General features: G+C 34.2%; 4 protein-coding genes across 8 annotated transcripts in view; 1 reads left to right on the top strand and 3 right to left on the bottom strand.

The window, feature by feature from the left end:
• Positions 1–7288, top strand: part of LOC125680363 (interleukin-1 receptor accessory protein-like 1) — a 20142-nt gene extending 12854 nt beyond the window's left edge. Inside the window, exon 11 of the mRNA XM_048919862.2 lies at positions 2457–7288. Within this exon, the coding sequence (XP_048775819.2) occupies positions 2457–2867 (411 nt within the window). The 3' untranslated portion in view covers positions 2868–7288. The remainder of the gene's footprint in view (positions 1–2456) is intronic.
• Positions 7289–13021: 5733 nt separating this feature from the next.
• On the bottom strand, positions 13022–25903 carry LOC125681904 (uncharacterized). Of its 3 annotated transcripts, none has more exons than XM_056155690.1 (10): positions 25783–25903; positions 25653–25694; positions 24885–24976; positions 24115–24186; positions 22242–22371; positions 22059–22150; positions 21874–21948; positions 19084–19558; positions 18477–18665; positions 13022–14184 (listed from the first exon to the last, which is right to left on the bottom strand). In XM_056155690.1, exons 1-10 carry the CDS (start codon positions 25790–25792, stop codon positions 13952–13954), a joined length of 1410 nt encoding a protein of 469 aa, XP_056011665.1. In that variant the 5' UTR covers positions 25793–25903; the 3' UTR covers positions 13022–13951. The 3 variants fall into 3 exon arrangements, with proteins under 3 accessions (XP_056011665.1, XP_048778117.2, XP_056011663.1); XM_048922160.2 differs by having other exon boundaries at positions 13023–14184; positions 19084–19525; positions 25783–25902; XM_056155688.1 differs by lacking the exons at positions 25653–25694; positions 25783–25903 and having other exon boundaries at positions 13023–14184; positions 19084–19525; positions 24885–25111.
• Positions 25904–31976: 6073 nt separating this feature from the next.
• LOC130046273 (organic cation transporter protein-like) lies at positions 31977–46160 on the bottom strand. Of its 2 annotated transcripts, XM_048918443.2 has the most exons (10): positions 45776–46160; positions 41407–41671; positions 40262–40365; positions 39943–40097; positions 39672–39840; positions 38263–38475; positions 37543–37766; positions 36127–36308; positions 33630–33781; positions 31977–33457 (listed from the first exon to the last, which is right to left on the bottom strand). In XM_048918443.2, exons 1-10 carry the CDS (start codon positions 45916–45918, stop codon positions 33367–33369), a joined length of 1698 nt encoding a protein of 565 aa, XP_048774400.2. In that variant the 5' UTR covers positions 45919–46160; the 3' UTR covers positions 31977–33366. The 2 variants fall into 2 exon arrangements, with proteins under 2 accessions (XP_048774400.2, XP_056011662.1); XM_056155687.1 differs by lacking the exon at positions 31977–33457 and having other exon boundaries at positions 33639–33855; positions 45776–46072.
• A 9302-nt stretch (positions 46161–55462) lies between these two features.
• The window catches only part of LOC125679322 (organic cation transporter protein-like), a 20540-nt gene continuing 3913 nt past the window's right edge, over positions 55463–72089 (bottom strand). For both annotated transcript variants that reach the window (XM_048918445.2, XM_048918442.2), the window contains exons 2-10: positions 65163–65427; positions 64043–64146; positions 63724–63878; positions 63453–63621; positions 62073–62285; positions 61543–61766; positions 60143–60324; positions 57236–57387; positions 55463–57075 (exon numbers count right to left, since the gene is read on the bottom strand). In XM_048918445.2, the coding sequence (XP_048774402.2) occupies positions 56985–57075; positions 57236–57387; positions 60143–60324; positions 61543–61766; positions 62073–62285; positions 63453–63621; positions 63724–63878; positions 64043–64146; positions 65163–65427 (1555 nt within the window). In that variant the 3' untranslated portion in view covers positions 55463–56984. The remainder of the gene's footprint in view (positions 57076–57235; positions 57388–60142; positions 60325–61542; positions 61767–62072; positions 62286–63452; positions 63622–63723; positions 63879–64042; positions 64147–65162; positions 65428–72089) is intronic.

Raw genomic sequence — 72089 nt, 5'->3', positions numbered from 1 at the left:
TAGTATTGCGTTGTGTGACGACACAATTGAATCTGTTTGTAATACAATTGCGAAATGCAACAGAAACTCTCATTGGTCCATATGTATAAGTCCACCCAAATTCCCTAATACGGGAGTAGTCAGCATTTGAAAACATGACGGCCAGATGCTAAATGGAAAAAAACTTCAAAGGAAGAAAGAGAAAAAGTTGTATTCTTGTGTTGTTGTCACATAAATTTAATATAAAAAAAATTCCTAAGATATTTTCCTACTATACTTGTGTCCAAACATACCTTCAAATATTTATTAAAGCCCCATGCGACCCAAAAACTTGATCACAGCTTTTGATGATTTCGTTCGTAGACGTAACCATGGTAGGTAGCCAGTCAATTCGAATCCCGGTTCAATTCCATATTGGCACAATAGCGTCTAGATGTGTACTAATGCCCCACAAATATTTTAGCTAAATTGTTTAAATAATATACCACCTCAGTCCTATTAAATGATAATTATTCAAATAGCTAAACTCACGGCGCGGCAGTGCGGCTTTCATTAGTCATGAGCGGCCGCGCCGGCCGGTCTCCATCTAATGGGCTTATGTAGCATTTTCGTTCATATAGAGCTTATTTTACCTTTACAAAAACTGGTACAAAAATGTTTGAATTTCTATTAATGTTGATAATAAATGAAGAGCGAATGCATAACTTACAACCGATTTTATGAATAGATACCAATAGCAAGAGTTCGAATTGACCGGCTACGTCAACATACGAAATCATTTGAAGCTGCGAGTTTTCGGGTGGTGTGTGGCTTTAATGAATATTTGAAGGTATGTTTAGACTCAAGTATATAATATAGTAGGAAAATATGTTAAGATTTTTTTATATTGAGTTTATGAGACAGCAACACAAGAATACACCGATTTCAGGCCTCAACCGTCCGCAGCTTTTTGTGACCCGTAAATGGAAGTTTTATAAGAGGTGGATCTTTTCAGAGATCTTTGTACACACTGATTCCGCTCGACTGTGGGCTTCAAGATGTATGACTTGTAATGCATTATATGTACATGTCAATGAGTTGCACAAATAAAAGATTTGTAGTTTTCTATTGAACAGCCACTTTTGCATAAAATTTCTTATTGAAAGGTGAGGGGGGGGGGTGTAAAAGATCACTATTACTTTACTACACTCTTTGTATAAAAACTGCATTAAATATATCACTCATTGAGACATGGAAAATCAATAACAGTTTATTTGATGACAGCATACAGAGTAAATAATACGTACATAAGGGTTTTTATTCTGTTATGTACAATTTATTGCAAAACAATGCAAGGATAACAAAGAGTGCATAGTACTGTTGCATTGATACATATATACATTATTTTATATTACCTACCGGTAATCAACAACCCCAACCTAATGCACTGGGAGTTAGTTTACTGTCTACTAACTTTTAACTAAGAGGCTTATCCCCACTCCCTTCCCTAAAACATTCTCTGTTGTGTGCACAAACTTCTGAAAGATCATCATCACAAGCCACAGCTAAAACGTCCACTCCTCTCGCCTTTCAAGGAGAATGTTCGATCCTTTCTCCTCAAAAGGGGAGATGTAGGTGCACTGTGGGCGGACTGTAATCGGCCAATGAAAACTCTTGTTGTATTACATCAAACATGTCATTCAAATTGTTCAATCGTCTCGTCACACAACGCAATACTATATCGGGTAAAGCGTTCTAATTCAAAGGTGAATTGCGATAAGCAATTTAGTAGATTTTCAGAAACACTTCATTTGATTGGCCATTTGGTTTCCATCGACTGTGCATGAAGTTACAGTCCTTTTTATGCAAACAAGAATCTAAAAAATACAGAACCATGATTTTGATTTTAAAATCAATAAATTCACTCAACAAAATTTTTTGATTAGTAGTGTATGCCCTTGTGCTGAAATCGTTGTGGTGGCATTGTTTGTTTTCCTCTGTAGTAAGTAATACATGACGTCATAATGTGATGTCATAGTCAAACCTAAACAGTGCACGTCACACACAATCAACACTTACATGAACATGCTTAGAATTTACATCAAGATTGTTTTAATGGACGTTCTGCATTTCAACTATCTCATGTGCATAGAAATGTCTATACTTAACCTGAACTCAATTGTGTGAGCCTGTTAGTTTTAAAAATTTGTAGGGCTGATCCAGAGCTAGAAGAGGGCAATTGTAGACCAAAAGTATGGTGTGCACTACGAAAGTGTTTCCTTCATGACGTGAACAGAAATGATTTAATCATGCCTTTAAATATTAATTACAGTAAAATATGTATATTCTGTTGTATATTAAACTTTAGCTGTAGTATTATAGCCCTTTACAATTTTTATATGCTACAGCAACCAGCATAGCAAATCCCTGTTACACAAATTATTTTGACTTTAAAATAGTGATTCCAAGTACAAATGCAATGTTGTTTTCTGCTGTAGAGAGATGATGTACTGGTCTTGATTAAGTATGGAAAGTGTAAGGTACCAGGAAAACTGCTTGGAAAGACATTCTTAGACTGGACAGATAAGGATGTGAAACCTCACTTTTGGAGCAGACTGGCAGACTTTTTGGGTAAGCCAGAAAATTTCCGAAGCAGTCTGGAGTCGGAGGAAGAGAGGAAAAAAGATCCAGCCACAGCCACCATTGATTTGATAAGAATGACTTCTGACTATGACAGTGACTTTTTGGACTCTGATGATGTATTCCTGTCCTCTGAGGGAGTGTTAGGGATTCAGAGACAGAATTTTACAGAAGAGAGTTTGTTGTCTCCTGGGACTCGTAATAGAGTGAGTACGGAAACAAACTCCAGAGTCAGCTGTGACGATGAATCCATGAAGTTGATTCCTTAAATGTGCAAAATGCTTATATACCACTGTGATATTGAGGGAGAGGGTTTTATGTAGCATTTTTCTTTGTGTATGCAGTTCATTGAAAAATCAGCCCCCCTTTTTTTGTCTATTTGGAATTATTTTTTGTGTTGTACATGTGTATTGCAAATCCCAGACAACTTTTAGCCACATTGTTATAACTTTTAAGGTTTTCACAGGTGCTTGACATGATGAAAAAAAAAAATTACATAATACTGAAAATTAAGGAATATTTTTTGTCAACTCCAACTGCAATATCTATGGTAAATCAATCCATGATACATTTTTGTAAAGTCAAATTCCCACGAAAATTCAATACATGTATAGAACTTTCTAGCAGAAAATGCTTGCACTTTACAACAATTACAAAAATTTTTACTGAACTGTATTTAACAGTGTTTTGTACAAATTGTAAAGTTTATAAAGTACAAGTTCGTGATTTCAGAGAGGAAGAATACCTCTTTGTAGCATTATATGAATCAATCTTACACAGGAATACCAATGTGATATATTGGACATTTTTCAAAATGTTTTTCTAATGAACCACAAGGGCAACAGCTTGTCAAATAAAATGCAAGCATTCTCATTGTGTAGATAACAATTTCATTCAAACCATGACCCCAGGGACAAACTACAGTAGAGGTTTGAAGTTTGAATACTTAAAGTGCACGAGAACAATTAGTCAAATTACTATGCAAGCATCATCATGTAGTATAGATTTGTTCCAGTCATAATTCTTTAGGCCAGAGCATTTGACACAATGAGGATTTAAAGTTTATGTTGGAATATATTACAAAATTCTTTCTTCAAAATTTTCTTCTCTTAAATCACAAGAGTACAAGTTGTCTAATTTTCAGACATCTCCATGTTGTGTTGAACCCTGACAATCTGGGTCCCTTTTCAGTGGCAGGGTCATGAAGGGATTTTATGTACAAGTGTGTGGTGTGGGCCTCTGGTGGAGCTGATTTCAGTTTCAGTTTGCTTGTTTTAGAGTGTACTGTTTCATTGTTTTCAAGGAGACATATTTTTAGGTCACCAGAGTTGCTCAAGTGACCTTTTGCTTTCTGTTTTTGTAGACGTGCGTCAGTCATAATTTTTTTTAACATTTTCAGCTTCTTCACATGAATGGCTGAACCAATTCTAATGAATTTTGGTATATAGTATCTATCGGTAAAGAGGAACAAAAATTGTAAATTTCATGGACACTGCCTCCCTTGAGCCTGAGGGATGGGGCCAAAACCTTAAAGACATACGCGATCTTCAAAAAATTTCTTTATTCGTGGAAATGAAGCAGTTAAACTGTTTGCATGATTATGATAAGCAATGAGCCCATTTCCAAAATTGTGAAATTCAAGACCCTTGGGTTTAAGTTTCAGGCCCCAGGGTGGGATGTTGGTGATCATATATTTTGAAATGCATGATATGAATAACTTCTGTTTTCTGGACATCAAAGAAGTAGTGTGTTTGCATAATTATGGTCATATATCGAAAACACATTATATATTATATCTTAGAAAAACTTCCTCTTCACATCTGGATATCAAGGAAGCAGAACGCTTGCATGATTATAATGAGTAGTCAAGCCACTACCAAACTTGTGACATTTGTGAGCCCAGATTTATATGCATCTAGAGGGTTTGTAAGTTCTTTATGAAAGAAATTTTTGATAAAAAATGACAAGTTGCCATTTGCTTTGTTTATTCTTAAAAGTTACGATCAGCTTACGTGTACTAGTATAGCACACGTAGAGTTACGCTTATTTCTGATGTAAATCAACGTCTACGGCTGTTAGTGAATACCGTCCTACACATAAACATTTGCTATGTCTAGATTTACTCTACGTTAACGTCCATGAACTTTAGTAAATATGGGTCCATGGCCCAGGGTTGGTCAAGTTGGTCGTATATGGAAAATGCTATCTTAGAAAAATTTCTTTTTTACTTCTGGACATCAGAGACGCAACATTTTTGCATTATAATGATTATTTATGACAATTTTTATTTTTATGACTCCATGGTTCAGGTTCTATTATCATTACATGAGCTACAATGTAACATGCATGGAGATTTCTACTGAATATTCCTGAAGTAGGAGTTTGGGCCCTATGGCAAATTACCTAATGATATGTTAGATATGTTTGTGTGTTAATGATTTCTAAAATTTCATGCACACAAGTCATGAGCTTTGGAAAATGTGATGCATGGTACTCAGGTGACTGTTGGGGCACAGATGAGCTTTGTCACTTGTTATAGGCATTGTTGTTAACTTTCATATTTTCATCTTCTCCAAAACCACGGTCATTTCTAACAAAACTTGACACAAAGTATCTTGGGTGAAGGTAATTCAAATTTGATCAAATCAAGTCGTGTCCCCTTCCTAGGAGAGATGATTAGGTAATAATGAACATACAATGGTGTCTTATGAAAATTTTCTCAAGAACCACAAATTAAACCAAATCTGGAACAAGGATTTGTGGGTAAAGGGGATTCAACTTTGTTCAAATGAAGGGCCATATCTATTTCCAAGCAGAGAGAATTTCAAAGTAGTAAAAACCTGATGGTGTTGTCCTTTCTATTGCTATGAGAGATAGAAAGTAGTGAAAACATGCTATTGTCTCTTTAAAATGTTTTCTTTGTAAAATGTTTTTAAGAACCTATAAAATAGACAATCAAATTTTCTTTATTAAAGCTTTCTTACATAGTACAGAAACCCTGACCCCTACTAGAGTGGGGTCACAGCAGAAATTAGATGAGTACAATTTGTCACATGCCTCCTCATGTACTTTAGATTCTTTTTGATTAAACCATTAAGATCTGGGCAGGACCATAGTAGAAGTTTAAGGTTTTGTATAGTAATAAGTAGGATTTAGAAAAATCTTCTCAAGAACCACAGTTAGTGAAATAGATATACAAGTGACTTCATGCATCATTGATTTATTTTTATTTGCAAGTGACCTTGTGTAGTGTTAATTTGATTGTCTTTGTACCATCACCAGGGGGCAAGAGCAAGGCCAAGGTAGGAGTGCAAGGTGAACATTGTGGTCTATGGGTTGCTTGTTATTCGATGTCCCTATGATATACGTTTAGGTATTATTTCCTCATGGTGTGATGTATACAAAAGTATTTTTTCAGTAAAACTTTAACTAGTTTATTGATTCTTAGAATAAATGTTGAATGTAGTTCAAATATTGGTTTTATATAGAAATGATAATCAAAATTTTACATATTGATATTTTGTGAACATTGTGGTTTGTCAAAAATGTTCAAATTTCAAACAGTGTTCATTTGCATTACTTACTTATCAATTTTAAGAACTAGAATTTTACTACTCATGTTTACTGTAGAAGTAAATGGCATTTTTCAAAAACATTTTTTTTTTACCCATTTTTTTATAATGAATATTACTTTTATAGGAGTACCTTTTGATATGAAGGTTTAGTCCCTTTTTAATATGCTTTTGAATGTTGACTGGGTAATATATTTGCACAACTGGCAGAATACTTAACTTTTTTATAATCATGATTTTCATTCAAATTAAAGGAAGGGTGGAGTGTAAAAAATTGGAAGTAAGTACATTTGTATTTTAAATTTTATAAGCATGATTTGTTAGCCATCAAATTTTGAGTCATTGTATGAAAAATCCAATTTTTATGTTGCATTTTTATTTTAATTGTGTGGCTATAATGTGTTATATGTGCAAAAAAATTAAAACCAATGTCTACATACAGTATTTGTAATAAATTGAGAAGCAAAGTTTATTCTGTATTAGTTACTTGTAAAGTACACATTCTGCTTTCTTTAAGTTACTTGTAAAGTGTACATTCTATTTTGAATTCTTTAAGTTACTTTTAAAGTGTACGTTCTATTTTAAATTCTTTAAGTTACTTGTAAAGTGTACATTCTATTTTGAATTCTTTAAGTTACTTGTAAAGTGTACATTCTATTTTAAATTCTTTAAATGTACATTCTATTTTAAATTCTTTAAGTTACTTGTAAAATGTACATTCTATTTTAAATTCTTTAAGTTACTTGTAAAGTGTACATTCTATTTTAAATTTTTTAAAGTTACTTCTAAAGTGTACATTCTAATTTAAATTCTTGAAGTTACTTGTAAAGTGTACATTCTATTTTAAATTCTTGAAGTTACTTGTAAAATGTACATTCTATTTTAAATTCTTGAAGTTACTTGTAAAGTGTACATTCTATTTTAAATTCTTGAAGTTACTTGTAAAATGTACATTCTATTTTAAATTCTTGAAGTTACTTGTAAAGTGTACATTCTATTTTAAATTCTTGAAGTTACTTGTAAAGTGTACATTCTATTTTAAATTCTTGAAGTTACTTGTAAAGTGTACATTCCACCTTCTTGTGATGATAATATACAATAAACACACAGAAAATTTCTGCACTCTTATGCAGCTTTAACTCCAAATAATTTTTATTTAACTATGGACAGTATTTTAACAATTAGTCCTCACATATGAAAAAAATGTTGATTTTTGCATTTTAAAAAAGAGAGATATGTCGGAGAAATGTGTTGATAAACCCTGCAGCATTTTCAATTTTGATCATGATTCCAAATTTTCAGAATGACTTTTATGATAAGCTAAAGTGATCTGTCGCTTTCCCATCACTCTTTGTTAAAACCCCATAGCCTATGTCAGAGTGAGTGAGTAGCAATTTGAACTACAGCATAATGTATCAATTGTCATGTGTCATTTAAAAAGAAAAACAATGAAGAATTTTTAAACAAGAATATCTGTAAAACTGATGGATGCTCCCTGAACTGCATCTAACCAATGAACTACATCATGTGACAAATGATTCGCACAATAATTACTGTGAATTTACAGTAAGTGTGAACGACCCAGCTTCTCAAGTTCATTCGAGGTTTCAAAACAAATCTGTCAATGTTGACGCATTAAGGAAAGAACAATCACTGCGATTGGACCAAAAAAGGGCGGGAATAAAAATAATTTTAGATGGTCACACGTGTCTTTACACTAGCGTGTCATTACATAATCTTTTAGCACGATGAAAGAGACTGCGAAAAGGGAAAACCAATACCAACTAAAACAATGACGTTGATTTTAAAAGTACATGCCGAGGGTTTATTTTATGGTAAAATCAGTAAGAAATTAGGCGTCGCAAAGGCCACGTTATAAAATTGTCAATCATGGGAACTCTTGCACCGAAAATGTAGCCAACGAAGCTCACACCGGATGTACTTTTGTTAATCGAGTATGAAATTTAAAAGAAATCAAGTGTGTATTGATAGAGAAATCAGACAAAATTTATTAAGAAGAAATATTTGTACCCCTGACAATGTACCAAAGATGTCTTTAATTTGTAGAACTGCGAGAAAATTTTTAGGGAAATTATTTTCAAGAAACTGCAAAGAAAATCCAAGAGAAGCATATTTCGTCTGAACACAGGGATTCGTCACGAAATATTTGTCTTTTTAAAATTTGACATCGTCTATTCTATATTTACAAATAAATGTAAATATAGAATAGAGAGAGTCAATTCGTGACGAGCCCCTGTGGTCTGAACACGAACGAAGTGTTGAAATTTTCTTTGCTACTGATTTTATTGCAATTTAGGCCGAGTCAGTTATATATATATATATATAGAGAGAGAGAGAAACTCTAAACGCTTTGTTGAAATATTTCTACCGGGTTACCGGTCTTCTTCAGTCGTGTTTTCGTGAAGAAGACCGGTAACACGGTCGAAATATTTCAACAAAGTGTTGAGAGTTTTTTCTGTATTTTACTTCCAAAAAAGAGAGACTTTATATATATATATATATATATATATTGACGAAGCGAGTGTCGCGTTCGTACAACGGGTAATCGCAATCATGGACATACCATAGGAACTTGAAATTTTATCAATAAAGTTAATAAAATGTACTTGATTGACCATAGCTCAAGGCTTGGTCAATCAAGTACATTTTATTAACTTTATTGATAAAATTTCAAACTCCTATAGGCCTAGATGGACATACAGTTAGGGGTGGACCAGTCATATAGGTTCAAAGGTACATGTACGCCAGTATCGCAACATTAACAATCGACCTTTGGCTTTGCTGTGGTTTATTATGACGTTATAGAATGCTAACGAAATGCTGAATTTCTTTAATAATGTGTTACATGTACAGGAGAGGGGTGGTTTGGGGAATTTATTTTTTGCTAGAATTCACAGAACTTGCCGTTGTTCATTCAATTAACAGTATCTAGCGATGGTTACTTCTGAATTTCTTACGAAAATGTGGGTATATATAACAGTAAAAGACATCAAAGCATGCCATGTGTTGAAAATAAATGTTTTCTCGAAGTAGAATATCTATTGATCTTATTACTTAATCTGACAAATTATTTTGGGGGCGAGATCAAATGTTCAATGTTAGAGAAAACTGAATTCGCGTAGTTCTCACCAAGACAAGACCCCCCCCCCCCCCCCCCCCCTACAAAACTAAATATGAAGTATGTTGAAACTAATCGATTAACAAGTAAAACAAATGAAAGTGTACATTGAAACTATTAAACGTTTATTAAAATGTATTATTATGTGGTTTTAAAGTCAGTTGTCTTTTTTCCCCACTAAAGTGTATAATCGATGTCGGATGACAGAAACTTACGAGTTTTTACCCCCTCTTCCCCCTAACTATTTGAATTTAGAAATTTTTCCGACATCGATCTTTTCCAATGCTTTGCAAGATTTCGAAAATATCCTCTGAGAGATTTATTTTAAAATAACGATATGGAAACTGCGAATGTGAAAGAGACAACAAAACAAAAGCATTGTTCTTAAACGGACAAAATCGCCTATAGAAACATGTACTGAAATTTCTGATCACTTAAAACTGACAAGCATCTACAGGAATTTAAGGGAGTAACCTTTCAATTTTTATTGGGATATAGAGGGAACTGCGGATCCTGCCTTTTCCCGCAGCATTTTCGATCCCGTCTTTTTCTTTTCAATATTCAGCACTATTTGAATTCTGGGATATTGCTATCCTGCCTTTTCTTTACATATCGGAGCTCGCCTTTTTCACCCTGTATTCCCCCTCCCATACCTATTGATACTGCGATGGATTATAAGTATAACACGGTTATTCCTTATTTAAAAGATAAAATTTATAAGGTATCTGATAAAAGTTATATCTTCTAAAGTTTACGAGATATCTTGTATCTTTTATAAGACATCTTATATTGTTTTCTTTATAAGATATCCCATCACTTTTATACATGCAGATATCCAGTATATATATAAGATAATCTTTACAAGACATTTTATTAACGTAATCTCAAATCTCCGTTGTCAAATCAAAACCGATATTGAATCTCACGCTACGTACAGTGCAATTTACACTGAAATCAAATATTGAAACTTACACTTGTTAGGCACGAGATAATATAATGCCAAATACTTGGGACCGCCTACCTATAATTTAACCGACCTATCAAAAGCGCTCTTTAAAATCACTCGGGGACTTTCCAATGAACTATCTGAAGCACGTCATGTACTTGCCGATATGTCTCGTTCACACTTACTGTAAATCCACAGTAATAACTGTTGAAATGAGGTTTTTTAGGACCTCTGAGTCACTCAGGTGACCTATTGTCGTTGGTCTTCGTCCATCGTTGTGCTTGTCCATTAATTTTTTAATGTAGAGAGTAGAAATTGTTAAAAACAAGCCGTGAATCGAGGGCCCCCCAGAAATCCAAGATGGCGAGTGTTGTCCCTTTACTTTTTTTAATGTACACATGATACACCTTTTTTAAAACCTCGGAAAAAGCGGATTTTGGTGGTGGATTTTATTTATATAATTTATTATTCGGACACAAATCATGCAAAACTTCAATTTTTTATTCGGAAACAAATAATACAAAACTTCAATATCTGACAACCGAGCCCCTGTGGAACTCACTACCTCCCGGTTACGGAGCGAATGGCTCTATCACTGATCTCCGTAACTGTTTCTTGATTATCTCCCCTTTGAAGGTGTGTTTCTAGTTTCTCAGAAACACTACTTTTTTTCCTGAGTGTACCTATAAAATGACATTTTGCTCCAAATTCCACGCATATATGATATTGAGAATATACATTTATGATGTTATTTCATCAAAGTTCATGGAAGATTGCGTATGGCAGTTAAAAACAAATACTGATGAATTCTATTGTTAAAAACAAATACCGATGAATTCTATTGTGTTCCAATTCATGAAGAATTACATTGGTGATAACCTAAACCTCGCATAAAATTCAGTGATTTGAATTTGACCTACCTTTAATTTCGTCATTTTTTTTCCTGAATGCACACAAGACTCTAGCAAATATAAACATAATTTTTCTTAAAATCCGCCACAATAAAGGAAGTTGGAGACAGAAATAAGAAATCGCTGTTACCGGTGTATGAATGTTTCTTTATTTGGTGTTCGGGCCATTATATTTCTGCACCAGAAAAGCTTTCCACGAATACCTGCAGTTTTTGCCTCTGTGCGGCATATCTGATGTGGTTTCAATTTCCATTTAATTAATATCCATTTAAATCAGTACAAAAACCAATAATTTCGCATTTATTAAAAATTAATACTTCTACATATATGTGTGATACATCTTCTCAAGGGTTGATTCATTACCTCGCACTGACCCTTGACATCAGTGACTATCAAAAAGTTGGGCTCGTTCTGATTGGTTCCCACAAGAGTGGGAACCAATGAGAATGCGGTTCTATTTCTAACAACGTGAAGTGAGACGTGTATTCATACCTACAGTTATGGTTATTTCAATCGTTTAAGCAATATTGTTTAAACAAAAAGGTTTCTAAACTTGATCTACTATCAATAAATGTAATCAATGGCGTAAATATTACAATTGCGCGTGTTTATCAATACAGCAGTATGAGATTGAGTCATTTGTAACCATGTACACTATAACAAGTTGCAGTGATTTCATTGGATGTTTTATTTATTATAGTGGATTGCGTAATGGTCTGATGAGCCCAACTTTTATATAGTGACTGATGTCAAGGGTTAGTGCGAGGTAAAGAATCAATAACCCTTGACTTGTGAAGATGTGTGTGATACAGTTTTTATTTTCCTACTCAAAACATTGCATGGGGAGAACTCTTGTATATTACGTCAATATTAACGTCAAACTTGGTGACGTCGTCAGTTTAATATAGAGTTTTCCGTTGAATATATTACAGCTGCTATGATAGATAAAGAAAAACAATGGTCGTTTTCATAAATGGCACATTCTCAAATACCAGATTTAGTATTTTGGTGAATTTTCTTGACAGGGCATATTTTGGCTAAAACCGTACCTTGTTCTTTATGACCTTACATGTGCCACCCCTTGGACCTTATGGGCGGGGCCAAATATGCAAAAAAAAAAAGTCGTATTTTAAAAATCTTCTCTACTCCCATATATATTTGAGAAAAACTAGATGCATGATTATGATGGCCATGAAGCTCCCTGCCTAAATTGTAAAATTTATGACTCCAGGGTTAGGGTTTCAGGTCTTAGGGCAGGGCAAATATGGCCATATAGTGAAAATGTATTAAATTTTAGAAAATCTTCTCTATTCCCATACAATTTTGAGAAAAACGAAATGCATGATTATGATGTCAATGAAGCTCTCCACCTTAAATGTGAAATTCATGGCACCTGGGTCAGGAGTTCAGACCCTAGGGCATGGCCAATGTGGACACATAATAAAAATGTTTGGGTTTTTTTAAATAGGGAATGTTAAAATGTCTCTGCTTTAAACTTCCATTTTCCTTCTTCTGTAATTGAATACGAATTGTATGTATTTTGAAAGATCATAAAAATGTGCACAAAAGACTCTATATTGAGGTAAAAATTATATGCCAATTTGAGACTTCCTGTATGTGCTATGATACTCAGGTGACTGTTGAGGCCCATGGGCATATTATTCATATATAAGATTTATGTTCTGAGTGACCTTGACCTTTACAAAATTACCTTGAGTGACCTTGTCTGAAAGCCTTTGGCCTAGGACTTATTTGTGTAATACATGTACATGATCAATTCCTGTTCTAAAACCGTTTTAATAAAAATCGATTCCTGTTCTAAAACTCTTAAAATAAAACACTTTTATATGTTCTGAGTGACCTTTCCAAAATGACCTTAAGAGACCTTGGTTCAAAAGTCCTTGTCTCGAGGAACATTTAATTGAATTAATTTTTTATTAAAAGGTTTGGGAGATATGAGCTTGGATGTATGGACAGACACGATTTTGTCTATAAGCTACCCCGAAATTTTTCAGGGAGCATAAAAAGAGTATTAAATTTCAACAAGAGTCAACATATAACAATAGAAACTGTGAAAGTCATAAAGAAACCAGGGGTCCAGGCTACGGTAGCCATGATGTATACTGTCAATCAGTTAATTCTTTGTCTATACAGTCTGGAAACAAGCATTCTCTCTGATATCATTGATGTTTCTCTTGTTTAATGGTAATAAATTTGTATGTGGTATCATTTATTGGTTTAAAAAAAAAAAAAAAAAAAAAAGAGGCCCATGGGCTCACCTTAGTCACCTTGGCCCATATTTAAAGATTTTCCCTGCATATTCTCATGTAATTTTTTATCCCTATTGTGGCCCCAACCTACCCCCGGGGGGCATGATTTTTACAAACTTGAATCTAAACTATGTCGGGAAGCTTTTATGTATATATAAACTTTTCTGGTCCAGTGGTCCTTGAAAAGATTTTCAAATAACCCCACCTTATTTTTACATTTTTTGTGATTATCTACCCGTTGAAGGGCATGGTCCTTCCTTTGAACAAACTTGAAAGCCCTAACTCAAGGATGTTTCTTGCCAAGTTTGGTTGAAATTGGCCACGTGGTTTTGAATAAGTTAAAAGTATGAAAAGTTTACAGACAGATGACGGACAACAGGTGATCAGAAAAGCTAACTTGTGCTTTCAGCTTAGGTGAGCTAAAATTGAATGAAGGATACAATTTAGAAAGAGGTTTTATAAAACATGTTAGAAACTGGGATGGTTCATCGTTATAATGAAGTAGTCAGCCTTTATTATATTAGATCTTTTTCACATATATAACGTGATGTTCCTTGCATGTCTCTATGACTGCCCCATTTGTAATCGCCAGCATAATGTCCTGGAAGGAAGATAAAGCCAAAGTTCTGCTCCCCAGGGTGATCTGGTTCGTTATTTCCCCAATTTGTGTAGTTCAGTGCTACTCCATCGCTCCACTGCCATTTGCCTTGTACTAAGTGGGCACCTATATAGTATCCCCATACATGTTCTGCAAATAAGTTACAAACTCTATAAAGTGAATTCATCAAGTTTCCAAACATATTGGTTCGTAGTTCAATTTACATTTTTTTTTTTAAATATATTATCTTTTAACTAGGACAAATAGACAAAAGGGTGTGAAAATACATGTAATACGCATATTCCTATATGTGAACAACATGTTCATGATCTGTGAAGTTTGAAAAATAATTGTTTACTGAAAAGTTTACCTTTAAGGTAGCTCCACCCTCATGTGATGTAATATAGCTAGGCTTTTGCAAAATCTTTATTTAATTAAATTTTGTGCATGATAGAAATTATTTTTTAGAGGAATTTTATTCACTGAATAAAATAGAAACTCTGGTAAATATTCTGATATTGAAAAGGTTTATACATGTATTTTCTATGAATACCGATAATCAATTATCTATACTACAAAAATGTTGTCAAGGACAATAACTCCTATACTGGTATTTCTCTATTGTATGTCTATTATACAATGAATTCCTTGATATAAAGTAGTAGTTTTTTTTAAACTGTTAAAATAAATTTTTTGTCATTTTCACAAGTTTTATGTATTTTCATCATGCTGTTTAATGCAAGGTGAAGATAACGAACATTGCAGATCAATCTCATAACCCCTACAAGCAATACAAAATAGATAGTTGGGCAAACACGGACCCCTGGACAGACCAGAGGTAATGAAATATATGTGACCGAAAATATGTTGATGGCTATGAAATTCAATAAATCAAATAAATGAAATAGAAATCTTGAAAAATGTGATAATTCTTTATCCTGGACGAGCCCCCAATTTTGTTATGGGTCAGAACAAACCCTAGCTGTGACCAGCAGAAATCAATCACAAAGATCTTTAAACAATTTTTTACAGTTATTGAAAGAAACATATACCAAATTACTTACAATTTAGGTATACAATATATCAGTGTTTGATGGTGGTTTAATGCCGAGCTGAATTCCCAGACAAAAATATAAACAAATCGGTTGTATAATCCAATCCCCAGATCTTTTAGAATGCTTAATGATTCTGAACGAATGCTTACGAGTGCTTAATACCACAAAATTCAGTATAAGTTTTTATAGTAAAACAAAGTTTCAAAAGCTTTCTTTTTATATTATTCAATAAGTATGATTACATAATCTTGATATTGAACTGACAAATATCGTTCCATCCTAAATCTTGTCTAGGTCACGGGTGTCAATCAAGTACAAATGTAACACACAAACTCCCCGTCGAGGCCTCATTACGTCACCTACGAACTCTGGTGGAAGTTTGATGTAACACACAACAAACGTAATACACAACAAACGTAATACATAGCTAACGTAATACATAGCTAACGTATTACACAGCAAACACAAAACAAACGTAATACACAACAAACGTAATACACAAGAAATGTATTACACAGCAAACCTAATACACAACAAACGTAATACACAACAAACATAATGCACAACAAATGTAATACATAGCAAACGTATTACACAACAAACATAATGCACAACAAATGTAATACAGAGCAAACGTATTACACAATAAATGTAATACACAACAAATTTAATACACAAAAAATGTAATATACAGCAAACATAATACCTAACAAACATACACAAAAAATGTATTACACAACAAATGTAATACACAACAAATGTAATACACAACAAACATAATACACAACAAATGTAATACACAACAAATGTATTATACAACAAATGTAATACACAACAAACATAATACACAACAAATGTATTACACAACAAATGTAATACACAACAAATGTTATACACAACAAACATAACACACAACAAATGTATTACACAACAAATGTAATACACAACAAACATAATACACAACAAACATAATACACAACAAATGTAATACACAACAAACATAATACACAACAAATGTAATACACAACAAATGTAATACACAACAAACACAATACACGACAAACATAATACACAACAAATGTAATACACAACAAACATAATACACAACAAATGTAATACACAACAAATGTAATACACAACAAACGTAATACACAAAAAATGTATTACACAACAAACGTAATACACAACAAACGTAATACACAACAAACATAATACACAACAAATGTATTACACAACAAATGTAATACACAACAAACATAATACACAACAAACATAACACACAACAAATGTATTACACAACAAATGTATTACACAACAAACATAATACACAACAAATGTAATACACAACAAACATAATACACAACAAATGTAATACACAACAAACATAACACACAACAAATGTATTACACAACAAACATAATACACAACAAACATAATACACAACAAATGTAATACACAACAAATGTCATACACAACAAACATAATACACAACAAATGTAATACACAACAAATGTAATACACAACAAATGTAATACACAACAAACATAATACACAACAAATGTATTACACAACAGACATAATACACAACAAATGTATTACACAACAAACATAATACACAACAAATGTAATACACAACAAATGTATTACAACAAATGTAATACACAACAAATGTAATACACAACAAACATAATACACAACAAATGTATTACACAACAAATGTAATACACAACAAATGTAATACACAACAAACATAATACACAACAAACATAATACACAACAAACATAATACACGACAAACATAACACACAACAAATGTAATACACAACAAATGTAATACACAACAAATGTAATACACAACAAACAGAATACACAACAAATGTAATACACAACAAACAGAATACACAACAAATGTAATACACAACAAACATAATACACAACAAATGTAATACACAACAAATGTAATACACAACAAACGTAATACACAAAAAATGTATTACACAACAAACGTAATACACAACAAACGTAATACATAACAAATGTATTACACAACAAATGTAATACACAACAAATGTAATACACAACAAACATAATACACAACAAATGTAATACACAACAAACATAATACACAACAAATGTAATACACAACAAACATAATACACAACAAATGTAATACACAACAAATGTAATACACAACAAATGTAATACACAAAAAATGTATTACACAACAAACGTAATACACAACAAACATAATACACAACAAATGTAATACACAACAAACATAATACACAACAAATGTAATACACAACAAACATAATACACAACAAATGTAATACACAACAAATGTAATACACAACAAACGTAATACACAAAAAATGTATTACACAACAAACGTAATACACAACAAACGTAATACACAACAAACATAATACACAACAAATGTATTACACAACAAATGTAATACACAACAAACATAATACACAACAAACATAATACACAACAAATGTAATACACAACAAACACAATACACGACAAACATAATACACAACAAATGTAATACACAACAAACATAATACACAACAAATGTAATACACAACAAACATAATACACAACAAATGTAATACACAACAAATGTAATACACAACAAACAGAATACACAACAAATGTAATACACAACAAATGTAATACACAACAAACATAATACACAACAAACATAATACACAACAAACATAATACACGACAAACATAACACACAACAAATGTAATACACAACAAATGTAATACACAACAAATGTAATACACAACAAACAGAATACACAACAAATGTAATACACAACAAATGTAATACACAACAAACGTAATACACAAAAAATGTATTACACAACAAATGTAATACACAACAAACGTAATACATAGCAAATGTATTACACAACAAACACACACAACAAACGTAATACAAAACAAATGTATTACTACACAACAAAGGTAGTTCTGAACAATGCACATTTAAATAAGTGTATGTTTAGACATATATAGTATGTCTATTCTAACAGTTGGGAATTCTGACAAATGAAATTCAAAGTAGAATGTAAATATGAGAAATAAACTTCATTTCTGAAAGTGCTAAATAGGGTGTGAACAGCATTGCTTCACACTAACATGCTTCACACTAACATGCTTCACACTAACATGCTTCACACTAACATGCTTCACACTAACATGCTTCACACTAACATGCTTCACACTAACATGCTTCACACTAACATGCTTCTTGAAGTATGCCAGCATAAATTGTCACAGTTCATACCCTCCTGTATTTAAAAAAAAATGAAATATGTTTATTAAATACATGTATACTATCATGATTGCACATCTCTGTTGCTTACTCACTTGGGATTTGATTATTGTTCATTAAAGGTTGAATGACGCTTTGGATGAAATTCTCTTCTAGCTGGTCCTCAATCTTTGCCAAGTAAGCTCCCTTCAATTTACAGATCTGGAGTGCTTCACCCCAATATTTGATTTCAGTGGAGAAATAATAGCAGTGATTCAAGTACTGCAGGAAATCAGCAGGACACGCTAAAATGACATGATTGTAAATGCTTTCAAATACATGTAAATACAAAAAAAAGATGGAATTCTTGACCAAAGTATAAATTATGTTTAAGCTATCAACCAAGTCAAAATTAGGGTAGGTGGGTAAGAAATAAATTAAAGATTTTTTTTTCTCTAACTTTATTTTAAGAGTATACGAAAAAACATTCTGATCACAGCCTCCATTTGAGTTGCAGGTTAATTAATATACTTAACACAAGGGGCTAATTTTTCACTATTAATGCAACTTTTGAGATAAAAAAGAAACCTAAGAGGAGTAAGCATTCCCTGTTTTATATAAAATAATTATAAGTATCAACTCTATATATCAATGAAATGTTTCAATATGAGTTATTCTTCTGAACTGAAAAACATTGAAAAAGATTTTAAAGTGAGAGCTCACTGGCTGGCGCTTTGGTCGTAGATGTAGTTGATGTTGTAGTTGATGTTGTTGTAGGTGTTGTAGTTGTGCTTTTGGTGGTAGGGGGTAAAGTTGTTGTGCTGGTAGTAGTAGTTGGAGTAGATGTTGTGCTGGTAGTAGTAGTTGGAGTAGAAGTGGGCTTGATTGTTGTGCTGGTAGTTGTTGTACTGCCAGTAGTTGGTGTGCTGGTACTTGTCGTTGATACTGAAGTTGAGCTTGCTGTTACTGGTTGAGGTGTCGTTGATGCTGCATGAGAATGTGCATTGGAACAGTTCCGATTACAAAGGTCATTTGGACAGCAGGAGAAGCAAAATCCGGCACGCTTTTCAACATCTCTGCTGGCTAGGTTGTAGTCGTTTTCATTTTGTCTTTTACCGACAACAAGTACTGGAGAACCTGATGTCAGCTGTCCTGGATGGCAAGTCTGAAGTGGTAGGAGATCCAATCTGCAGTTAATCTGGTGTAGGGAGTACTATCCCTGAGACCGTGTAAGCATGCATATCCATATACCCATTTTCAATGAAGACATGAATAACCATCTTAAAACCTTCACTGGGATATGAAGTGGTGCAGTATGTGATAAAATCTACTGGGAAAGGCCTCTTGGTAGATTTGATCATGTACCACACTACTTTATATCCCATTAGTGAACTTTTCAAAATGGTTATTCCTTACTAAATGTATACATTTGAGGTGAACAGGGCACCTGTTGTACACCATGTACACCATGATTATTGACACTGTGACCCAGAAGTGAGTAAATCCTCATCATTCAAATTTTATGTGATGTCATTAAATTTGTACATGTAGTTAAGTTACTATTTCATGACTAAGGATTTTTGTCCTCATTCTTATAGAGGGTGCTTGTGTCTAGAAGTGAATTTGAGATGACCAGGACAAAGACTGTGGCGGATCCAAGGGGGGGGGGGCTGGGGGTCAACCCCCCCCCCCACACAGGTTAAAGAAAATTTTGTTAAAAAGGGTAAAAAAAAAAAATGCATTTTGAGGGTGGACCCCCCCCCCCCCTTTCAAAATTCCTTGATCCTCCCCTGCATAACTTTTAAAGCTAAGCCTAGCTAATCACAATTCTGTGAATGTGATATTGCAAAAACACTGAGCTTTCCTTTCTGAGTGACTGGTATATTCTTGTTACACCCCAATGTTTTCGAGCTTTCACCCCTTTTATATCTAGGTTAATCGTCAAAGGAACAGTCAATATCTAGGTTAATCATTAAAGGAACAGTCACTATCTAGGTTAATCATCTAAGGAAGTCAATATCTAGGTTAATCATCAAAGGAACAGTCACTATCTAGGTTAATCATCTAAGGAACAGTCACTATCTAGGTTAATGATCAAAGGAACAGTCACTATCTAGGTTAATCGTCAAAGGAACAGTCACTATCTAGGTTAATCATCTAAGGAAGTCAATATCTAGGTTAATCATCAAAGGAACAGTCACTATCTAGGTTAATCATCAAAGGAACAGTCACTATCTAGGTTAATCATCTAAGGAAGTCAATATCTAGGTTAATCGTCAAAGGAACAGTCCTTATCTAGGTTAATCATCAAAGGAACAGTCACTATCTAGGTTAATCATCAAAGGAACAGTCCTTATCTAGGTTAATCATCAAAGGAACAGTCACTATCTAGGTTAATCATTAAAGGAACAGTCACTATCTAGGTTAATCATCTAAGGAAGTCAATATCTAGGTTAATCATCAAAGGAACAGTCACTATCTAGGTTAATCATCTAAGGAACAGTCACTATCTAGGTTAATCATCTAAGGAACAGTCACTATCTAGTTTAATGATCAAAGGAACAGTCACTATCTAGGTTAATCATCTAAGGAAGTCAATATCTAGGTTAATCATCAAAGGAACAGTCACTATCTAGGTTAATCATCAAAGGAACAGTCACTATCTAAGTCAATCATCTAAGGAAGTCAATATCTAGGTTAATCATCAAAGGAACAGTCACTATCTAGGTTAATGATCAAAGGAACAGTCACTATCTAGGTTAATGATCAAAGGAACAGTCACTATCTAGGTTAATGATCAAAGGAACAGTCACTATCTAGGTTAATCACCAAAAGAACAGTCACTATCTAGGTTAATCATCAAAGGAACAGTCACTATCTAGGTTAATGATCAAAGGAACAGTCACTATCTAGGTTAATCACCAAAGGAACAGTCACTATCTAGGTTAATCACCAAAGGAACAGTCACTATCTAGGTTAATCATCAAAGGAACAGTCACTATCTAGGTTAATCACCAAAGGAACAGTCACTATCTAGGTTAATCACCAAAGGAACAGTCACTATCTAGGTTAATCATCAAAGGAACAGTCACTATCTAGGTTAATGATCAAAGGAACAGTCACTATCTAGGTTAATCACCAAAGGAACAGTCACTATCTAGGTTAATCACCAAAGGAACAGTCACTATCTAGGTTAATCATCAAAGGAACAGTCAATATCTAGGTTAATGATCAAAGGAACAGTCACTATCTAGGTTAATGATCAAAGGAACAGTCACTATCTAGGTTAATCATCAAAGGAACAGTCACTATCTAGGTTAATCATCAAAGGAACAGTCACTATCTAGGTTAATCGTCAAAGGAACAGTCACTGTCTAGGTTAATCATCCTAGTTTTGACAAGGTGCCGGGATATCAAAGAAATGCCACAAATGCATACATGTACCCTATACATTGTACATTACAAACCGATTTGCGAACACGACCTGTAGTGAACACTAAATACATTACATACCGATTTGCGAACACACCCTGTAGTGAACACTAAGTCCATGGTAAGGGAATCTGGTGACCGCATGATGTGACATTCCTATACAGAAAGGTAAGCTCAATTTCAGGTTCAAATGTATTTCAGAAACATTCGAGTACATTCTATTTGTAAACGTCTCTATGATGCAATGTTACGTACTAATTACTTACACAGTTTTCTGGGCATATGGTCACTCTATTACAGCCCTCCTCCTGCTGTTGCTGGAAGCAATTATAACAAATGGGTCCTCTTTTTGGTGGCGCTAAATTTGAAATCAGTTTTGGATGAAACGTTGACAGACAACAGTACATTTGACAGTAAGTTCTCGCTCTCAATTGATTATCTCTACTCACGTGGTTGTCCACACCCGCCATAATTACAATGGTCAGATGTACAACATTCCTCGCAGGTTTTGATTTCCCCGCCCACTCCAACTTGTCTCCTTTCCAGAGGAATCTCACGCTTACCACTGAGTCCACATCTCTATCGTGCATGACATGAAAACTAGTGACATCATTCAGAAACCCACATTATATTGAATTGATATTTGATTCAAAATATTTTCATCAGTTTGTTATCACAGCTACTTTCAAAAACACTAATTCGATCAGCAGCAAGGACCTTTATCCCTGATGCCTGAAACCTATGTTATTCTCTTTAGAGAAGTGGACAGGCATAACCTATATGGATGTAGACTATGCCTGCCCACTTCTCTAAAGAGAATAACAATATGAATCCTCTTACCTCGCGGATCATCTGTTATGCAAAGATGTGACAAGTATAGACAGATTTCCAGGAGAGAATGAAGCTTTCAAAGTGCCAGAAGGGACATTTAATCGGGGTAGCAACCTCAAACACATAGAAGGCAATTTCGAAGTGGAAGCCGACCAAAAACTAACATGTGCCCCGAATCTCACTGGGGCATAAGAGGAGACGATGTGCCACTGCTCAATTTTACGGGCCTAGAATCATGTAGTGCCAAATTAACATAAACTCAAATTATTGAAGATATTTTTAATTATTTGTATGTATAATTAATTCAGTTATTGCGCACAATCATTGAACTGAAGTGCTCATCAAATTAATAATGATTTAAATAAGAGCTCGATATAAATGATTTGATGACGTCTTCGATTCAATTGATGATATCTTCATTTATTCATAATGATATTCTAGAAGGGATTAATGCGCGCATCAATTCTATTAAAGAAAGCAACATTTCAATTAAAGCGATCATTAATCCCATTGTGGATATGTTGAATTGAAAATACATGTATCTCTAATTAGATAGTTGCTGTCTCTAAAAGATAGCGCGCATCAATTTAGCGAATGTAGCGTAGCGGAAATTGGGCCAGGCATACGCCAGACTAGCATGAATTGAATTCTTTAATTCGATTGAAGAGAGCAATAATTCAATTATTGTACTCATCCTATTGATGTGCACATCAATTCTTTTAAAGAGAGTAACAAGTGTGGATATGTTGAATTGAAGATATTTCTTATTATGTAGTTGCTCTCTCTAAAAAATAAAAAGATTGCGCGCATCAATAGGATTAATGATATCATTAGTTCAACTGAAAAGAGCAATACTTCAATTATAGCGCGCATTAATTTAATTATTGTTCTCTTAAATTGAATTGTAGAGCACATTGATCAATTCAATTGTTGATATCAGTAATTCATTTGAAGAGGGCAATGTTCAATTCAATTATCGCGTGCATCAATTCAGAATTATTAATGCTTTAATTGTATTGTTGTGCTCATAAAACGAATCGATGATATCTTCAACTAATTAAAAATATATTCAATTATTTAACTTTAAGTTTATTTGGCGCTCCATGCATATCTAATGCCATATTTGACTCCATTCGATAGCAGTTAGGTATTCGCTCTACCTTTTGTCGCCCCTAACTTACACAGGCTACTAGTATGTGGTGTAGTGGTTCGAGCTATATAGACAGTGGATATTGGCCTGGATAGTTCAATGGTTACAGCACCTGACTACCAATGCAGGGACCACTGGGTTTGATTCTCGATTCAGGCATCCGTTTTCTCCGTTACAATGGTACCCCATGACATAGAGAGCGGGTTCATTACCTGTCTGTTATCACAGGGGAAGGGGCCCAGAATATCAGCAACCCAAACCTTATGTACCGATACTCTCACCCAACGTTTCTCTGGATCCGCCAATGATTAAACAAATATAAAGACTTGTACAGGTCTTACAGATTTTGATCGACAACCGCTTCTGTAGAAAGTGTGGCCATCCGGTGTCACAAACTCGTCCACGTAACATATCTGTTATAAACAAAATGAATGATCAAATATGGTTGTTATTTGGGTTAACTTTTCATGGTTTGTGTTCATGGGAATTTAAATATCGTGATGAAGTCTAGATCTCTCTCTCTCTCTCTCTCTCTCTCTCTCTCTCTCTCTCTCTAACAACTTTCAATAACCGTTATATTTATTTTGCAAATCGTTTATTTTTACACGCAAAGTAAGATATATTGGGTAATGCCCCCTAGCCTTTTTCGTAATAGTATTGAAACGTAAGAATGTAGGTTAAACTGATGAATTGAACCCACGTAGTGGAAGACGAATCCCCCCAACCCCCCAACCCCCGAGTTTGAAGTTTGTGCAAAATAGGTTTGTTTTTGTTTATTATCATTATTATTTTACTTGTCAAGAATTTGAGACAATCGTGAAGTCAACTTTTTAACCAACCAACCCCTAACCAACCCCCCCCCCCCCCGCCCCCGGTCTCCACTTAAAAAAACCCCGATACTACCTGCCTGGTTAATGATTTCAATTCGTGGTGCTAACTTAGCTTCAGACCTGTGTCTCTCGGGGGATTGAGGAGTTGGATTTAGATCTTGTTGTAATTTTTTCAGAGAGCTACATTTTTGCTGGTTTGTCTCAATTTTTCACCGAGATCTACAGTATTGCAGCTAGGGGTGTACATGCAACGGAAAACAACCACAAAAAAAAAATCAAACCTCATTGTGTCCGCAATGTGATACAAAAGGGCAGTCTCGAGGATATGCAATTCTATCCGGACAGGTAAAACAGGAAATAGCAGCCCAAGATCCTAGCATAAGACATATCTGATAGATTAATAAGAACTCGTGCATCTTTACGTTAATGTATATATTCTTTAGTAGGAGCATTGTATCAACTTACAGACAGACGCACAACAAATATCAGCTATAGACAGTACACAAGCTTAATGTTCTCTATACATGTATTGTCCATACAAAATGATGGCTTTCTTCAAAATATCTGTACAAAACCATTTTTAAAAATCTTGTTTAAATATCAAATTTAAACCAATACATGTAAATTCTTTGAATTATTCTGTAGTTTCTTAAAATATTTTTATGATTACTAGTAACTTCCTTACCTACAACTGCCTGAGTTAACAATTAAGAAAGATAGTTGGCTCTAATCTATAAAGGATACATGATAATAAACTGGTTAACAAATAAATTGTTTTCTTTCAAATCATTTAATATCTTCAGTGGTTACCGGTATTTCAAAATTATGTTACGAAACTATAAATGATAACGGGGTTATAGTAAAAAGTCTATAGAATTGGATTTTTAAAAATGGCATCAAACGAATATTTTGAAGAACAAAATCATTTGTATGAAAAATATAATGATAATTTTCCCCATCCTGTTTATTTGTCCACTTCCTGGATTTCGTACTCAGCGTAAAGGAACCGTTTCAGATGGAAATGTTTAGAACAATGATAAAATAGATACCTTGAACTATCGTTGTGAAGAGAATGGTAAACGAGGAAATGTCTGTAAAATGTGAAATATAAAAATTACTTCAAGGTCTAATGAAAGGGGGGAAATAGAAATTGACAAAATAAAATGTTGACAAACTTACTCGTTTTCATTTTGGTGTCAAGTGTGGGTTACAATTCTATAGGGCAAGTGGCTATGGCGTTATCTTATCTTAACTCTGAGCGACCTCGAAGAGTACACTTACAATTCATTCTAAAACAAATCAACATAGTGTTTGTAACTTTTAAACGTAATTAAATATTGCTACCTTACTATAAATTAAAGTATGGTACCAGTAACTTTTTCAACACTTTATTGGAATAACTATTAAATCACATACTTAAATTACAAATGATCGACAATAATTTTGTTGGAAAGAAAAAGTAGTTTGTTTTTTAATTACATTTCGAATTCCAGATTCCAAGCCACAAATCCCTTAATAATGGCATGATGTTTTCTTAGCTGACCTGAACCCGGCTCAGATTCTCTGTTTAAGACTGGGGGTGTCTACCTGTCTCCTGGGTGACGTTTATCAGGTCAGTACAATACAGATTTGTTAGCTAACAAATAAAACAACAAAACTCATCAGAACATCGTGTGTGGAAACGTCTACGAAAGGCACTTTCTGTTTGTGTGTTGTTTAACGTTTCATTTGAGAAAGCTTTCCTCATATTAAAACGTCACTAGTTGTAGGCGAAGCGCCACAAACTTTGAAGTATGCATAATGCGCAAGCGCATTGAGCCTGCCTTGGGACCTGCATTTTAAAGGTCAACTCGGAAGGTTGTCGAAAGATTAGTCGCTACCTATGTTTAACGTATTGGGCTGGGCTTGGAGCCCCAAATTAACACAAACTCAAATCATTAAAGATATCTTTAATTATTTGAAGATATCATAAATTCATTTGATTCGTGCAACAATTCAATTTTTGATCTTCAAAATTTCAATGGTATCTTCAATTCCGACTTATTGCGCGCATTGATCGAATTACATTTACATGATTAAAACGCTCTAATGGAAAATAAATCAACATGAAAAGCGAAATACAGCAAATCGTTTCGAAAATCTTCTTCACAGGAATCTTAAGGGTACGCTCGTACAATTCGTCAAATCAATATGCATGTATCCTCGTGAAAAGTAGATTCAAATTTCTTCTCAGAAACCATAAGAACAAATTCCCTCAAAGGTGTTGAAACCACGACCTCGGGGTCTTAGTAGAGTTTCAGAATATGTGTAGAAAAATTAGTTCAATTAGTAAACCACGAGGGTACAATATATAACAATTTACATTTATACGAAACTTATGGCAAGCCCTTTTACTGTTTATTCGAAAAATAAGATATCTCTTTAGATTAAAGAGATATCTCTTATTTTAAAGAGATTTCTCTTTAAAATGAGAGATATCTTGTAATCTTAAGAGATATTTCTCTAAATAAGAGATATCTCTTTTACTTAGAGAGATATCTCTTTCACTTAGAGAGATATCTCTTTCACATAGAGAGATATCTCTTTTACTTTTAGAGATATCTCTTACACTTAAAGAGATATCTCTTTCACTTTAAGAGATATCTCTTTCACTTAGAGAGATATCTCTTATACTTTAAGATATATCTCTTTCATTTAGAGAGATATCTCTTTCACTTAAATAGATATCTCTTTTACTCTGAGAGATATCTCTTTTACTTTAAGAGATATCTCCTTCACTTAAAGAGCTATCTCTCTAAGAATTCCTAGAGAGATATCTCTCAAAGTATAAGAGGTATCTCTTTAATCGTTGAAAAAGAGATATCTCTCAAAGAGAAAGAGATATCTCTTTCCAACATTTTTATTAGTTTGAATACCTAAGTACTTCTCCCTAAAACAGAAGCCCGCCAAAGAAAATCGCGAAACAGAAAATGGAACGGAGGATGGAACGGAACGGAAAATGTACTATGCAATATAATGTCATGAGGAGGTCAACATTTTGCAAAATCAAAAGGCTTATTTTGAACAAGGAATGCAGAAATTACAGAGAGAACAGGAAGTCATCCTCAGAATCCACCATTTCATAATTGATACCTCATACTAATGCATTATGTATTTTTACACGGTGTGTTTTGTGGATGAATGTACCAACAGGCGATTGCTTAATATTTTGCATAGTAAGTTTTAATAAAAATATTAAGCAAGCGCCTATTGGCACCATCTTTTTTCCCGGCTTTGTCATCCCCCCCCCCCCCCCCCCCCAAGATTTTGACAGTATGTTGTTTCACAAATGAAGAAAAAATAAATAAGGTAACATACTGAAAAATATTTGAATTATAATTTATTACTTTATTCTGGCTGGTATGGTAAGAAAAGATTTTATGAGCCCATCCAATGAATAAAAGGTACCCCCCCCTCCCCCCCGAAAACAACATTGTAAAAGATAAAATAATTCTTTGAACAATTTCCCCCAAACATTGCCTTTTTAAATTGAACGTGCTTTTAATCGAACTACATATGTTTAAGATAACTGAATTTGAATTTAGTTCTACACCTGGTACAATATACATTTATGTATCACATCAAATTTTAAAGCGAACGAGTCCGGTGAAGAAAAAAGTTTTGCCTTATTTGGGATGAATCTATGTGAAAGTTGGTACATTTACCGATATCCTGCGGATTAGTGTTGAAACTGAAGAGATACAGCAGGAAAGAAAGATTGAAACAAAACCAATGTTAACTAGGGTAAAGTTTACGACCAATAGTAAGAGGAATTAACAGATTTATTTCATAATATATGAAATAGTTAAAAAGCTAACACAGAATATTTATGCTTGAGTGGATGAATTAAAAGTCATCTCATTATTAATCCAAATGTTAAGCTATACAAGTATTTAGTTTAAAAATTAACTGCCAGAAGTCATCCCTATTTAGGAGTGCTGCGGTTACTAAGTCTCCTGTTAGTTAAAAAAATGATAAATCAGACAAAAGATGTTTAACTTGTTGACTAAATAAGATCATGAATTATTATTGTTTTATACATATCACACGCCTTGTTGTAAGTACACACATACACGGTATTATGTGTAAATACGTGTACATGTGCGTTAATGACGTTTTGCCACCCGGGGGGGGGGGGGGTATAAACCACGTGTGTTCTTTTCATTCTCTACCTATAGGTTAGGTGTCACTGCTCGCTAACACCTCTGTCTTTGCCGAAATTTCGAAATTCTTGTAAAATGCCTTGTAAATTCTTATACTAACGTTTAACTAAATTCGATTAATCAATTTATGATGCAAAATTTTAAGATAAAGTTGTTTTATCGCTTGTAAACAATTCCCAAATTGTTGATTTTAATCAAAATGAGTCATCCCCCCCCCCCCCCCCCCCGATTTGTACCGTTATCATATCTACATTAATCATTCTAATTCTTAAAATCCGTTCCGTTTTCCGTTCCGCGTTTTAGCAATACTCTGATGGCTGCAATCCGATGGGACGATTTTGCTTTTACCGCATGTGAAATGTATACAGGTAACAAAAAAACAAACAAACAAAAAAATACATTAAATTGATGAAATATGCAAGCTAGGCTAGATTTCGCCTCTCGGCAACTTGACAATGCTACCCCCAACAACCTCTTCAACCTTCCCCGCCATTTGTACACTAGAAGTATTTTGCTTGGTTAAAAAAATAGGGTTACATCATTTCAATGACAATGCAACAGGGAGAAGTCATTATGATCACCGGGGGAAAAATCTAAAGAGATATCTCTTTAGATTAAAGAGATATCTCTTTTTGAAAATTTAAAGAGATATCTCTCTAACTTAAAGAGATATCTCTTTTTACATCGATAGAGAGATATCTCTTTACGCTAGAGAGATATCTCTTTCTCTTTGAGAGATATCTCTCTAGCTTTGAGAGATATCTCTCAAAGAGAAAGATATCTCCCAAGCGTAAAGAGATATCTCATTTGCTTAAAGAGATATCTCTTTAAACAAAAGAGATATCTCTTTTGGTTAAAGAGATATCTCCCTAGCGTAAAAAGATATCTCTTTAACTTACAGAGATATATCTTTAACCAATAGAGATATCTCTCTTATTTAAAGAGATATCTTATTTTACGAATAAATAGTAAAAGGGCTTGCCATAGAAACTTCTTAAAACCATGAACTTTAAGTTACTATTCAAGCACGTAGAATCAGGGGGAGAGAAGAATGTAGGTTTGAAAATTATGAATAAAAACCATTTAGCTAAGTACATGTATGAATTCCCCCCCCCCCCCGTAGTAGATTGATATGTATGTATATATGCACCCTCATGTTAATAAATACCATTTGTTCAAAATCCGTGACCACAACTGACGTATCTTTATATTTCTTTTGTCGTGACCACGACTGACGTATCTTTATATTTCTCTTGTGCAAGTTGACGAGATTTAAGGATTATTTTCATATTTATGTTTTCAAATTAAGTTTTATTTATTTTACATTTTTGTATATTGATAAATATTTTTCCTACTTACGTGTGCATACCTGTAGGTAGTGTTCAACCTTAACGCCTGTCCATTGGTCCGAGACCGACAAATAATCGCGGGATGATCCATAGAAAACAGTCTGTCCGTTGTGCCAGTAAAACCATCTTATGTTTATGAATAACAAGACCTTCACCCGTAATTGACCAGGTTTAAAAGATAAATTTTGAAATGAATAACTAGAAATGACTTCCGGTTTCAGAAGAAAATCATGAACGAGTTGGGAGGTCTATACAAAATGCCCACCTTGTAGTTGATGATGTTTTAGATAAACAGTCTGATGTGATATTGATGTGTAGAAACTTTAGAGAAAGCAACTGAGGATGATGACTGTGATTATGACTCTAATCAATGTCTAATTTGATAGGTTTGAATATTCTTTTAAAAAGAATATTTGGTTTTTAAAATTCCAATATTTTGTTCACTGTATAAACAATTTCAAAAATTTGTGAATAGTTTTCCCACTGACTCTCCGTACATTATCTTATTTGTTTTCAGGCGCGTATGAATACATCGCGTTTTTGGATTTATTGATGTGTGCATGTGAATTCTCGTTCAAATTTATTTTGGTCCAATCAAAACAACTGTACTAAATAAAATTGGAATAAATCAAAATCTTAATTGTCAAAGCTTTTTAAAATATTTTTTAATTGTAAAAGTTAATACATGTTATCTTGAGTCACCAGACTGATTAATGGCCCTCTGGACCAGCAAGCTTAAATGCTAACCTGTGATGGGGAGCCACAAAGGGGGAAGCTGTTCCATATGAAAGGCGAAGATAACGATCAGTGATCAATCTCATAATTCCTATAAGCAATACAAAATAGAGAGTTGGGCAAACACGGACCCCTGGATATACCAGGGGTGGAAGTAAGTGCCTAGGAGGAGTAAGCATCCCCCGTCGATCGTTCACAGCTGCTGTGAGCCCTATATTTTGATCAGATAAACGGAGTTATCCGTATTCAAAATCAGTGTATCAAGAACGGCCTAATCATAGGTAGAAAACGCGTCAGACAGCATTTGACTAAATTGTTATACCGACCATAGAATTTGCGAAATGCAGACTTTAAACGAGACTGTTGAAACCCTTGCACCATCAGCTTACAGTTTGTCAGAAGCCTGCCTCGATTTAAAAACTGATCATACGCAGAACAAGCTCTTGCGTATCGAATCAGTTGAGAGATATAAACACCATATGCAGGTGATAATTGAACATTGCTACATAAATATAGGAAGTTGACGTTGGCACAGGTGTTCAAAGTTTTACGCAAAAGTAAATAAAAATAAGCAAGCATTCCTTTTTCGTGTAAAATCAGACTTTGGACCTTGATGTCGTGGTCTCTAACTCTCTATAGACTACATGTTGGCACTGTGTGCATCCTCATGTGGTGTACGTTCAATTTTGTTGAACCATGCATCTTTCCTTTGTTTGAATTACAACACCTGGCGCTATTTTAAGGTTATCCTACAGTAGTTTGACTTCTAGAGTGTTTCCTACAGGAAAAAAGTATGCAAGTATCCTTATACATGTTGTAGTGTACATACATGTATATAGTGTCCAGTGGCACAGTCTGTTCAACGGCAAAATGACTGTTCCAAACTTAATAGTCACAAGATGGCTGAGGTGAGCGTTTCATCCCATGGACCTCTTGGTGAACATGTTGTGACGGAAATCTGATAAGCGTACGTAGGCCGATAGTGAAAATATATACCAACCAATTTCCATAATATCGTTATCACTGCGATAACGAAGCTTAAAGGTCATTGGCAATAGTCTTAAAGGTCACTGGCAAGTCAACAGAATTTTGTATAAAAACTTTTACTGACAATATCAACAATACAACATATAATCGTGGTAAATATTGGAAGTAAAGCATAACACATTGCTGTTTTCATTATTTCCAAATAATATTGTACAAGAATATCAATCTTATAATTCAGATTACAAAAGAGAAAATGCACACAGTGCAGAACAAGAACAATTACATGTACATAAATTAGTATACAGTTGTTGATGAAAACGTTCTCAGACTGGGGTCGTAAAATCATTTAAAATTCTGAGCATGAATAGAAAAAAAGATCAACTGCTGTAAATTTCAGCACGTACGATGTCTACTAATACCAAGGAGCCATGTAAGCCAGCGCAATCTCCGACCATCATTTGTACAACTGTAAACAAGGAGCCATGTAAGCCAGCGCAATCTCCGACCATCATTTGTGCAACTGTAGCGTCTCTATATCATGTTCATATACTTCAGTGAAATTGATTCTAAAGTCGGAATGCCCATAACACGAACATTGAACCATTTTTCATTAGACATTTTACATATAACTGGTGCATTGTGATATGTGCATTAAATCTGGATGAAAGCTAGGACTACACTTTTACTGTTGATTAGGGACATCTAGAACACACACCAAAAAGAAAGTAATAAAAAGTGATAAGAAAATCTTTGTATTATTTTTATATTCAAAATGTACCATTACGCACGACTTACACGTACATCTATATTACGTTCACTTTGTTTACTTCTCTACACTGTAATTCAGTTTAAGAGAAGAAAGATATTGACATTGTCATATTTCATTCTTGACAAATTTAACTCTCGGACATCTTTGCATACTGGAAGCATTGCGCGCACCTTCTTTTCGCATGGTCGGAAAGAAAACAATAGTAAGTTTTGACATCGAGTTATAGGAGTTGAGACCTATCAGACTGAATTAATTATGCTAGATCATGTGTAAAACACTAAAAGGTAGTTAGATATGCACAGATTCAAGTATTGCTGGGGAAATAGCACGTGGTATGCAAGTAAGACAGTCACGTGATCAGCACTCAGCTGCGTGTAGAAAGACAGGCTGTGTTTTAAATATCTCTTTTTATGTTTTTTTCTCTCTCTTCATTTTACCGCAGTACTCATAGAATACCGTAGTACTTATCTTCGTCAAAATAAAAAAAAATTAAGCATATCTTGAAATTTGATAGAAAAGAAAATATACATTATCATATATTCTGTTTTTAGGCCGTTGTTTACTTTCTGTGTATTTCTGTCCGGTAATGTAGATTTAACGTTGTATGTGAGATTGTGCTGGCATATATGGTCTGGAATCGAATCGCGAAATTTTGTATATGTGGCTGAATTTTAGTTTTACAGTAGCATTCTGATCATCCTCGTACATTTAAGCAAGATTGTTAAAGTTCGTCGTTTTCTGCATTGTCGCCGACAAGTTCTCCTTCTGTCTCGTCTTTTCCATTTACATCCATCACCAATGTCGCTTTACCTCTGTTAATGACAAAGGCAATTTTGCTAATATTATTCCACCACACACACACACATAGAGAGAGAGTTAGAGAGAGAGAGAGAGAGAGAGAGAGAGAGAGAGTTGTGCTATGCTGTGGCTGATGTTACATAAATTGTCAAACCCTCACTAGAGTAAGCTTTTTTTTTGTAATACCTTCCAAAGTTTATTCCGTCCTCGATGGTTTCTGGTAATTTCTGATTTAGGGTCTCTGGTAAATATAGGCACATAAGACCAGCTGTAACCGAGGCAGCACCGAAAATCACTAGGGGCAAGGCCTCTCCGATAGAGCCTCCAATGGTCATACCCTGCGGTACAAACATTAAAGACATGACTTCGGTCCAGTAGGTGGATCATGTCACTCGGCAATATCTGGACAAAACTTTGAAGAGGAAAGTTTCACATGGCATATGTAAATAATGTCTCATATTTTGATAATAATTTTCATATACAATGTATTATAAAAACTGTTGCAATTGGTGACAAATCTCTCCTATTGTTACAATCCAAAAGTTAGGAATGCTGAGAAAATGTTGAAATGGGAACATTCTACCGGAGCGGGTATTACTCACATAATAAAAAATTCATATAAAGTAATTCCAAAATTTTACCAATATCGTGTATTATTGAGATTATTCAAGAATGGAATCCAAGTATCAACGAAGCATTAATTAAGCCCAATTCTAAATGTTTATTGTCCGTAATACCGGAAGAACGGAAACATTATGTATGTACATATATACAGGAAACTGTGAAAATGATTTTGTGCTAAATATTATTTCACAATTTGATAATCTGTACATTGTATTCAATTCATGTACATGTACTGTGAAAATATTTTACAAAATTTCTTAAGAAAAGTGTTTCAGAAAACAGTCGCTAGTAATCTAAATCAGCTGATATAATAAAGAATTCAACAGTTTTCATTATGCAATTTTCACGTTTTAAAAGTTGTAAAAGTTTTAAATAGTTTATTCTAATTCATGTCCATTACATTTAAAGAAACGTGAAATATATATTGCATCTATGTTTGAGTTGAACAGAAGTGACCGATTTCACAAAATATTATCTTAAAGTTTTATTGAGGATTGTGTGGGTTCTGTTTATAATAATATGAACTTTGGAGTTTTTATTGTGAATTTATTTGTATCAATCTGTAGATTTGATACAAGGAGACAGTTATTTTTCAAAGAAACAAAACAGGTTGAAATATTTTCCTTATGCAAATAAATTTCAAGACATCATATTTCATATAATCACTTTTATAGATTTTTTTGGTACAGAAATCCTTTCGTCAAATAACTAAATAAATGTCACTGCTTATATGTGACTCACGAGTTCGAACCACGCCAGGGTTTTGATGTCTTCCCGCTTACTAACTACCAAAACTTAAAAAATTTTGTAGATACAAAGTAAATATTGATTTTAAAAATACTATTGTTCACATCCTCCTTTTCCATTCATACTAGTTTTCTCTGATTTGAATTGCAGGCTTAATTTCACGGATGGATCTTTCTGCTCAACCGTTCACGGTAGCCTAGGGGTTAGGTCGTTTACTTCTCAAGCGGGAGACGCGGGTTCGATCCCGGCGCCGCATCAACCTAGAGTTTAACATAACTAGTGACTAATCCTTCGACAAACGCCATGCATCACAAATGCAAGTCACGGGGTTTTCGGATATGACCTTAAAAACGGAGGTCCCTATGGAGTGTCAAATTAAATAAACTCAAATAACCCGAATACATCTTTAATTATTTGAAGATATCATCAATTCATTTGATACGCGCAACAAGTCATTTTCAAATCTTCAAATAATTAAGTATCTTCGTTGTGAAAGATTCTGAAAGATTGATGCGCACAATAATTGAATTGTTGCTTTTTTTTCAAATAAATTAATGATGCGCGTTACAATTTAATTGAAGAGAGCAATGATTCAATTAATGCGCGTAATAATTGAATTAATCATTGCTCTCTTCAATTGAATTAATGATATCATTTATGTGCGCAACTATCCAAACTCCCCGTCGAGGCCTCATTACGTCACCTACGATAGTTTGTGAGCAAAAGAACTCTGGTGGAAGTTTGAGTAACTATCTAATTAGATATACATGTTTCTTCAATTCTATATAGTCACAATTGAAATATAATGATATCTTTCTGTGTTGGCTCTCTTTAATAGAATTAATGCGCGCGTTAATTTCTTGTATATCTTCAGTTGAACTAAACAGATCATCTAATTATTTATAACGTGCTCTAAATCAATTTTTGCAAGCAATATTTCCATCACATTGATGCGCGCATCGATTGAATTGATGAGAACAATAATTTATTTGATACGCGCATCAATTAAATTATTGCGCGTAATAGCGGATCAATTCAATTATTGCATGCAATAACTGAATTGATATCTTCAAATAACCAATGATATCGTCAATTATTTGAGTTTATGTTAATTTGGCGCCCCATAGGTTCCGTGTCACATTAGACGCTGGCACGATAAAGAACTGTTACTGTTATGACCCTGGGCGTTATGCATTGGTCAATATATGTGGTACTTTAGACAAAACTAGTAACGTGTATGACGTCATATATGAAAGAAAAATTCTTAAATGGGACGCAAAACAATATAGGCATAAGTAAGCGATAAACTTACAAGTGCAACAAAGTACGGTGCTATCATGCTTCCTATTCTGGCAAAACAAGAACCGCCTCCCAGGGCAATGTTTCTGATGACGGTAGGGAATAACTCCACAGTAAATATGTAGACACACACAAAAGCGGCAGAGGAGGCCATCTTGCCTATCGCCGCCAATGTAATTGTCAATGGTCTTAAAGCTGAAATAAATGTTATATACATGCAATATAAATTTTGAAAATTAAAACCACAAGGAAATAAATCAGATCTAGAGGCGAAGCTTTGAAACTGACAGCAACTGCTTCTCCGAAACACCACAATCTATAAAGACAAAACAGTATGATTACAAGTACGGTGTACAAGTGGTGATCAAAAAGTCCACGAACTAATTCATTTATTCCTTAACAAAAAAATTACATTTCTCAGAGAAAGACCCTATAGAGTAAATATTCTTTTGCTATCGTTTGAAACATGCTCTAAACGCTTGATAGTCCGTCACGTGATACGTCTTGCAAAGTTATGTTCACAATCAACACTAAATCCCCCCTGGGCTTGAATCTCTCTCCACTAAGATCCAAATCTGAACTGTATCGTGCGTGGTTTAGCAAGTATATGCCCTTCGTTGCATTTGCGTTCATTGCTATCTGACTATGAACCTGACTCACAGAAAACAATAACCATGACTCTTTACTTGCGTCTTCAAGGCTGGCAGTGACAACTGTTTCCAAATTAAACTTAGTTGTTTACTTTCTGGTTTATTAAAAACAAACCTTTTTTTTTTTTTTTTTTATAAAAAAACAAAACAAAAGAGAAACCCCCCAAAACCTTGTTACATCACATATACCCACCCTGTTCATGAAATATCGCCATCTTTTGCGCATATACAGGAACCATGTGTTTTGATATTATTCCACGTACGGTTTGACAAAATTCTGTCAAGCATTCAGCCTTCGCTCTCATTTGTTCTGGAAGGAGACGTCGGAGCACCCATGTAACACAAAACCGTTGCATTTCGGGTGATACGGTCAGAATATCCTCTTGGTGACCCTTCATTGACGTCACCCTGTAATCAAAGTCTGTCGTCTTTGTTTCTCCTCTTTAACTGAGACGTTTCATGCATTTCCTTATCGTACTTAATGAAAGGCGATTTTCTCCGTATTCTTAAACATGTATATCGTTGTAAAGCTCATCTTAATTTCAAAGTAGTATATGGCTCCTATATGAAACTACTGTGCAACGCGTCACCTATACCATTACGTCATATTAGTCTCGTGACGCCATGGAATTCGATGCGTTACGATTCTCCTCATTACATAGAAAGTTACAGATTGTGTCTGATAAGTTTCATTATTATTCAGGCGTTCAAATTATATTTAACATATTGATAGCTAGTGGACTTTTTGATCACGCTTTTCGTCATTGATAGTCACTCACTTTCTCTGGCGAAGCTCACTGTAAAAATGGTACAGAGACAGGCCACTCCCCCTACCATCATACAAAGCAAATGAAGCTTTTTCCGCCCAATCCTGTCAATTAGCGCAATAGTGGTTAAAATGCCTGGAAATTCCACAATCCCCATCAAGAAAAAGTTCAGGTAAAAGTCACCGATGTTTCCCGCATTAAAAGTCACTCCGTAGTACATCAAACAAACCGCCATCCTTTAGAAAACAAATTCAGACAGTAATGAGATTAATGGTAAGAAAGTTCTCTCCCTCATCCAACTCTATCAAATTTTAAATTAGAGAATTGTAACATAGTAATTGTTCCTACATGAATATAATATGGACAGAAAATAATAATCTATGACTTTGTGTAGTCAAATTTATCAAACTTCGTTGCTCTATATCCAGATAGACAATAGTCGGATTATGTAGCCATTTGCCAGTAGAAACACAAAATGACTGATTTCATTTGCCAGTTAAAACACGAAATGACTGATTTCATTTACCAGTTGAAACACATAATGACTGATTTCATTTACCAATTGAAACACAAAATGACTGATTTCATTTACCAGTTGAAACACAAAATGACCGATTTCATTTGCCAGTAAAAACACAAAAATGACTGATTTCATTTACCAGTTGAAAAAACCACAAAATGACTGATTTCATTACCAGCTGAAAAGAACACAAAATGACTGATTTCATTTACCAGTTGAAACACAAAATGATGGCTCTAATACACATCGTCTTGCTTTTCAAAAGGTCCTTAAAACTCCCGGTCTTCTCCTTCTTTATGGTGAGATTCCTGACAACATCCGGCGACACCTTGGTTCCATTCACCTTGGCTATCTTTTGCAGGATGACATTAGCCTCTTCGTTACGACCTTGAGAAATCAGCCATCTTGGGGATTCGGGGACAAGCCTTGCATGAGACACCAAGCATGATAAAAGAAACTTGTGGTCAACATTTGCTTGCATAAAGTAGTTTTAGTTGTGAAACAACATTAAAGAGAAAATACTTTATTGTGGTTTGTAACTTATCTAATTATGTAGGAGTATCTGGAAAAACTGCAGACTGTATGATAAATTATATACATGCATGTTCTAACAGCTGTACGTGAAACAAAAGCTCTTTACGATAATCAAAGTACAGAATGTATTCTTGGGAGGAAAACTTTTTCAAACATTCAAAGAAAATAAGAAGAATTTCTATATATCGATATAATTCCACTGGTTTTTTATTAACTCATCTGAACTGAAAGCTGAGAACTCTCGTACATAGTAACAACGTGTTTACATGCGGGAATGGGACAAATATTTATCACTACATACGTGAATGTTAAGTTTCTCATGCTTATTCTTATCATATCACGTTGTTTCTTTGCTCGTACGTATCATATCTAGGATTTTACCTGCAAATATGACAATTTTTTAATTCAACATTAGTAAAACATTTCTTTCGATAGTATTTTGTATTCTCTACATTTACATATTTAAACAGAAGCCGCTTTTAATACATTTTATCGTCTTCCTCACTGACTGTAGGTCCATTCTGTCCTATATAAGCATTCAAAGTTCCACTAAATGCACCTCCTACACAGAAGTGCTCTCATCTCGAAATATTGGCGTGTTTCAATCAACCTTGGTACAAATCATTTTGAATGAAGGGGATTTAAGTTTCTTCAAATGAAGGGTCATGCCCCTTCAAAGGGGAAATAATCACAAAAATGCAAAAATAGGGTGGGGTCATTTAAAATTTGTCTTCCTTTTCTTTTCCGACTTCCTATGATACTGCAGTAAATCCTAACTGTTCAGAAGACCCTAATTACAGACAGCAATGTGTTTTGATACATACATGGCCAGCCACTCAATTGGATCTTAAGGTCACACATTCCTGACAACCCATCTCGCATCAGTGCACCAGACGGATTCACGGTATACTGTCTTACCTGTTCATTTCAAACAACGCCAGATAGTTCTACTTTATACTAAATTTACAAGAATTCATTCTTCACGACTTGGAAGCGATCACGAACAGAGCGGAAATTGGATACACACATGACATTCCTTAAATACAGTATCGTTAGCGGCGTTGTGCCACTAACAGTTGCTACATACCACCACAATGGAAGGACAACGAGACAGGATGTCGCTAGAACGATGCAGGATATCTGCCAATCACGCGAAAAGTAATAGACTATTGTTTGGTAAACAAGACCAATGGAGAAAAACATATGCTGAATGGTCCCAGTGTATTTCCTCTTGGACGGTCCCACCAACTCCTGTCCTTAAATGTCAAACGGAAAAAAATTACAGCTATTGCAGCTTTCAAAGTTGAAATTTGTGTTTGTAACATGATTAAGTACTAGTATTTTTGTAACTTTCTTACCGAGCACATTGGCGCAGAGGAAAGAACCGTGATTTGTGCCTCCAATGATGAATTCTAAGACAGTAAAACTGATTATTTCTGGGGCCCAGGACACGGCAAATGCAGCTGCGATAAGTAAGAGTCCCCCTACATACATAGTTGTCTTTCTTCCCATCCTTAAAACAAAGATAAACGAAATGACGACCATCTAATGCGGGATATTACAATTTCCAGTATAAATTAAAATGTACAGCGTCAAATATTTCGCCTGGCTTCAAATAATCCGTCTGGGGTTTGCCGACACAAAATAGTCAATTTGAAATTGAAACTTTGCACTTACTTATCCGATGACCAACCAAAGAGGATATCACCGACCAGAACTCCAAGGTAGAAAATCATCCTGGAATGCGACACCAATATGGCATCGTCACACACGAGGTTGTGCTGCAAAGCGTTAGTCATTTGTTACCATGGTTATCAACCGTTCGATGTAAATGTAAACAACTGTTTAAGAATTATCATATTTGATTATTTTGCGTGGGATGTACAGATGGAGCACCAAATTAACATACACTCAAATATTTGAAGATATCTTGAATTACTTGAGGATATCATCAATTCAATTATTCCGCACAGTAACTGAATTGATCAGCGCATCAAATCAATTATTGCTATCATTAATGGAATTGATGAGTAAATCATTTTAGTTATTACACGCATTAATTGAATTAATGATAATCAAGTCAATCAAAATCAATTATAATTAATATAATTGATACGCACATCAATGTGGTAGAATTATTGCTCACAAAATTTAATTTGGAGCTCGGTATAAATGATTTGATGATCTCTTTAATTCAATTGAAGATGTCTTTAATTATCAACAACGATTTTGAATAAGGAATTAGTGTGCGCATCAATTCTGTTAAAGCGACCACTAATTCATTTTACAGAGATCATTATTTCAATTGGGGATATGTTGAATTCAAGATACCTCTTGTCAAATACTTGCTCTCTCTAAATGAATTTATTGCGTGCATCAATATTGAAGAGGGCAATGATTAAATTATCGTGCGCAATGATTGGATTGGTGTGCGCATTAATTGAATTGTTGATATCATCAATTCGTTTAAAGAGAGCAACAATTTAACTATAACGCGTACATCTATTCAGCAGGATGATTAATGCTATAAACAATTCATTTAATGCGCACAATACTTTTAGATTTGAAGAGATCTTTAATTATTTGAAGAGATCTTTAATTGAACTGTTGCACGGGTTAAAGGAATTTATGAAATCTTGAAATGATAAAAGATATCTTCAATGTATTTGAGTTTATATTAATTTGGCGCCCCATTTGTAAATGCAAAACATTTCTATATGTATACCTCCAGCAAATTGAAAAAGGGGTATAGTAGTATTAGTTCCATAAACAATCAGAATTATCAAGAGCCAAATTTGAATATCATTCTTTATGAAAAATACCTCAGATGTATACGTTTCTTTAAAGACTGATCTTTCATAGACCCATGCGGAACATGTCTGAAGTGTTGCATTCACACCAATGGTAAAATTTTCTTCCCTAATTGTTCCGTTATACATAATAGCTGTTTGATTGGCCGCGTATGAATAAAAGCTGCATTTCTGATAAGTTCCAATGGAATCTCTTGGAATGGATATATCCACCGCGCGCTGGTGATCGAGGCTCTGGATATCGTATGTATCGCCAGGATAGTCCGCTATTTTGCATCTGGAATAATTGATATGTATATATAGAAGAAATAAATTTAATTTTTTTTAAAAAAATACATTAGGGTATGAACTCAATCTAAATGCGATATATATATATATATATATATATATATATATATATATATATATATTAGTAGCAACAGAGTGATAAACAATGATATCTTCAATTTTTCGTGTATATTTTTAATGAAAAGGCGGTGCTTTTGTGTTATCTCGCCAAATTCGTTGACATCTTGATCTGTCCAATGATGAAACTCATGTTATATTGTGTATATACCGATGATAATCAAAGAAAAACAATCGACGCAGTTTTAGCATCGAATGAGTCGATGCATCTTGGTCGTAAACAAAATCTAATTACCCTACTTATGGAAGAAATAGTTACGACAGCCTGGTCAACATTCCGTCTTTTAATGAATTTCTATGAAAAAATTTGATAATTGACTTTGATTTTAATATGCTCTTTGTGTCTTTTTTAATATATAAATGTTGTATAAATAATATTTATTCTAGAATACACTTTCTACATCGTTGAGGGTTCGGTAAAAAAAAATAATTCCTTCAGTTAGAATGATATCTGACTAATCATGACAGACGCTATTTCGCTAGTAAAATTGTCCTATCATACCCATGCAAGTCAAATTCCACAAACTTATATCCAGGAGCGTCACATCACCGCGGTAATCGATGGACAAGAAATTCGTATATTTAGATGACCAGGTGACATTATCTCTCTGCGCTGAGTTAAACAATAAAAACACAAGGCGAGTTTCTACTTGGAATCCTGTCATTCGAGTATATTAAAGTAAGCTAATTTAGAAAATTCATTGACCGAGATTCGCTATTCAGTGGTGAACTATCTTGACATTCCTACCAACACTTGATCATATTGTGAAAGGCGGATTGAACCAGACAGACAATCCATACATGTTTGTATACAATTATTCTCCACGAGTGGAGTTTCAAAGATATTGGTGCAATTTCATAACATGTGAAACCTTGCCCTTCTATTCAGACGAAATTGGGTACATTTTAAGACATATACTGTTATCGTAATTGATAAAAAAAAATATCACCAAGATAAAGAATATATAGCTACACATACGTAAATCAGGTAGAACGTGACTTAATTACCAACTTATTGTACAAAGGACGATGACTTCTTGAATTTTTGTACATGTAATTTACAATGACATTAGGTTTACGAACTGAACATTTATTATATAAAGCAAGAAAGTCATTGGGTTTTTTATTATATCATTTGTAATAATAAGATACTTATCAAAATGTTACTTAAGATGCTATTGTTTAATGTTAAATATAGAATTATCACAACATCTGAAACTTGTTGTAATTGTAAAGTATAATCGGCGTGTGGGTCTAGTATTGTGCATAATGAATGCTACATGTAAACCTGTACTTGGTACATAAATTATGTGAATTTTTGTGTTCCTTGATTTGTACATGTAAATATATGAGCATCTCCGAATGACACGAATACCCCAAGCGAGAGACAAGTTGAAGGGGATACCTTCTGTTGGTTTTTGTTTGAAGTATGCTTTTATTATAATCACCTACTAATATTTTACGCACCTTCAATTCAGAATATGTTCCCATCCCTTACATATCAAAATTCAGAACGATGCTACATGCCTGTTATGAATCCTAATTTCTTTAAAATTAATTTCATTACATGTTAACCAAGATGTGCCCGAATAACATGAATGTCCCTGTCGAGAGAATTTAAATTCAAATACAATGTGCAACTTGCTTTTCAATCTAGTTAGGTCCGGTTTTTTAGGCCGTTTATCTGTGTTCTACGAACTCCGCGAACAACATCGCGATGTTATCGCGGCACCTATTTATTAATTAAAGCTTACCTATACTATATGATGGTTTATTTGATGCGTTTGATTTGAATTTGTCTTTCTTGGACGATTTCCCTTTACCATTGTTCAAAAATGGAAATAAATACCAAATATGGAGACAAGTTAGGGTCAGATAATTTTCAGCTGTTTGATACCTATATTTTACGTACTTGAAAGTATCTAAGAAATACATGTACAGAAAAACATATATTATAAAATGTCTTTATTTGGTTTGTTAAACGGGATATGAAGGATGCAAACAAAAATTGTGGTAAACGATCTGCATTTATTCCGTTTACGAAACAAAAAAGGCATTTCATCAGTTGAATACATGTATTTTTATCGTTTAATTGCCCTTGAAAATCATTATGTTACAGTGTTTGATTTGAAATTATAAAATAAAGTTATTCATCATCAGTTTTTGACATACGCCTTTGTTGATGACTGACAACAAAACTTTCATTCTAAAATAGATTCCCTTCTCTTACACATCAAAATTATCCTCATAAATCGTGTTTCAATGAGCTCGTTATCAACTGTCATTTGTCGTATCAATAAAAATTGTAATACTCTTGACCGAGACAACAGTACAAATGACAGGCATATGCTGTTATATTTAAAAAAAAAATGACTTTCTACATGTCCAAATTCTAGTGAGTAGTGTTATTGCAATGTCTTGCATTTCTCTTATATCATGTAGAGTTGCACTTCGTGTATTTTAGGTACATTTGTTAATGACAAAATGTATGAAATTTTTTAAAGCTGTATACCTAGATTCATTGTTCAAAGTGTTTTGGTTGTTGTTGTTTTTTTAACTTGGGAGAGTCTGCATTTTGATATTCATTTTCAACATTATGAAGCCTTGCTTATTCCTGTGCGAATTTGACCATTTGTGTGTGTTTTCACGAATGCAACTAGCAATTTATTCTTGTAAAAGACTCTTAAAACTGTTCAGACGTTACTAGACTCAGAGAAACTGTGGCCGATCATGATGCAAGTTTTACAAGTTCTAATATTAGTGTTTTAGAGCTGATGTAAGGGGGCGGGGTAAAGTCCGTAATTTGTACTTTTAGCGTAGTAAATTACATGTCTAATTTGATTACTTAACCTGCCGTAACATTATGACTTCATACTTGTATTTTTTGTAGCCTTTTACCACACATACGTATATATACACTAACGTACACCCCATTGAACAGCTGCCTTCATCTTATTATCGTCAATACCTCTCGTAAATGGGTAAATACATGAAGGATCCGCGCCTTTACGTGTAATGTTTGTGGTTTATAATCCGTGTTACAGAAACGTGAAAGACAGCAAGCGTATAATGCATCTATATGACTATACATGATTCTTAGGAACAGCATTAATCAATTTCCAGTTTTACACAATTCAAACTAAAAGAAACCACACGACTTCCATCGACAGTTGCAATCATGTCCAAGACAAATTATTTTTATTTCAGTAACAGCAGCCACTTAAATTTCCACTTGTGACCCTAAAAGCAACCCTAGGCGAGTTGTACACCATTCTAATTTATGGTGCAAATAAAAAAGCTTTCTCAATATCAGGTCGGGAATTAATCTGGATGGACAGCCAGGACCAACACTACCCCACTCCCCATCCCCATTTTCAGTGACATTATGAAATGAAAGTAAAAGAATTATGAGATAGAGCCAGCATAATCTGGTACCAATCGAGATTTTTCCAAAGAGGGAGGGAGTGCTACCTTGAATAATATTTTCTATATGGAATGCCGTCACTACCTTAAATATCACGTGTGGCATATTTAACATAAAGGTTACGTTGATACCAATCTATTTTCACTACTACTGTAATAAAAATATATACATGTAGTATTTCGATATCTAACAAGGACTGGTGGCATGCCATAATTTTTCGACACACAGCATAATTAAATGAACAATATTGATTCGCCATTGGGTATGAGATTACGAATATTCTGATATATATTACTTTCAACAATAAAATGTTTGAGGTCGATTCTTATCTTATTTACACCACTCTTCAACGTGCTGACACGTTTACAATATTTTTATGATTTGGATTATGAGCAAACCGAAGCTGCTTTGAATATCTATTTAACCTTTACACTTTCTTGAATGAAATATATTTAAAACATTTGAATTATGCCGAATTTCCATTTCTATACTCTCTTGTGTGCACATCTTTCTATGATAGTTATATCAGATTGAGTATAAAGTATATTTTACCTATGATTAGGCGTTTCCATGACAAATACCAAATGCATCATAAATAGACCACAAGCAAAGGACGGAAGGCACAGCAAGAAATACACAAGCTTTTGGTATTTTCCAAATTCCCCAACATCTTGAAGAATATCATCGAACTTCATATTTAATGTTTGGCAAAAACTTACGCGTCACAAACGAAGATGACACTGTTTTGTTTAAAAATTGGGTCACATGACTTCGAATGAATGAATACGAATATGTAGTTGTATCCTCTGTGGGGCTAACACAGCTGTGCACAGTTTAACAAAATTTTATAATTTCAACAGTTTTTCATTATAATGGTATTTGTTATTTTATCAAGAAAATATGTGCTATATTGCATACTTTCATGTAAATCATAATCTAGACAAAAAATAAAAGTGGATGATTTATAGTCAAATTGATTTACATATTCGCAATTTGTATGTGACAAAATGTCCAAACGGTGTTTATTTATTCGGTGTGTTTCAGATCTATTATGAGAAATATCGTTGTTTAGTAGTACTAGTAATTTATGCTGGAGCATAATGTGCGTGCTGGAGCACGAATCATTCTCTTATTTGTTGTTAACAATTGTAGTTGATTATCCCTATATTACAACGTAAAACAGTCGCAGTAGAGAGTGTACGTCCGTCCTGATTTAGCGTTTTTGTTACTTATTCTCAACGTTGAATGTTATATATACAAAATGTATATATATATATATATATATATATATATATATATATATATATAAAATTTCTCTTTATTTCGAAGTAAAATAATTAAAAAAAAAACTCTAAACACTTTGTAGAAATATTTCGACCGTATTACCAGTCTTCTTCAGTCGAGTTTTTTTCTGAGTTACCAAAATATAAAAACCAATCATATCAATATGGGAATACCTTTGCCCCGATGTTGGAAAAATCAAATGTTATATTCATCTCAAAGACACGTGGAGGTGAGTCTAAATATAAGTAGCACTGTATTTTTCTAGTTTGTTGAATCTCGGCCAACCAGAAAACTGGGAATTATTCAATCCTATAACTGTATAGACGTCTTTTCTGGGAAGTACAGTGTTGTGCTACTGGCCTTGAGTGTTAGAGAATTAACCTTTCTGTACCGAGTCCGTAGTTTCAGGTTCTTTAGTTGGCAGAAAAAGGGAAATTAGAAATAAAAGTCACAAAGTCGAGGTCACGTGAAAAACAGGACATTCATATCTCTATGAATTAGCCTCTTCCAGCAGTTTTCCTGACACAGCTTTAAAAGGTCGGGCGATGGAATTTTATGACTTATATGAGGGAAGCGTGGAGTTCAATATTCACTCATCCTCTCTATTTTATAGGACTTATGGGTTTGAGTTACCTTCACGTGGGAATCTGGATGCAGTTCTTCAACTTTGATACCAAATCATATCCCACCGATTGCTAAAGTAGTGCATGAGAGTAAAGGAGCCTCTCTGATCAAGATGGTGTTAAATATGGCCGGGGTGTCGAACGGGGTCCATTTTGCTCTAAATCTTCCTAAATTCCGGAGTATATTTGCCTGACCTTGGAGGATATTATGTGAAGCATTACATACACTTCAAATTTGATACATCTGAATTCTGATCAGAGGTTTGGTCTATTGCATTTTCTCCCATCTTGTTACATTAACTAATAATTTGAAAAAGAATTGGACACCAGAGGAAGGAAGAGATAAATGGCTTGATGAATACATTATAGACAAGTCAAAGAAGACGTTATCAGAGGGCTAAGTAGAAAGTTTTCTAGTAATATTACACGCGCCGAAGAAAGGGCTATGAAAGAACTACTGACAGATCAAAATATAGTAATAAGACCTGCAGACAAGGGATCTGGGATAGTGGTTATGGATACGGATTAATACTTTGACCAAGTAGAGAATGAAATGCTTAACAGCGCATCTTACAGTGAAGTAGAGTGCGATAAAAGCAAACAAATTACCAACAAAATAAAAAAAATAGTTAATGAAATGTATAAAAAAGGATCCATTTCATCTGAATTAAGACATTATCTACTACCCACCGAAGTAACATCAGGAAAACTCCAAGCTAACCCCAAAATAACAATCCACTCAGGACTATAGTAAATGGCCAACAACACCCGACAGAAAAGATAGCCGAGTACATTGAGTCGCAACTTGAGAATGCGAATAGATCCCTTGGTAGCTATGTCCAGCATACTACAGATTTTTTGAAAAAACTTTCAAGTGTAAATCAACCATTACCAGATTCTTCTATTTTATTTTGTATGGACATGAAAGCACTTTATCCCAGTATACCTAGAAAAGAAGCTCGTGATATCATTAAAATAGCATTACAAGAGCGTCATGAAAAAGAGGTAGACACGGAAAGTATATTAAAAATGTTGGATGCTGTTCTTGACAATAATAATTTTAGTTTCAATAACAAACATTACATGCAGACTGAAGGGACCGCGATTGGATCAAACCTTGGGCGAAACTACGCTTGTGTTTACATGGGGGGTGGGGGTGGGAACAGATTCTTCTCGAAAAATCAAAACAACTACCACTATTTTATGTACGTTATATTGATGATATTTTGGCATCTGGACGGGTACAGAAAAAGAACTTCAACAATTCCATAAAACCGCGAATGAAATACATCCAAACATTCAGCTTGACTTACGTCTATTAAACACCAAAATCGATTTCCTTGATGTAACAATCTCAATAACAGACGGAATCCTTTGTACTGACTTATACTGCAAACCCACCGATAAACATATGTACCTTAATAAAACCTCTAACCACCCGAATCTACAAAAAATCTATTCCCTTTGGACTTGGGCTCCGTGCGCGTACAATTTCTTCCACAGAAGAAAAATATCAAATTCATCGGAAGGAAATGAAGAAAAATCTAAGAAAACGCGGTTATTTAGATAATGATGTAGAAAATAAACTCGACCGATCAAATCTCCTAAACTACAGAAAAAAGACGAAGCAGGATAACCGTGTTCCCTTTGTGGTAGACTATTCTAAAAGGCTTCCCAATATTCATAAGATTTTAAAAAACCGTCAAAAAATTCTTGAAAATTCTGACCGCCTCAAAAACGTTTTTAGAGATATGTCCATAGTGGCTTTTAAAAGAGATAAAAATTTAAAAGACATTGTGGTACATAAGAAACACAATAATCTATTTTTTGGAAAAGAAATTTATGCGAGCCGTCTGGTGCTAAAAAGTGTACTTTATGTCAATATGTCATTAAAATCAATCAATTTGAGGACTGCAACGGTAACAAATATCACATCAAAAATTATATCAATTGTAAATCTAGCAATGTATTTTAGGGAGTGTTTTGCAAAAAATGCAACAAAATTGTATATGTGGGAGAAACTGGGGTAACTTTATACCAAAGGCATGTTTTGAATTTGTCATTTATTAAAGAGACACTACAGCTCATTTTGCGCAAAAATCATGAAATGACCATTTTCTCAGGGCTTTCTCAATTTTTGTTGCATTGTTGAATGTATGAACTTTGCGAAAATAACACTTATCTAAAGTTAAAAATTCTTGTTTTAACATAAAAATAAATACTTTTTGATGGCCTATACAAAAAATATCGAGTCTCCTCCTTCGGTCTTCAGACGCATGCGCATAGACAGTAAACAGTGCAGTATGTCGTCCAGTGAGAGAAAGTGTATTGGATAGATCCAGAATTTTGAAAGATTCTGTGAGAAAAGAGGTAAAAATAAAATGAGATAAAACTCATGCGTGAAATGAAATTGACCTTGGGATCAGTATGACTGTTGGAAAACAAAGAGGTAGGAGAAACGATTGTAACTCAGTGGCGGATCTAGGATTTCCGAAGAGGGATGTGAAAGTCCAATATCAACCAAAGTAATCGGCCATTCTGGGTGCAAAATTTGGAGTTTCACTCACAATTTGTGGCGAAAAAGGGAGGGGGATCCTGGCCCTCCGAAATCTGCCACTGGGACTAGCCGTGAAGACACTGCTTTAAAAGTTACAAGTGTTATTTTTATCTGAATACGACACGTGTTAACTAGTCGTAAAAAACATCGGTCAATAGGAACATGGGATGGTTTCTGTTGAAATAATGATTTCTATAATTATTTACTTATTATAATGAGCAGGGAATAATCTTATACTTGACAGGTGAGTGTGGACCCCCTTGAAGGGGAATTTAAATAATTTCTTACACAACACCTTCGCTGTCATTCAAAACCACGTGATCTAAATAACCATTCAAAAGTCCGAGTCAGCATGAAGAAACCTTTGAATTCCGGATGATCTTCAAAGCGCAGTTTAGAGCAAATTGATGCATTCAATTGTTCAAAATTGTCAGTATCGATATGATTTTTATCATTTTATTAATACATGTTTTTAAAAACACTATTAAAATGTGGAAAATGAGCTGAAGTGTCTCTTTAAACGAGAAACTGTTGACCCTGTTGCTATTCATTTCTATACGGATTCTCATAGTATTGACGATTATTCTATAATACGAATTGAAAAACTTTACAAAGATGACATTTATCGTCGTTTTAGAGAAAATTTATGGAAGAAAAAATTAAATACCTATGTACCACACGGAATAAACAAAAGGGAACATTTTTGTCTTTAATAATTAATGTCTTGTAAAACTTGTATGCAAAGAACGTGTTGTAATAACTGATTATAATAATATTGATGTATTTACGATTAACTACTTACTGTAATATTTCTTGTTTGTATTCACTTAGGCCAGTAGTTGACTGCTTTGTGAACAAACATTTCTAAAAATTCTGTTTCGATACTAATACCAAATCTTTAATTATTTTAGGATGTCTCCACAAGGTCGGGTGAGTATTGTTCATTTTATTATTAGACTCTTACCTTTCTCAAATGTTTTTCGCACAATATCAACTTTGACGTTTATAATACTTACTGTGACGTCATAGTACTTTCGTGTATGTAGTCGTGCGTTGCGTTGCTATGAGAGATAAACACGACTGAAGAAGACCGGTAACACGCAAACTCCCCGTCGAGGCCTCATTACGTCACCTACGAATAGACCTCTCCTCAAACTTCCACCAGAGTTCGTTTGCTCACAAACCAAACTCTTCCACTTAGGCATTATGGGATAGCAATTTCTTAGGCCGCGTATACTGTGACGTCACTGTAGAATGACGAAAACACATAACGTCAAACGTAAACAACTTTCAAAACAAGAACGTAAACATCAAGTTCATTACTTTACACAATAATTTGAACAGAGTCTCCCTACTTTTTAATGATCTTTTGATCATTTTATGTTTAAAATAAAATCCATACTTTTACATTAATGCTCTTAATATTAATATCTTCAAACTTTTAACTGCGAACTACTTCTTTAGTGTAATTTGTCTGCGTGATAATCGCGGACTCACAATATACAAATCTGTATATTGTGGTGCGTCACATAGGAGAGGTCTATTCGTAGGTGACGTAATGAGGCCTCGACGGGGAGTTTGGACCTCTCCTATGTGACGCAGCACAATATACAGATTTGTATATTGTGAGTCCGCGATTATCACGCAAGCAAATAACACTAAAGAAGTAGTTCGCAGTTAAAAGTTTGAAGATATTAATATTAAGAGCATTAATATAAAAGTATGGATTTTGTGAGCAAAATAACTCTGGTGGAAGTTTGCGGTAACACGGTCGAAATATTTCTACAAAGTGTTTAGAGTTTTTTCTGTATTTTACTTCCAAATAAGAGACTTTATATGTTTAATATGTATACGATGTAACCGTTGGACCGAGCTAAGCATGTACGTAACTCCGTGTCCCGAGTGGTAATCATAATTCCGTTAGGTACGGTAGATTATGATTCATTTAAAAATATATATTTTGAATGAAATTTCCTTGCGCTAAACACCCAGTAACATCTCAATATTAAAGGAGTCTATATGGGGACAACTGTTTTACATGATCCGCCTATTCATTGAACGCGGGAAATAAAACGCAAGGCGACGTAAACTGCATTGTGACGTCACATTTAGCCTCGACTTTTTTTTCTCTTTTTCAAAGTAAACAATTATAAACAAGAATAATACATTCCGTATGCAATGAAAAAGGCCGTTAAAACTAAACAAAATTAACCAATAAATTCAAAATGGTAAAAAAGTAACCGTAATTTTATCGTATATTCTTATTCAAAGAAACTCATGAACTCGTTCATCTATTTAGTCGTATTACGGTTTTATATGTATTTATTTGCTAAAACTTGTTACAATGATAATTATATTATTCACTTTGAACAAACTGAGTGTTTAAATTACGAATTGCACGTTAGAGTCTTCTATTATTGGCATTCAAAATAAAACACGAATAACTGTTGAAGCAGGTAATGAAAAAATAAATGGCGGCGCCCATATGGATCACGAAAATTTCAGTGAACGTATATAGAGATTATCTCTTTTTCTTTTGCTGATTTTGACTTTTTTCTTTTACATACGTGTTACCTTTAGAGCCTTGCTTCGCGGACGGGCCTTCGGCCCGTCCGAGCTTCGCTCGGTATAAAATGGGAAAATGTTAAATCGTTTTTTACCACACATTTCCAGGTGTGCACTTACTGGATTTATCTGTATTCAGGTGTACTGATGTGCTGCTTATGTACACGTACACGGGCACGGAGAGTGTTGCCAGTTTCACCAATGTAATATTCCTTTAAATTCTCGTTTACCACACGTTTCCAGGTGTCCACCTAAGGTATTCAATGTATAATGACCATATTTCATATCTAATAAATGGATGGTGGAATATTTGTAATCATGGTATCATTTTGAAGGGTTCATCAAATAAAAATAATCCACCATAGGAATTTTCAAAATTTTGTTTACTGCTTGATTTATTTCACCTAAAATTTAACATTGAAGTATATGGGGAAAGCATGTTTTATTACAATATTTTAAAAACAAATTATATTTTCATACTAATCTTTTGGTAGAAAGTTACATACACTTTTTTTTTAATGAAAATATGAAATAAAATTAATCATTGACCACACACATTTTTAGAAAATTAGATTTTCTTATTTTTACAAAGGGCAAACAACTCTTCCAAAAACGTCTGAAGTGCAAAAAAGTCAGCTTCTAATCGTTTACCAGTCGTGAATTTCATCTGCTTCACCATCATCATTCTATAACAATAAACTTTTATGTTGATCTAAATCCTTCAAAACTGTTCATTATCCTTTCATTATACATGGAATACCTTAATTAACTGGATTTGTCTGTATTCAGGTGTACTGATGTGCTGCTATGTAAGTAAGTAAGTAATTTTTATTTAAAGTCGGAACTATATACAGGTAACAATAAAGATGAGCTAAGAGCTCTTTAACCGACTATGTACACGTACACGGGCACGGAGAGTGTTGCCAGTTTCACCGATGTAATATTCCTTGCATCCAGGACATGTGATGGCGTATATGACATCCTTTGTATCGCATGACATGTTAGCATTAACTTTAAATTCTCGTTTTAACTACAGAGACGGGAAAAAGAAAAAACGATTTAACAGTATTATTGTCATTTGACATGTCGCGTCGTCTGTCGGTGCCAGGTGTGGAGCGATGCTGTTGTTGTCTTTATCGGAGGGAAACTCAGGAAATTGCATAATCATGCTGTAAAAGAACAATGCTTTTCTCCCATCCTTTTCACTGGACTTTGGCGACAAATGTTCTATCTATTTGCGGTAACAGACTTCACAAACTGCCCTTGCCGCCTTGATTTTTCCATGTTGTTTACGTTCGCAAGAGCTAAGATGGTTTTCGTAAGTTTTTTCGTGCGTTTATTGAAGCATTGAAAATTCAATGAATTCTGCTAGGAAATAATACAAAATTGCTATTTCTATTTCAATAAAATCATTTATTAATTGTTTATTCTCCAAAAACTAACAACAGAAATTTTACGTCACTCAACCTATGGAGACCCACTTACGTTAAAAAACGCTTACAAGTCTCCATCCTTAATACATAAAACCTAAACTTTTAAACAAATTAAGCATCATAAATACCTAAATTGAGCATATTGTAATTACTTGCATAAATGGCTTAGTCATTGACAGTTATTAAGTCGGTACTATAATACCTTCAACAAATAAGCACAAGCTCTATGGAGCCTTTTCATGACTATTAATGTGAATCTTCAGTAGCTCAGTCATCAACTGTGATATGTTAATTTGACAGGTTTAACATCTGTGATATGTTAATTTGACAGGTTTAACTATTGTTATATGTTAATTTGACAGGTTTAACTACTGTGATATGTTAATTTGACATGTTTAACTATTATCATATGTTAATTTGACGGGTTATACTACTGTGATATGTTAATTTGAGAAGTTTAACTACTGTGATATGTTAATTCGACAGTTTAGCTACTGTGATGTTAATTTGACATGTTTAACTATTCTAATATGTTAATTTGAGAAGTTTCACTACTGTGATATATTAATTTGACAGGTTTAACATCTGTGATATGTTAATTTTACAGTTTAACTACTGTGATATGTTAATTTGACACGTTTAACTATTCTGATATGTTAATTTGACAGGTTTAACATCTGTGATATGTTAATTTTACAGTTTAACTACTGTGATATGTTAATTTGAGAAGTTTCACTACTGTGATATGTTAATTTGACAGGTTTAATTACTGTGATATGTTAATTTGACAGTTTATCTCCTGTGGTATGTCGATGTGACATTTTAACTATTGTGATATGCTAATTTTTAATTTGACAGGTTTAACTACTGTGATGTGTTAATTTGACAGGTTTAACTACTGTGATATGTTAATTTGACAGGTTTAACTAATGTCATATGTCAAAATCAGTGTATCAAGAACGGCCTAACCATGGGTAGAAAACACGTCAGGCAACATTTGACCAAATGATAGGTTGTATTGGCAAACTAAATTCTTGTACCGACCATAGAATTTGCGAAATGCAGACTTTAAACGAGATTGTTGAAACCCTTGCACCATCAGCTTACAGTTTGTCAGTAGCCTGTCTCGATTTAAAAACTGATCATACGCAGAACAAGCTCTTGCATATCGAATCAGTTGAGATATAAACACCATATGTAAGTGATAATTGAATATTGCTACATAAATATAGAGGAAGTTGACGTTGACACAGGTGTTCAAAGTTTTACGCAAAAGTAAATGAAAATAAGCAAGCATTCCTTTTTCGTGTAAAATCAGACTTTGGACCTTGATGTCGTGGACTCTAACTCTCTATAGATTACATGTTGGCACTGTATGCATCCTCATGTGGTGTACATTCAATTTTGTTGAACCATGCATCTTTCCTTTGTTTGAATTACAACACCTGGCACTATTTTAAGGTTATCCTACAGTAGTCTGACTTATAAAATGTTTCCTACAGCAACAAACTATGCAAGTATCCTTATACATGTTGTAGTGTCCATACATGTATATAGTGTCCAGTGGCACAGTCTGTTCAACGCCCAATTTACTGTTTTAAGCTTAATCATCACAAGATGACTTATGTGAGCGTTTCGTCCCATGGACATCTTGGTGAACATGTGACGGAAATCTGATAAGCGTACGTAGGCCGATAGTGAAAATACATATCAACCAATCTCCACAATATCGTTATCACTGCGATAACGAGGCTTAAAGGTCATTGGCAAGTCAACAGAATTTTGTATAAAAGCTTTTACTGACAATATCAACAATACAACATATAATCGTGGTAAATATTGGAAGTAAAAGCATAACACATTGCTGTTTTCATTATTTCCAAATAATATTGTACAAGAATATCAATCTTATAATTCAGATTACAGAAGAGAAAATGCACACAGTGCAGAACAAGAATGATTACATGTACATAAATTAGTAAACAGTTGTTGATGAAAACGTTCTCAGACTGGGGTCGTAAAATCATTTAAAATTCTGAGCATGAATAGAAAAAAAGATCAACTGCTGTAAATTTCAGAACGTACGATGTCTACTAAATCCAAGGAGCCATGTAAGCCAGCGCAATCTCCGACCATCATTTGTACAACTGTAGCGTTTCTATATCATGTTCATATACTTCATTGAAATTGATTCTAAAGTCGGAATGCCCATAACACGAACATTGAACCATATAAATTTTCATTAGGCATTTTACATATAACTGGTGCATTGTGATATGTGCATTTAAATAGTCTGGATGAAAGCTAGGACAACACTTTTACCGTTGATTAGGGACATCTAGAACACACAGCAAAAAGAAAGTAATAAAAAGTGACAAGAAAATCTTTCTATTAGTTTTATATTCTCGAAACACGTTTTAAATCATCCTTGGCGGGGTTTTGTAAGGAACAGATCAAAATTGAGAGGGTTTGTTCTCTAGGTTAATCAATCCACTCACTGACGACATTGTATTCTATTTTTTTTCCCTCTTTTTCAAAATGTACCATTAACCACGACTTACACGTACATCTATATTACGTTCACTTTGTTTACTTCTCTACACTGTAATTCAGTTTAAGAGAAGAAAGATATTGACATTGTCATATTTCATTCTTGACAAATTTAACTCTCGGGCATCTTTGCATACTGGAAGCATTGCGCACACCTTCTTCTCGCATGATCGGAAAGAAAACAATAGTAAGTTTTGACATCGAGTTATAGGAGTTGAGACCTATCAGACTGAATTAATTATGCTAGATCATGTGTAAAACACTAAAAGGTAGTTAGATATGCACAGATCCAAGTATTGCTGGGGAAATAGCACGTGGTATGCAAGTAAGACAGTCACGTGATCAGCACTCAGCTGCGTGTAGAAAGACAGGCCGTGTTTTAAATATCTCTTTTTATATTTTTTTTCTCTCTTCATTTTACCGAAGTACTCATAGAATACCGTAGTACTGTTCTTCGTCAAAATAAAAAAAAATTAAGCATATCTTGAAATTTGATAGAAAAGAAAACATACATTATCATATACATGCATTCTGTTTTTAGACCGTTGTTTACTTTCTGTGCATTTCTGTCCGGTAATGTTAGAACTCTGACCCTATATGACAAGCCTATATACAGATTTAAAGTTGTATTTCAGATTGTGCTGGCATACATGGCCTGGAATTGAATCGCGAAATTTTGTATATGTGGCTGAATTTTATTTTTACAGTAGCAATCTGATCATCCTCGTACAATTTATTAAGCAAGATTGTTAAAGTTCGTCGTTTTCTGCATTGTCGCCGACAAGTTCTCTTTCTGTTTCGTCTTTTCCATTTACATCCATCACCAATGTCGCTTTACCTCTGTTAATGACAAAGGCAATTTTGCTAATATTATTCCAACACACACACACACACACACAGAGAGAGAGAGAGAGAGAGAGAGAGAGAGAGACTGTACTATGCTGTAGCTGATGTTACATAAATTGTCAAACCCTCACTAGTGTAAGCTTTTTTGTAATACCTTCCAAAGTTTATTCCGTCCTCGATGGTTTCTGGTAATTTCTGATTTAGGGTCTCTGGTAAATATAGACACATAAGACCAGCTGTAACCGAGGCAGCACCGAAAATCACTAGGGGCAAGGCCTCTCCGATAGAGCCTCCGATGGTCATACCCTGCGGTACAAACAGTAAAGACATGACTTCGGTCCAGTAGATAGACCATGTCACTCGGCAATATCTGGACAAAACTTTGAAGAGGAAAGTTTCACATGGCATATGTAAATAATGTCTCATATTTTGATAATAATTTTCATGTACAATGTATTACAAAAACTGTTGCAATTGGTGACAAATCTCTCCTATGTTACAATCCAACAGTTATGAATGCTGAGAAAATGTTGAAATGGGAACATTCTACTGAAGCGGGTATTAGTCACATAAAAAATACTACATATGAAGTAATTCAATTTTTTTTTACCAGTATCGTGTATTATTGAGATTATTCAGGAATATAATCAAAGTATCAACGAAGCATTAATTAAGCACAATTCTAAATGTCTATTGTCCGTAATACCGGAAGAACGGAAACATTATATATGTATACAGGAAAATGTGAGAATGATTTTGTGCTAAATATTATTTCACAATTTAGTAATCAGAACATTCTATTCAATTTATGTACTGTGAAAATATTTCACAAAATCTCTTGGGAAAAGTATTTCAGAGAAGGATCACTAGTCATTTTGAGAACAAATGGATTAAGTTGTTATAGTAATCTAAATCACCTGATATAATAAAGAGTTCAACAGTTTTCATTATGTAATTTTCACGTTTTAAAAGCTGATTTTAATTTATGTCCATTATGTTTGAACAAACGTGAAATATATATTGCATCTATTTTTGAGTTGTACAGAAGTGACTGATTTAACAATATATTATCTTAATATCTTAAAGTTTTATTGAAGGATTGTGTGGGTTCTGTTTATAATAATTTTTTTATTGTGAATTTATTTGTATCAATCTGTAGATTATATATATATATATATATATATACAAGGAGACAGTTATTTTTCAAAGAAACAAAACAGGTTGAAATATTTTCGGAGCTATCAGTAACTAGATAAAGCAGACTATAGGAGCTCTTCAATATTGTGCCATGGAAATCTTCATTTGAACGGTAAATGTAGTGCTGTTTTCATTTTGGGATTTTTATACATAAACGGTAAGTAATACAGCATTAGTAGTGATAGAGAGTTAGTTTAACAGTCAAATCACTTTTTTGAAGCGAACAGCAGTGTCACCTAAGTGCACCTTAATTGCTAGAACTGGCCGAAGCTGAAAGGAAATTTCCAGACATGGATTATGAAGGACTACTCCGAGCTTCGGTGAAGGCGTCAATTCAAATATTCAGCCAAGCCGAATCTCAGCCGAGATTAGTGTAACATTAGACGCTGGCACGATAAAGAACTGTTACTGTTATGACCCTGGGCGTTATGCATTGGTCAATATATGTGGTACTTCAGACAAAACTAGTAACGTGTATGACGTCGTACATGAAAGAAAAATTCTTAAGACCAGATGATATAAACAAATTTTTCTACCTTTAGCACTGAAGAGTTCCCATGGTAAAAAAATACTTTGGTTGGTTTTGGTTTTCTCATTTATAGTTGTTTGGAACTCTTCTGTGTTTTAAGAGCAGGAAAGGGGGTCAGTAAACAATGTAAACAATTGTGATGCCAGAATCATTCAGGAAAAAATCAGGAAAAATTATTAGTAAAAAACGTCATCAAAGGTTACAGAATGCTAAGAAAGGTTATGCATTATCCCTTTGACGTAAGATAGTGAATGTTGATGCCAATAACAACGTGGTGATCGAGGAGAAGTTGGATGAATCAAGAAAAAATTGTTCATCTGGTGATAATTCACAAGAATGCCTAGGAAATGAAGAAACGTATCCATATAATGCATCAGAGAGTGAGGAATCGGAAGAAGAGCATGAGAAGATGATTTGTTGGAGACGAGTTGTGGAACTTGGAATTCTAGTGGACAATTTGGAAAAAGGTTGTGCTGCGTGTGGTAGACTACTAGATTTAACAACGCATAAGACATTGTGAGGACGAAAAACGGTATGGACTTGGATCATTGCTATATATAAGATGTCAGCAGGAAGCATGTAGTTATCTTTCTCCTGTTTCTACTGGGAAACGTGACATAATGCAGAAATTAATGTAAAATGGCACATCAAAGAGATCCTGTATTAGGCATTTCTTTATTTTTTCAGAGATGAAGAGCAAAGGAAAACCAAGAGTGACAAAAAAAAACCCAAAAAACAAACAGTAAAATCATAAATGCCATTGTAAATTATTTTCAGAAGTTGTAAAATTTTACTCTTATATTATGGGAGATAACTCTTCTTTGTCTTGAGAAAATCAGCCAATGTGATATTTACAATTTTGCTTCTACTCAGAAAATTCACCCCGTATGGTAACATTAAGTCAACATATTATGAAGTTTATTTTAATTTGTATACCTTTACTGAGGGTGCAATGTCCATATATGTAATTTTATTGAAGCAGCAATTGATATTTTCCAAGTGTAAAATTTGTAATGCATTAATATTTTACATGTTATGTTGTAAATCTAATATCAGTACACTCTGTTCTCCCTGACAACCATTTTTTGAGGTATAAAAAGGTAAACAGATGAAGAATAAACTAATTTACCATGATAACTATTGTTTTGTACTCTTTTTGAAATATGGAAAATATTTCACTCTCCAAGTCAAAGGGGGAAAAGAATTCAAGGAATTATCCACTTTTATAAAAGAATGACATCATATAAAGTCTCTTCGAAAGAAAACATTTGTTTGTATCATCTGCCCTTAAATGGGACGCAAAACAATATAGGCAAAAGTAAGCGATAAACTTACAAGTGCAACACAGTACGGTGCCATCATGCTTCCTATTCTGGCAAAACAAGAACCGCCTCCCAGGGCAATGTTTCTGATGACGGTAGGGAATAACTCCACAGTAAATATGAAGACACACACAAAAGCGGCAGAGGAGGCCATCTTGCCTATCGCCGCCAATGTAATTGTCAATGGTCTTAAAGCTGAAATAAATGTTATATACATGCAATATAAATTTTAAAAATTAAAACCATCAGGAAATAAATCAGATCTAGAGGCGAAGCTTTGAAACTGACAGCAACTGCTTCTCCGAAACACCACAATCTATAAAGACAAAACTTGTTCAGTATGATTACAAGTACGGTGAACAAGTGGTGATCAAAAAGTCCGCAAACTAATCCATTTATTCCTTAACAAAAATGTACATTTGTTAGAGAAAGACTCTACAGAGTAAATACAGTGTATACTTTTGCTCTCGTTTGGAACATGCTCTAAACGCTTGATAGTCCGTCACGTGATACGTCTTGCAAAGTTATGTTCACAATCAACACTAAATCTTCCCTGAGCTCGAATCTCTCTCCACTAAGATCCAAATCTGAACTGTATCGTGCGTGGTTTAGCAAGTATATGCCCTTCGTTGCATTTGCGTTCATTGCTATCTGACTATGAACCTGACTCACAGAAAACAATAACCATGACTCTTTACCTGCGTCTTCAAGGCTGGCATTGACAACTGTTTCCAAATTAAACTTAGTTGTTTACTTTCTGGTTTATTAAAAACAAATCCTTTTTTTATTAAAAAAAACCCCACAAAAAACCCCCAAAACCTTGTTACATCACATGAAATATCGTCATCTTTTGCGCATATGCAGGAACCATGTGATTTAATATTATTCCATGTACGGTTTAACAAAATTCTGTCAAGCATTCAACCTTCGCTCTCATTTGCTCTGGAAGGAGAAGTCGGAGCACCCATGTAACACAAATCCGTTGCATTTCGGGTGATACGGTCAGAATATCCTCTTGGTGACACTTCATTGACCTCACCCTGTAATCAAAGTCTGTCGTCTTTGTTTCTCCTCTTTAACTGAGACGTTTCATGCATTTCCTTATCGTACTTAATGAAAGGCGATTTTCTCCGTATTCTTAAACATGTATATCGTTGTAAAGCTCATTTTAATTTCAAAGTAGTATATGGCTTCTATATGAAACTACTGAGCAACGCGTCACCTATATACCATTACGTCATATTAGTCTCGTGACGCCATGGAATTCGATGCGTTACGATTCTCCTCATTACATAGAAAGTTACAGATTGTGTCTGATAAGTTTCATTATTAATCAGGCGTTCAAATTATATTTAACATATTGATAGCTAGTGGACTTTTTGATCACGCTTTTCGTCATTGATAGTCACTCACTTTCTCTGGCGAAGCTCACTGTAAAAATGGTACAGAGACAGGCCACTCCCCCTACCATCATACAAAGCAAATGGAGCTTTTTCCGCCCAATCCTGTCAATTAGCGCAATGGTGGTTAATATGCCTGGAAATTCCACAATCCCCATCAAGAAAAAGTTCAGGTAAAAGTCACCAATGTTTCCCGCATTAATAGTCACACCGTAGTACATTAAACAAACCGCCATCCTTTAGAAAACAAATTCAGACATTCATGAGATTAATGGTAATAAAGCTCTCTCCCTCGCCCAACTCTATCAAGTTTTAAATTAGAGAATTGTAACATTGTCATTATTCTGTCATTATTCCTATATGAATATAATATGGACAGAAAATAATAATCTATGACTTTGTGTAGCTAGATTTATCAAACTTTACTTCGTTGCTCAATATTCAGATAAACAACAGTCGGATTATGTAACCATTTACCAGTTGAAACACAAAATGACCGATTTCATTTACCAGTTGAAACACAAAATGACTGATTTCATTTACCAGTTGAAACACAAAATAATGGCTCTAATACACATCGTCTTGCTTTTCAAAAGGTCCTTAAAACTCCCGGTCTTCTCCTTCTTTATGGTGAGATTCCTGACAACATCCGGCGACACCTTGGTTCCATTCACCTTGGCTATCTTTTGCAGGATGACATTAGCCTCTTCGTTACGACCTTGAGAAATCAGCCATCTTGGGGATTCGGGGACAAGCCTGGCATGAGACACCAAGCATGAAAAAATAAAACTTGTGGTCAACATTTGCTTGCATAAAGTAGTTTTAGTTGTGAAACAACATTAAAGAGAAACTACTTTATTGTGGTTTGTAACTTATCTTATCATGTAGGAGTATCTGGAAAAACTGCAGACTGTTTGAGAAATTATATACATATATGTTCTAACAGCTGTTCGTGATACAAAAGCGCTTTACGATAATCAAAGTACACAATATACTCTTGGGAGTTGAACTTTTTCAAACATTCAAAGAAAATGAGAATTTCTATATACATGTATATCGATATAATTCCGCTGCTATTTTTTAACTCATCTGAGCTGAAAGCTGAGAACTTGTTTACATGCGGGAGTGGGACAAATATTTATCACTGCATATGTGCATGTTAAGTTTCGCATACTTCTTATCAATATCACGTTATTTATTTGCTCGTACGTATCGATCATATCTAGGATTTTACCTACAAATATATGACAGTTTTTTTATGATTCCACTTTAGTAAAACATTTTCTTTCGATAGTATTTTGTATTCCCTACATTTACATACTTAAACAGAAGCCGCTTTTAATACATTTTATCGTCTTCCTCACTGACGGTAGGCCCACTCTGTCCCATATAAGCATTCAAAGTTCCACTAAATGCACCTCCTACACAGAAGTGCTCTCCTCTCGGAATTGGCGTATTTCAATTAACCTTGGTACAAATAATTTTGGATGAGGGGATTTCAGTTTGTTCAAATGAAGGGCCATGTCCCCTTCAAAGGGGAAATAATCACAAAAATGCAAAAATAGGGTGGGGTCATTCAAAATTTGTCTTCCTTTTCTTTTTCAGCTTCCTGTGATACTTCAGTAAATCCTAACTGTTCAGAAGGCCCGAGTTACAGACAGTAATGTGTTTTGATACATACATGGTCAGCCACTCAATTGGAACTTAAGGTCACACATTCCTGACAATCCATCTCGCATCAGTCTACCAGACGGATTCACGATATACTGTCTTACCTGTCCATTTCAAACAACGCCAGATAGTTCTACTTTATACTAAATTTACAAGAATTCATTTTTCACGACTTGAAAGCGATCGCAAACAGAGCGGAAATTGGATACAGTATCGTTAAGCGGAGTTGTGCCACTAACAGTTGCTACATACCACCACAATGGAAGGACAACGAGACAGGATGTCGCTAGAACGATGCAGGATATCTGCCAATCACGTGAAAAGTAATAGACTATTGTTTGGTAAACAAGACCAATGGAGAAAAACATATGCTGAATGGTCCCAGTGTATTTCCTCTTGGACGGTCCCACCAACTCCTGTCCTTAAATGTCAAACGGAAAAAAATTACAGCTATTGCAGCTTTCGAAGTTCAAATCTGTGTTTGTAACATGATTAAGTACTAGTATTTTTGTAACTTTCTTACCGAGCACATTGGCGCAGAGGAAAGAACCGTGATTTGTGCCTCCAATGATGAATTCTAAGACAGTAAAACTGATTATTTCTGGGGCCCAGGACACGGCAAATGCAGCTGCGATAAGTAAGAGTCCCCCTACATACATAGTTGTCTTTCTTCCCATCCTTAAAACAAAGATAAACGAAATGACGACCATCTAATGTGGGATAATACAATTTCCAGTGTAAATTAAAATGTACAGCGTCAAATATTTCGCCTGGCTTCCAATAATCCGTCTGGGGTTTGCCGACACAAAAAAGTCAATTTGAAATCGAAACTTTGCACTTACTTATCCGATGACCAACCAAAGAGGAGATCACCGACCAGAACTCCAAAGTAGAAAATCATTCTGGAATGCGACACCAATATGGCATCGTCACACACGAGGTTGTGCTGCAAAGCGTTAGTCATTTGTTACCATGGTTACCAACCGTTCGATGTAAATGTAAACAACTGTTTAAGAATTATCATATTTGATTATTTTGCGTGGGATGTACAGATGGAGCACCAAATTAACATACACTCAAATATTTGAAGATATCTTGAATTACTTGAGGATATCATCAATTCAATTATTCCACACAGTAACTGAATTGATGAGCGCATCAAATCAATTATTGCTATCATTAATGGAATTGATGAGTAAATCATTTTAGTTACTGCACGCATTAATGGAATCAATAATAATTAATTCAATTAAAATCAATTACACTTAATATAATTGATACGCACATCAATGTGGTAGAATTATTGCTCACAAAATTTTATTTGGAATTCGGTATAAATGATTTGATGATCTCTTTAATTCAATTGAAGATGTCTTTAATTATCAACAACGATTTTGAATAAGGAATTAGTGTGTGCATCAATTCTGTTAAAGCGACCACTAATTCATTTTACAGAGATCATTATTTCAATTGGGGATATGTTGAATTCAAGATATCTCTTGTCAAATACTTGCTCTCTCTAAATGAATTTATTGCGCACATCAATATTAAAGAAGGCAATAATTAAATTGTCGTGCGCAATAATTGAATTGATGCGCACATTAATTGAATTGTTGATATCATCAATTCGTTTAAAGAGAGCAACAATTTGATTATAACGCGCATCTACTCAGCAAGATGATTAATGCTATAAACAATTTAATTAATGTGCACAATAAATTTAGATTTGAAGAGATCTTTAATTGTTTGAAGAGATCTTTAATTGAACTGTTGCACGGTTTAAAGATATCCTCAATGTAATTGAGTTTATGTTAATTTGGTGCCCCATATGTAAATGCAAAATATTTCTATTTTCGATTGTATATCTCTAACAAATTGAAAAAGGGGTATACTGGTATTAGTTCCATAAACAATCACAATTATCAACAGCGTGATTTGAATATCATTCTTTATGAAAAATACCTCAGATGTATACGTTTCTTTAAAGACTGATCTTTCATAGACCCATGTGGAACATGTCTGCAGTGTTGCATTCACACCAATGGTAAAATTTTCTTCCCTAATTGTTCCGTTATACATAATAGCTGTTTGATTGGCCGCGTATGAATAAAAGCTACATTTCTCATAAGTTCCAATGAAATCTCTTGGAATGGATATATCCACCGCGCGCTGGTGATCGAGGCTCTGGATATCGTAAGTATCTCCAGGATAGTCCGCTATTTTGCATCTGGAATGATTAATATATAGAAAAGATAAATTTCATTCTTTTTAAAACAAATACATAAGGGTATTAACTCAATCTAATTAAGATTAGATCCTATGATCCGCTCATCTACTATCGCTATCTCCTCGCCGGCGTACTTTTTGAAGCGATGAAAAGATAACTCTTTTATACTGAATTATTATAACACGATATATATACTGAGTGTGTGTATATATATATATAGATAGATAGATAGATTGGTTGCAACAGAGTGATAATCAATGATATCTTCAATTTTTTGCGTTTATGTTAATTTCGCGTTATATACGTATAGCTTTAATGAAAAGGCGGTGCTTTTGTGTTATCTCGCCGAATTCGTTGACATAGTATCTTGATCTGTCCAATGATGAAACTCATTTTATATTGTGTATATACTGATAATGAAAGAAAAACAATCGGGGCAGTTTTAGCATCGAATGAGTCGATGTATCTTGGTCGTAAATAAAATCTAATTATCCTACTTATGGATGAAATAGTTACGACAGCCTGGTCAATAATCCGTGTTTTAATGAATTTCTCTAAAACAAAATTGATAATGTGACTTGATTTTACTATGCTCTTTGAATAATATCTATTCCAGAATACACTTTCTACATCTTTGAGGTTTGGATAAAAAAAAAATTCCCTCAGTTAGAATGATGTCTCGTGACTAATCATGAAAGACGCTATTTCGCTAGTAAAATTGTCCTATCATACCCATGCAAGTCAAATTCCACAAACTTATATCCAGGAGTGTCACATCACCGCGGTAATCGATGGACAAGAAATTCGTATATCTAAATGGCCAGGTGACATTATCTCTCTGAGTTAAACAATAAAAACATTAAAGTAAGCTAATTTAGAAAATTCATTGACCAAGATTCGCTATTCAATGGTGAACGATCTTGACATTCCTACCAACACTTGATCATATTGTGAAAGGCGGATTGAACCAGACAGACAATCCATACATGTTTGTATACAATTATTCTCCACGAGTGGAGTTTCAAAGATATTGGTGCAATTTCATAACATGTAAAACCTTGCCCTTCTATTCAGACGAAATTAGGTATATTTTAAGACATATACTGTTATCGTAATTGATAAAAAAAATATCACCAAGATAAAGAATATATAGCTACACATACGTAAATCAGGTAGAACATGACTTAATTACCAACTTATTTTACAAAGGACGATGACTTCTTGAACTTTTGTAATTTACAATGATATTAGGTTTACGAACTGAACATTTATTATATAAAGCAAGAAAGTCATTGGGTTTTTGATTATATCATTTGTAATAATAAGATACCTATCAAAATGTTACTTAAGATACTATTGTTTAATGTTAAATATAGAATTATCACACCATCTGAAACGTGTAGTAATTGTAATTTGTAATCGGCGTGTGGGTCTAGTATTGTGCATAACGAATGCTACATGTAAACCTGTCCTTTGTACATAATTATGTGAATTTTTGTGTTCCTTGATTTGTACATGTAAATATATGAGCATCTCCGAATGACACGAATACCCCAAGCGAGAGAAAAGATGAAGAGGATACCTTCTGTTGGTTTTTGTTTGAAGTATGCTTTTATTATAATCACCTACTAATATTTTACGCACCTTCAATTCAGAATATGTTCCCATCCCTTACATATCAAAATTCAGAACGATGCTACATGCCTGTTATGAATTCTCATTTCTTTAAAATTAATTTCATTACATGCTAACCAAGATGTGCCCGTATCTACGAAAGCCGGATAGTCTCATATTTGAAAAAGTAAAAAAAAAATTAACTCGTTATAGCGATTTAGTATCTCGTAATAATGATTTAATATCTCATTATAACGAGTTAATTATCTCGTTATAACGAGTTACTATCTCGTTATAACGAGATAGTAACTCCATATAACAAGTTAAGTATCTCGTTATAACGAGTTAAATATCTCGTTATAACGAGTTAGTATCTCGTTATAACGAATTAATAATATCGTTATAACGAGTTAGTTATCTCGTTATAACGAGTTAGTTATCTCGTTATAACCAATTAGTTATCTCGTTATAACGAGTTATCTCGTTATAACGAGTTTTAAGTATCTCGTTTTATCGAATTAGTATTTGTGGAGGGCCAGTACTTTCCAATATTTCGACAAACTGATTAGAAATTATTTGAATTGCATATGATTATTTCATAATAACTATTGTGCAAGATTTTATCTGTCGTAAAGATGACAAGAAAATGTTAGTTATAACATGTGATAATTCATTTTTCTCTCTCCCTTTTTAACAGCGTTGATTTACCGTTATTTTCTACAATAAAAACTTCCTTTGCAATCCAAAGTAAGATACGTTCTTTACATAGTAATTTCAACCACGGATTACTTGTTTACCTGATCATTAAAACATTGTTGTGACGTTAGTTCTTTGTCTTGACAGTACTTTATTTTTCATACTGTACTGAACATAGTCCAGTATTATTAAGAGCAGGTCAATATTATGAGAAGTACTGTTTTAGATAGAACAATATTTTAAGTAAGATACAAGACTCCGTCCTACCAATTGATATAATGAATTGAACTCATGTAGAAAAGATCGAATACTCGCTAAACCCCTCCCCCATCCCCTCTGTTTACAATATTGTGGGTGTGCTTTCACTTGCCCCCCACCCCATCCCGGATTTTAAAGCTTGGATTTTCATTCTTTTTTATTTGATTTTGCTTGTCAAGAATTACATGTATAGACAATTGTGACGTCAACTTCTCAGAAGATTACCCCTATCACTTCTCTCACTTTGAAAACAGTTCTACATGCTTGAATTATCAATCCACCAATAAATAATAGAATCATTCATGGGTCAAATGCTGTCTGATTCAAGGTGAAGATAACGAACAGTGATCAATCTCATAACTCCTACAAGCAATACAAAATAGATAGTTGGGCAAACACGGACCCCTGGACACACCAGAGGTGGGATCAGGTGCATAGGAGGAGTAAGCATCCCCTGTTGACCGGTCACACCCGCCGTGAGCCCCATATCCTGATCAGGTAAACGGAGTTATCCGCAGTCAAATCAGTGTGCCAAGAACGGCTTAACAATCGGTATGAAACACATCAGACAGCATTTGACCCAATGATAGGTTGTATTGACGAACTAGATCGTTATAACGACCATAGAATTTGCGAAATGCTGACTTCAATCGAGACTGTTGAAATCCCTGTACCATCAACTTGTTTGTCAGTAGCTTACCTCGATTTAAAAACTTACTATACCCAGAACAAGCTCTTGCATATCGAATCAGTTGAGATATATAAACACCATATGCAGGTGATAATGGAATATTGCTACATAAATGTGGGAAGTTGACGATGGAGAAGCTGAAATCATCCCGTTTGTCATACAGTTGAGTTGTCAGTTTGCCGTTAATGTCTACTTTCAATGTTTCATACCAATTGTTAGGTTATTCTTGACGCGCGGATTCTGACTACGGATTACTCCGTTTACCTGGTCAAGATATAGTGCTCTTGGCGGATGTGACCGGTCGGCAGGGGGTGCTTACTCCTCCTAGGCACCTGCTCCCACCTCTGGTATATACAGGGGTCCATGTTTGCCCATTTTTTAAATTTGTATTCCTTATAGGAGTTATGAGATTGATCACTGTTCGTTATCTTCACCTTTTCATGAAGATATAGCAGGTAGCAGGACATATCTGTCTTGCAAAGAAAATAAATACTACATCTACTTTAAATTCATGCTTTTAATAGACCCAAACCAACAGCAGCTTGGATTTATTTATGTTATATCACCATAAAAAGGTATAACCGATAAGTAATCTATTTACCTACAAACATCGGTAAATTAATATACAGGGTACTGTGGTGATTTACTTTTACAGCATACACGCATTTTTACCAACATTTACAAAGTTGATATGTGTTTTTAACTCTGAAAAATCTAGATTAAGAACACATTTTCAGATTTTCTTACAGTGTAATGCTTATTTTTTTTTATTTCTTTAAGTACATGTAATTGTATTATTGCAACGACTTGTTTAAAAAATTAATCTTAGATTTCAGGAACAATCTTGAGAAGGACCTACAAAGTTTCCATAATATATCTTGTTATTGCAAGTTCATTATCTCGTTATAACAAGTTAATTATCTCGTTATAACGACATATTATCTCGTTATAACGAGATAATTAACTCGTTATAACGAGATAACTAACTCGTTATAACGAGATATTTAAGTCGTTATAACGAGATACTAACTCGTTATAACGAGATGATTAACTCGTTATAACGAGATAATTAAGTCGTTATAACGAGATACTAACTCGTTATAACAAGATAATTCAGTAAGTCGTTATAACGAGATAATTAAGTCGTTATAACGAGATAACTAACTCGTTATAACGAGATAATTAACTCATTATAACGAGATATCAATTCGTTATAACGAGATAATTAAGTCGTTATAATGAGATAACTAACTCGTTATAACGAGATAATTAACTCGTTATAACGAGATAACCAAGTCGTTATAACGAGATACTAACTCGTTATAACGAGATAATTAACTCGTTATAACGAGATACTAACTCGTTATAACGAATTAGATTTTTTTTTACTTTTCAAAAATGAGCCTATCCGGCTTTCGTACGAATCAGATGAATGTGTCCGTCAAGAGAATTTATATTGAATTGTACCATAGTTTGGCGTGCTTTCTTTTGTTAAAAGTGTGTACATAACCAACACTATTATATGGGGTAACTACTACATCCATCGTGCAACTTTCTTTTCAATCTAGTTAGGTCCGGATTTTAAGGCCGTCTATCTGTGTTCTACGAACTCTGCGAGCAACATCGCGATGTTATCGCGAGCAACATCGCGGCACCTATTTATTAATTAAAGCTTACCTATACTATATGATGGTTTATTTGATGCGTATGATTTGAATTTGTCTTTCTTGGACGATTTCCCTTTACCATTGTTCAAAAATGGAAATAAATACCAAATATGGAGACAAGTTAGGATCAGATAATTTTCAGCTGTTTGATACCTATATTTTACGTACTTGAAAGTATCTAAGAAATACAGAAAAACATATATCATGAAATGTCTTTATTTGGTTTGTTAAACGGGATATGAAGGATGCAAACAAATATTGTGAAAAACAATCTGCATTTATTCCGTTTACGAAACAAAAAAGGCATTTTATCAGTTGAATACATGTATTTTTATCGTTTAATTGCCCTTGAAAATCATTATGTTACACTGTTTGATTTGAAATTATCAAATAAAGTTATTCATCATCATTTTTGACATAAGCCTTTGTTGGTAACTGACAACAAAACTTTCATTCTAAGTAAAATAGATTCCCTTCCCTTAAACATCAAAATTATCCTCATAAATCGTGTTTCAATGAGCTCGTTATCAACTGTCATTTGTCGTATAAATAAAAATTGTAAAACTCTTGACCGAGACAACAGTACAAAGGCATGCAAAAGCTGTTATTTAAAAAAAATGACTTTCTACATGTCCAAATTCTAGTGAGTAGTGTTATTGCAATGTCTTGCAGTTCTCTTATATCATTTAGAGTTGCACTTCGTGTATTTTAGGTACATTTGTTAATGACAAAATGTATGAAAATTTTTAAAGCTGTATACCTAGATTCATTGTTCAAAGTGTTTTGGTTGTTGTTTTGGTTTTTTTTTAACTTGGGAGAGTCTGCATTTTGATATTCATTTTCAACATTATGAAGCCTTGCTTATTCCTGTGCGAATTTGACCATTTGTGTGTGTTTTCACGAATGCAACTAGCAATTTATTCTTGTAAAAGACTCTTAAAACTGTTCAGACGTTACTAGACTCAGAGAAACTGTGGCCGATCATGATGCAAGTTTTACAAGTTCTAATATTAGTGTTTTAGAGCTGATGTAAGGGGGCGGGGTAAAGTCCGTAATTTGTACTTTTAGCGTAGTAAATTACATGTCTAATTTGATTACTTAACCTGCCGTAACATAATTACTTCATACTTGTATTTTTTGTAGCCTTTTACCACACATACGTATATATACACTAACTTACACCCCATTGAACAGCTGCCTTCATCTTATTATCGTCAACACCTCGTAAATGGGTACACACATGCAGGATCCGCGCCTTTACGTGTAATGTTTGTGGTTTATAATCCCTGTTACAGACACGTGAAAGACAGCAAGCTTATAATGCATCTATATGAATATACATGATTCTTAGGAACAGCATTAATCAATTTCCAGTTTTACACAATTCAAACTAAAAGAAACCACACGACTTCCATCGACAGTTGCAAATCATGTCCAAGACAAATTATTTTTATTTCAGTAACATCAGCCACTTAAATTTCCATTTGTGACCCTAAAAGCAACCCTAGGCGAGTTGTACACCAATCCAATTCATGGTGTAAATAAAAAGCTTTCTCAATATCAGGTCGGGAATTAATTTGGATGGACAACCAGGATCAACACCCCCCCCCCCCCCTATACAGTGGCATTATGAAATGAAAATAAAAGAATTATGAGATAGAGGCAGCATAACCTGGTACCAATCGAGATTTTTCCATGGGGGGGGGGGGGGGGGGGCTACCTTGAATAATAATTGT

This window comes from Ostrea edulis, chromosome 2, assembly GCF_947568905.1.
Source record: "Ostrea edulis chromosome 2, xbOstEdul1.1, whole genome shotgun sequence".
NCBI lineage: Eukaryota > Metazoa > Mollusca > Bivalvia > Ostreida > Ostreidae > Ostrea > Ostrea edulis.
The sequence above is the reverse complement of the archived record's forward strand: the minus strand, read 5'-3'. Positions and strand labels throughout refer to the sequence as shown.

Coding starts and splice junctions, on each gene's coding strand:
- LOC125681904 (XM_056155690.1), bottom strand. Junction 24,977..25,652: donor CTTCACAACGATAGTTCAAG/GTATCTATTTTA, acceptor GTCTTATGCTAG/GATCTTGGGCTGCTATTTCC. Junction 14,185..18,476: donor GAACAATAATCAAATCCCAA/GTGAGTAAGCAA, acceptor ACTTATTTGCAG/AACATGTATGGGGATACTAT.
- LOC130046273 (XM_048918443.2), bottom strand. CDS start 45,918: ATGAAGTTCGATGATATTCTTCAAGATGTTGGGGAATTTGGAAAATAC. Junction 41,672..45,775: donor ATGGAAACGCCTAATCATAG/GTAAAATATACT, acceptor CAATTATTCCAG/ATGCAAAATAGCGGACTATC. Junction 40,098..40,261: donor TTTGGTTGGTCATCGGATAA/GTAAGTGCAAAG, acceptor CTTTGTTTTAAG/GATGGGAAGAAAGACAACTA.